Source organism: Enoplosus armatus, chromosome 7 (assembly GCF_043641665.1).
Source record: "Enoplosus armatus isolate fEnoArm2 chromosome 7, fEnoArm2.hap1, whole genome shotgun sequence".
Classification (NCBI taxonomy): Eukaryota; Metazoa; Chordata; class Actinopteri; order Centrarchiformes; family Enoplosidae; genus Enoplosus; species Enoplosus armatus.
In genome coordinates, this window is record NC_092186.1 from 13,194,436 (window position 1) to 13,266,524 (window position 72,089).

Here is a 72,089-nt window from a genome sequence, read left to right on the forward strand (position 1 = left end):
GGTGAATCCACCAGGAGCTTCCTCGAACAGCTGAGGGAAAACAAAGCTGAGACAACATCTTTATTATGATTCAACAGAACTGATGCTCAGAGCAACAGTTTGACCTGCAGGGATGAGAAGGAGGTCTGCAGAGCTTCTGTGTTGTGAGCCACAGAAAAATGCAGAAAGAGAGGTAGATAGGAACATAAATATTGTGTCTGCTGGGCCTGCCCTGTTTCTGCCAACAAATGTGTTTTGGGAATATCTTGGCTGTCCACAATATCATGTAGTACTGATGTGATTTGAAAAAAATGCACTATATGAAGGAAAAACATAAAATATCCAGTCCATTTTTAGGCGTGAGGTTTGGGTATGCTGTGCTAGAAGCGGCTAATTCAGAGCCGCTCGCCTCAAGCAGAGATAAGGAGCGGGCTACAGATGTAATTTTTTTTCTTTTTCAAACAAGTGACATATCAAAGTCTGTAAACATACTAAAATCAGTGGAGTTCCCCTTAAATCTGCATCTAATTTTATATCAGAGACACCTCTATCAACACGCCTATACAGCTATGGAGAAGGTGAATAACTTAAATATGAGATCTTTCATGAGTTTTTGAGTATGCTTTTGTAATTCTTAGAATAAATTTCTGTGCTTTTAAGGGATTTAGGCAAAACCACAGACAGATAATTTTATGTAATAAGTAACAACGGGACAACTTGGACGATGGAGCAAATCCTTCATCTGGTGGAGGTCTGCTGCCAGAACGATGATCCCGAGCTTCTCACAATCATTCGTGCAGAACACCCAGACCTCATGTCAGGCTGCTGGGCAGCGGCATGAGAGGAGTGATGCAAACTCTGTTTCCTGCCTGCCAAACACATCAAACTCAGACAGCAGCCAGACTGATGAAAGGAGAGTGAAGGCCAAACCTGAGCCAAGCTGGGTCATCACAGTCCAAGACCTCATCAAGGAGACAGTCAGACATGAGGCCTCTGTCATCCGGGGCCATAAGAGGCTAAACATTGTGAGCAAAGTCTCTCAACAAATGTTCATGTCCGAATTATTTCTGACCTAAATTTAATCTTTAATCCTCTCAGCCTTTAATTTGGGTAATTTTTTCATGTCTGGTTGCACAAGGAACAAAAAGCATGACTTAATTAACTTCTTATTTTGCTATTTATTCTCAGATAAGATTATTAATTCAAATGATTTAAATAGGAAAGTCAACAGGAATTGAAATGAACATTGCACTGCATAATTCCCACATGTGCAACCCCTTCTCACAGCTGCCAGGCTAGACGCTGGCATGTTCTGGAGCAGTTGAAATCAAATAGTTATGAAATGTCATCTTTTCTCCTGAGTTGGAACATCAGTGAGTTGAGAAAGTCCGGTCTGACCAGACTGCTGCTGACTGCTGCACACACAGCAATCTTAACACTAGCATGACCAGCTGCCATCATGGACTGAACATAGGAATCTTTCAGGCTTCTGCTCGGCTGCATTCCACTCATAACACTAAGATAAAACCACCAACACACGTGTAAAAGCACTTATGTAATATATAGGCATGAAATTGTGAAACTTAACTGGGCAGATGGAGCTGCTGGAGTGTGTTTGTGTGTGCACACATTGATGTATGCGTGCTTGCTTTCTGTGGGCACGTCACTGTCGGGACTCTGTGTGCACTTGCACGTCCATTACAAATGTGTGTAGGTATTTGAGTAATGGACACAGTGTGGGCTAAGACAGTTGAGGCTCTTTATGGCCTGACTTGCAGAGGATGTACAGCCTCTAACCCACATGTTCCTGTGTGTGTGTGTGTGTGTGTGTGTGTGTGTGTGTGTGTGTGTGTGTGTGCATGTAGTTGCTGAACATACTGTAAGTATATCCACATGTGCATGCATTATCTAACTGGCGGACAAAAATGTCCTCATGCTATATGACAGTGCCATCTTGGGGTTTGGTGTCTGAGCATGGACTTGCTACTGATCTAATGATCATCGTCCCCGCAAAAGACAAAATGGCTCACAGCGAGACGCTTGCAAAACTATTAAAGACTCTTGCACGTCCAATAAAACAAAAATAATGGTTAGTTTGGACGTTGCTGTACATGTTGCATTCTGCATACATCAGACTTGATGATCTGTAAACATAATCTGTGATTTCTTAAATTCTCCATTTTGACACAACTTTTTTCCCCAGGTGGAGTGTTGTAGATTATTTTTCCTCTTGCAGAGCTCTGCGTTTGTTGTCTTACTGGTTAAGTGAGGGCTGAAAGGTTCATAAAAGGGGCACACACAGTTTACAGTGAGCAGTGGATACAAACAAGAGACACGCTCACGGTATGTTAGATATAAACACCCAAACCTCCTCGTGTACACAAACACACACATAGCTCTACACTCACGCAATTCATGCATCAATTCATTTTCCTTGTTAAACCGCCGGCACGAGTGTATAACACAACCTCTCCATGTCACCCTTGAACAGATGAATAAAATACTGCCTTCCTCTCACACACACACACACACACACACACACACACACACACACACACACACACACACACACACACACACACACACGCCTCTCCTCTTCCTCGTCTTTCTGTGGCTCTTTTATGACCTCACTGTGTCTTTAGTAGGAGACTCGTAAAAGACTGAACTCCCGTTGAGAAGCCTTTCTTTTTTTCTTTCTTTCTTTTTCCTCCTCTAATGGATTTCTGAAAGGGCAATTACAGCTACAATCCACTCTGGTGTTGGCTAATTAGAGCTTTCTCTTCAGCTTTCATGCCACAAGTGAAACAAACCTTATGATCGGTGAAACCATGATTCATGAGTTTTTTCCTTTGACATTATTTACTCTACAGTTGGCTACAAGCAGAACCTCCTGAAGGTCGTTTTGGTCTCCTGATGTGTCTGGACAGTGATGGCAATGAAGCAGAGTGGAAACATTCAGATAACGGAGAGAACACAATGTGATGTCAATGAAATAATGAAAAACAATGAGAGGACAGCCTTGCACGGGCAGCAATGTGCAAGGAATACAGTTTAAGGGACAGAGAAGATGATGGAGGTGTAGCCCCAGATCAAAATCAAGCCACGTTGGTATTAAAAGTCACAAGAAAACACTCAGTAAACATGAAAACCAGCAGCCTGTTTGCAGGCTGTGGATAAAACCCCCTTCTAAGTGTGGAAGCCACATACTGTACACATATGGTGTAACCTCTCTGAAACACTGGGGGGCCCCCTGCAAATTTGCCCTGCAAGAATATTTATGTTGCATGAAACCAAATCCCTGTCTTCCTTTTCCCAGAATCAGACTTCTCTGTGAGTCATCAAAATGAATGTTTAGTTGAGTATTTCACCATTTGTACCACCATTCGTTTTCATAAACACACGTTTATGAGGTTTATGTCTCACTTTCAGATATTTTGTGTGTGTATGTTGTTGTTATATGGGATTTAAGGTCCACCCGTGGCTTCACCTGCGTAGAAGACCCCTTTAAACACATCACAGAGAAACGAAGGAGACATATAACGAAACAGATGGAGTGTATTTACAACTAACTTTAAATATTTGCAATCAGATTCGAAACACCACCTCAAACATTTGAGCAGATGCGTGAAGCAGTCCATGTGGATTAACACTGCTCTGCACTTTCGGAGGCTGCAGCCGACGTCTCTCAGACATGAGAACAGAGGAATGTGAAACAAATGTGCAGCCGTTTAGGTTTTGCAAGGCTCCAGAAGAAAAAGCAGCAACAGGAAAAAGTGGAGGAATTCCTCTCAAGCTGGAAATGCTATGCTCTGTCTCTGCAGTGATCTTTTAATTTCCGCAGCAGCTCTCAGGGTCAAAGCCAAACTAATTGGAGATCAAAAGGGACTGAATGACATTAAACTGGGACGTATCAGATGTGTATACAGGGCAAAACACCACAAGCCTGTCTGTAGCACTGTCTACCTGTGTTGTTGTATATCTCTCTTTTTGCTAATAACATCACATACTAGTGTTAAGATCTTCTTTCTGCAGTTCCTCCTTTTCCATGAAACTAAGCATCATTTCGATGATGGTGCCTGGGTGTGTCTCATACAGTACATGACATTTCTGCCCTGTCGTTTATCACTGCGCGTCTCCCTGTGGGCCAAGTGCAGTAACCGCAGTGAATGTGAGGATCAAGACTGAGATCACAGGCCGGGGGGTAGGAGTTGCTCTTCTCTCTAATCACTGGGTTGGGCCTGTTGGTCTGGCCATAAGCATCACCTTCCCACCAATCACTGGCAGACACACACACATACAACATACACAGGCATACATATACTGGAACATGTGACATAAAAGAAACAAGCAGACTATGTTTAGTAAAGGCAAATATAGGGCAGCAGTTGATTACTGAGGACAGTTCAATCGTGCAGAAAATGTTGGTCTTTCATGAAGGAAACCATTTTATTGTATTCACCCAAACTTAGCATTACACCTAATGTTCTGGGGCCCTCTTTAACAGCTCAAAAAACATACTTGACATTGTTTTATCATTGAGATTTCATGACTTTCCGTAATTTTATGAGGATTGTTTATAAACATGATGACATTTCAGAAGTCCCGTAAAGAAAATGTCTTTTGACTTCTGTTTGGGGTCTCAGAGAAACCAGCTGTAAAACATTCAAAACAATGGAGTTCTTTGTGATTGGTTCTGACAGCACTTTTTATGCAGCACTACCCCAAAGTCTATTAGGATTTCTGATATTGGAGTTTTATGAGTTTGTTCCTCCAACAGGTAGACCTTTCTGGGGTCTAACTGTCCCCCAAATAACCCACTATGTCGGATAATACACTGTACATTTGTCTGTGAAGGACTTTTTGGCAGACAAAATGAATGTTTATGCATAGTCCATATAACATATTAAACTAAATAGATATTAATAATTTTGTGTAATAACGCTGCTTTATGGTAACTTCTGTATTTGCCACATTCATGAAATGTTAAAGCTCAGAAGAAAAGAAAAAAAACCTGTGAAGCAATGAAGTTTTTGCAGTTATTATCATTGTTTACACGTACAGCAGTTGGGTCGTGCCACCAGTGTGCATAGTGAAGTCTTCACCGGGGAGACCTTTCTCGGACAATAAAAAGTAACCTAACACAGCCTTCCCTTTGAGTCACGCTCCACATGTGACATCTTAATCCATATCTCAGAAGTCTACGGGTTTTAGAAGAATAATATATGTGTAGATTAAATGCAGTGGAGCGCCAGGATTCTCTGAAAGACCGATGTATATCACGTTTAAAAACATGGAAACTTTATCCCTCAATATCAAACATTGTGTGGCATTAGGCTGCTGACATCAGAGAACATACTGTTTAATAATATTATGGTGGGAAAATATCTAGGCTAAAAGTCAGTCTGTTTTAATGCCCTGAGTTTGGAGAGATAACACAAGTGTAAAGCATTCTTAAGCAGGTGTTTTGGCATGAAAATCACAATAAAACTCCGACACATGGGCTCAGACACATTTTTCTCATGCCTGTTCTCATCCTACATGTGTCTTTGATTTCTCTTTGAGTTTTTTAGCTTTTTTTTTTCTTTTTTTTTTGCCCCTAAGTGCCGCAAAAGGGTTTAACTGCCACCAGAGTGCCTTAACATCTTGCTTTCATTTTACATGACATGATATGAGGCAGGAATGTACTTTTTTGCCTCAGAGGGCATGGGACGAGAAGACATTGTGGTATCATTTGTTACCCAGTTGTGCTTTGTCATTGTTTTTGACTCACCAGTGGTCCACCAATGGGAGAGGGGGGTCTTTCAACTCACCCACATGAAGAAGATCTGTAAGACGATCACATCTGACTTGGCTGAGAAAAGCATCAGTGGCCTCTGACAAAACATGCCTACTAACTACTTTATCATGAGATTTAAATCTGATATAATAAACATCAGTGACATGTGTGATTATATTTAGAAAAATGAGAAACTGAATTTATTTCTGAACCTTTGATCGGAAAAATATCTGGAGATGGAGAACTTTGGTGTATTTGAGTTTGTAACCTAAAAGGAAGGACACTACACTTAATAGACTGTACTGTGTGTTTATGTTTCATATTTGTATCCAGGACTCCCAGAAAGCAGTACTGATACTGAGTGGATCATCTGGTGAAATAAAGTAAACTGATACTGAATTCCAATTAAGAGAGCCATAAATTCACTGGTTATAATATCATATATATTATCAGGGAAGGAGTGTAGTTGCTCAAGTACTAAGTCCAAATTTGAGGTACTTCTACTTATTTCCATTTAGTACCGCTTTATACTTCTACCTCACAGTTGAGAGGGAAATATATGACTTTTTATTGCATGAATACGTTACTTATTACAAACATATGACAAGCTCATAAAATATGTTGCATTGTTATAGATTAAACCACACAGCAGTGTATAAAAAGAAAACATTTGCACCTCAACAACCTACATCAATAAGACTTTCACGTGTACATCATTGGCTTAAAAGTCAAATATTTTCCTACATATAGTCTATCTTATTTTTTTCCTTTCCACAGCTTAATATGAAAAACACAAGATTCATTTTTTGAATGAAAATTTGGCCTAAAGTCAACTTTCCTGTACTTTCTGATAAATGTAGCGACTTAACTGATGGTTGATAATTGACTCTAATGGTTAAATGAGACTTGATGCAGAGTCCTGCTGGCTGCAGTGGGTCAGCATGTTCTGTGAAGAGTGGATTGTGAATGATTTCCCTTCAAGAGATTCAGAGCTCCGCCCCCTCCCTAAACTCCAGCCAATCATGTTTGAATATTCAAATGAGCCACACATAAAGATGACTTGTAGCGGCATCTGTGACAGACCATAAGAAACTTTACTCCTAAACCGCAACTCCACACCACTTTCTGACCGGTGCCCTGCGTTTTAAAGTACACGAGTGGATTTACACAACTGATCGAGCGACATCCAAGTTTTTTTATTCAGGATATTTTTAGCAAAAAAAATTCTCAATAATATGGGAAAAGAAAATATCACTTTTTTGACAGTTTGGATATTTTTGGGAAACATCTTTGTAGCTTTTTCTTCTGACCCTGAACCCACCAGCAGCAGCAGCAGCACTGTGTTTGGTAAGCCCGACCTATCAGAGAGTTTACCTTGTTTTAACTTGTTTTGGCAGGATATTGTTTTCATGATTCATCCGCAGCTCTAATGAAGTAAACATGCGGGAAGTGGGTTAATTAATGCGCGCTGTTTCCGTGTTGACCGGGAGTAAACCCGTTGCAACGCTCTCAGAGTTCAGGTCTGCAGGTCTGCATCCCATTTCATACCATTCATGTCCATGTGTGCATGAAGAAAAGCCACAGGCCTTTTGTCTGAAGAGAGAAAAGAGGGAAAGGGAAACAGTAACAGTGAACAACAATTCAAATAAAAATAAAATCGCATTAATCTCGAGTTTAAAATATCAAAACATATTGTTGGATTAGAAAGACCTCCTTTTTGATGACATTCCGCCACTTAAAACCATGCAGCCTTATTTGAGTTTTGAAAGACATTTTAGGTTAGAAAACTGGACTCACTGAGAGAATCTAATACGGTTAGAGGCACATTTTTATCCAGTTTTATTAAATGTAACTGAATCCCATATTTTATATAGTTTTATATTAATATGTTGAGGTTTAATTAAATTTATGCTGGTAGAAGTGCAGTGCAGACAAAAGGGGGCGACACTGCCATGCTTTATTCCTCTACTGTTTGACTGGTCGCTCTGCTGAGATTAGTGATCACTTAATATGATAGAGAAGAGCAGCAAGGTTTCGTAATTTGCGTAAAAATTGTTGTTAATTTCAGTGTGTTTATTTTGTCTTCTGTAATTGATTTTTAATGAAACAGTTTCAAATTGCCGCCTCATTGCTGTATGGATGCATAGAACTGGAAGGTGCAATAATAATGTTATAAATGTACATTTTTCATGATCAGAATCCCTGATTGTGCATGCAACCCTCTACATGTCTGTCATACCATGATAATCTAGTAATCTACTGTTTGTGTGTGTGTTGTAACAGTAAACACCACAGTCACCGCTACTCCCCTGCCGACCACCACTGAATGGATCACAAACTACACTGACATTGTGTCCAAGTTCTCCCTGCGCACTGCAGACATCCCAGATGATGACATGTGCTACATTGTGGCCGGCAGGCCAGAAACCATCAAGGAGTGTGAATTCAACTCAGAGACACAGACCTTCATTGTGATACACGGCTGGACGGTTTGTCAGACTAAATGTTCTACATGTAAAGTTGTCAGCAGCATGCATTATTATAAATAATCATATTAAAATCACATGTGCCATAGCTTTCTCTATTAGTCAGTTAAGTAGTTAAGTATTTGTGTAATGTGAATGAAGGTCATGTGCACTGTTCTTCTTCTGATGCCCCTCTGGCTCTGAGACACTGAAGAAATGAAATTATTCCACCAATATCAGTTGAAATAATGCTATAAAATGCTATACTGCATGAACAAACTAATCATAAATGTTGAGCCAAGTCCAAACTGACGAGCATCCATAAACTATTGTGAGATGACTACAACAACAAATACACATTTCAGAGCAAACGGGCTGAGAGCAGTGAGTTAGCTCTGTTAGTCCATGCATCTCCTCCTATAATGTGATTTAGAGTCAGTCATGCAACAAGATGTGAACCTTGGCTTCTCTCCAGGACTAGAGCCTGAATAAATCACACCATACTGCAGCTGACCTCAGAAATGTGTGTGACCATGTGTGTGTGTTACTATAGGTAACAGGGATGTTTGAGAGCTGGGTGCCCAAGCTGGTGTCTGCTCTCTACGAGCGTGAGCCCAGTGCCAACGTGATCGTGGTGGACTGGCTGACCCGTGCCAACCAGCACTACCCGACCTCTGCAGCCTACACCAAACTAGTGGGCCGCGACGTCGCCAAGTTTGTTACTTGGATACAAGTGAGTGTTTTCATTGAACGGTATCCAAGCAGGTTGACGGCTGGCTAACAGCTGGATAATATTTTCCACATCCTCCTTGTTAAGTGCCTTTGACCTCTTGCTTTTGGGTGACCAAATTATCACAGCACTCCACGTTAATCTGCCAGCCAGGAAATTAGAGCAGCCGGTGAATCTGTGACAAATTTGCGGCTGATGATGTCATGTTTTTGTACCCGGCGGTGCTGCTGCGGATATGTTTTCCTACTGGTTATGATTTTAAACACCCTATAAAGGCTTTTTATGGCCGTGTCTGTGGATCACAGCAGCCTCTCATTACTCGGCTCAGTTTTTAGAGGAGACTTCAAGGCAAAAAAGGGGTATTGGCACGAATAATGCTTTCATTTGTTTGTCCTTTGTTTATGTGACTTCCAAGGTTAAAGCTTGCAAAGTTTTGGCAAAACATAAAATTGATCCTTGTCTTGGATTATGTCCCAGACTCTGTTAAAACTTTGCCAGGTACAGAATACTATTAGTTTTAATCCCTCCTGCAAGTCTGCAGGATTCACTTTAAACTCTTTAAAGGCATGTCAACATGTTCCTTTGGCACATCTCATCGTCCACCTCCTCCCTTTCAGAAAGAGCTGCAGTTGCCCTGGGAGAGGATTCATCTGCTGGGTTACAGTCTGGGAGCACACGTGGCTGGAGTCGCCGGAGACCTCACGGACCATAAAATCAGCAGGATCACAGGTGAGATCATTAATTTAACCAGCGGATCATCTGCTTACATTGCAGGTAAACAGTAGCATAGATATATTTCATTGGAAAATGGGTCGCTGTCACCCTCAGTTCTGATTGGTTGAGTCGCATTTGAAGTTTTTACGAGAAATTAGATAAATAATAACACTTGATTTAAGCATGAATTTATGGGCAAAGAAGACATGATTATTGGCTTTGTGTGCAGTCTTTTATGACAGATAACAATAGAAGATTCATTGAAGGTGAATTCTGCCTTTATTAGCGCAGTGTGTTTTAGCTAGAAACATTTTGCCTTATTTGACACTTTTAATGTCAAAATTTAGTCTCTGAGCCAATGAATTCATGCATCCAAATATGCCATACTGTCTTGTAATATACGGGCACTATTCTTTCCCGCCCTGCTTGTAAAAACAACACAGTGCACAAATGAAGTATGATCCATCTGCCATTACATTCCAGGCCCGTATTGAATGGCTGCACGTAGCCAGTCATTGCCAGTTTGTGGGTCCAACCCCCCTATTTGTCACTGTGAAGTTTATCCAGCTTTGAAATCTCCCTGACCTGCTTAGAATAACAGTATGTTTACTGTGATCCGAGGCAGGAGCCCATTAAGAACCCACCCCCACTGCTTCGCATTGTTCTGAGCTTCAGCGGTTCTGCAGAGCTGCACATATAGAAAAGAGTATGAAACACATACTCAAATGTTTTAATGTACAGTTTTATAAGTAGATCAGTCCATAGAAGTGATCATTCAATCTTTCTTTAGCTACACACTCTCTCTGTGTGGATAACTGTGCACAATCACTACAAACAAATTCTTCCAGAAGTGAAACAATCGAGGCATCACCTTTGCCTCACTCTCCTTTTTTCTAGGTCTGGATCCTGCCGGTCCCACCTTCGAGCATGCAGACAACCAGGACACCCTGTCCAAAGACGATGCCCAGTTTGTGGACGTCCTGCACACCAACACCAGGGGCTCCCCGGACCGCAGCATCGGCATCCAGAGACCCGTGGGCCACATTGACATTTACCCCAATGGAGGCACTTTCCAGCCGGGCTGCGACATCCAGAATACACTGCTGGGGATCGCATTAGAAGGCATCAAGGGCCTCCAAAGTACGTACTCAGTCCTGCTCATTCTTCATTGTGCTTCTGCTTCAGATGATGCTGTAGATAAGGTTTGTAAGCACTCACCCACACTGGCAGTAAGGTAATACAGCCAGGGTTGAGTGTACACCTCAACGAGATGACCTGGATTCATACCTGCATTTCGGCACGCATCTGCCCTCATTATTAGTCTCCTTTGGCCAGTAAGGGAGTGTTTTTCATTGACAGTTTATTCTCTCGGATTGTGTTGTGGAACATGCAAAGTTGTGTGACACTCAAATTCAGGGAGAACCTGTTGCTCAGACTGGGTGGTAACAATCTTCTCCACCTCCTCTGTGTGACACGCTGAACCATAAATACACATCTCTGTCCACATTAAAGTGAAGGATTTGCAACAACAGTGTTGTAAATCATCAAGATAGGCTTTGTGTAAGTTTACATGGTGTCAACGGACACTTTGACTCAATAAAAGCTTTCAGGGCTACAATTAAAATATGTCTGCCTCCAGTCATAACAGACACATTCACAATATGTCACAGTCATGTTCTTTTTTTGTGTGGAGATGAAAGTTTTTCAGCTGTCGTGAGCATTTTAACTGAGCGTGGCAGAATTAAGTGAGAGATGCCATCTGGGTCAGCATTGAGTTACACACTGACACGTCAAGAATCCACACATGAGGAGGACATTTTCTCTGTTGCATGATGTCATCTGAGAGTAGATGCAGATGTTTCACAGCTCCTGTGCTCTTTGTGCGCTGCAGATATGGACCAGCTCGTCAAATGTTCCCATGAGCGCTCCATCCATCTGTTCATCGACTCTCTGCTGAACACCCAGCAGCAGAGCACGGCCTACCGCTGCAACTCCAAAGAGGCCTTCAACAAGGGTATGTGCCTCAGCTGCAGAAAGAACCGCTGCAACAAGCTCGGATACAACATCAACAAGGTCCGCATGGCCCGCAGCACCAAGATGTACCTCAAGACCCGCGAAATGATGCCTTACAAAGGTAAACATCAGGAAAAAGGACATGTAGAGAGGCATTTCTAGGTTTTGTGTTCTGTGCAATGCAAGAAAAACATAACAGAACATTGGACTACTGTAGAAAAGGGTTTATGTACTTTACTGAGGATTAGTAAGAGTTGAGTTAATTCACATACCTTAATTGGAGTAATCCTTAGTGTATGAGCTACTGTTGTTAATGTACTTAGTGTGGATGTGGCTGCTTGGGGCTGGAATTAATATCAGTACAGTTTGTACAAAAAGACTACACACACTTTTCAGGGAAACTCTTGGTACAGGCAGACATATACAACAAGTAGCAAGTATCCAGGAGGTCACGTGAAGAAGAGGTCATGGGTATTTTAGTTGCTGGGGACACGCTAGGGTAATTTGACACCGCTGCATGTGATGCAATGGAAAGGTTTATTTAAGAATTACAATTCGGCACAAGTCAGCAGTCTTTTTGTTGGACACTTTGTGAAGGACGTTCAAAGGTTTGTTGAAAGATTAGCATGTTCAGTAAATAGTTATACACTGCACTGATGAATATACATGAGGATGTGTGAATGAAACCAACTAGGATTTAGCACAAATCTGTGTTCAAATGCAGCACCGCGACAGTCACATGAAGACAGAGAGAGAGATCAAAGTTACATAAGGGCTTTTCTAGTATTAAACTAACTTTAAGTTGTGGTATGAGAGACGTGGGCCAGTTGCTGGGAACATGTCAAGCTGGGAATGTGTCCAAAGTGTACAGCTGGCCCCCAGTAAACTGTCTGTTTCCTCTCTCCTAGTCTTCCACTATCAAGTGAAGGTGCATTTTTTCAGCAAGGACCGACTGAGCTTCACGGAGCAGCCAATGAAGATTTCTCTGTATGGAACCCACGGAGAGAAGGAGGACATTTCCTTTGTCCTGTACGTACATTAGTGCAATTTGTTTTTGGCATCCATCATGTGAAAACCAAAAAACACAAAAACATGCACATGGAACTTACAAGAAAAAGCAACAGTGTTTCCCACTATGCTGACTGAAATGAAGACCATAGAGGCACTCGTGCTGCATACGTCTCACACACACACACACACACACACACACACACACACACACACACACACACACACACACACGTAGAGGACAGTCCAATCTGAGTGGCTGATCTTTGAATATTGCTCTTCCTTTCGCCCCTGCAGGCCGGTCCTGAACGCTAACACCACTCTGTCCTTCCTCATCACCACTGATGTGGACATTGGAGACCTGATGATCGTGAAGCTGCGCTGGGAGAAGGACACAATCATCAGCTGGTCAGACTGGTGGGGCAGCAGCAAGTTCCACATCCGCAAACTGCGCATCAAGTCTGGGGAGACGCAGTCCAAGTGAGTTCTTAGTCACCGCCACAAAGATGTGATTATCTAGAATAAAATTGAATAGATCCAGTTGCATGTATGTACCTCAGACTGCTGGTTTTAAATTTTACTTCAAAACTGACCTTTCCTGTGTGATTCCAGGGTGATCTTCAGTGCGAAGGAAGGAGAGTTTGCCTACCTCGTCAGGGGAGGAGAAGACGGAGTCTTTGTCAAGTCAAAAGAAGACAAAATGAACCGTAAAGAGAAACTGTAAGTAGAAGAGAGTGTCTCACTTTACTCATTTTACAGGTTATTTATTGTCAATTAGTAATTAGTGCATTTCAAAATCATCGATAAAAAGGCACACTCCAGACTCCATAAATGTTCTCCTATGATCCCATTTGTCTACATAACTTGAATGAATAGAGTGATTACATTGATACCCTGAAGAGACCGCCCTGGGACGTTTTGTGTATCATCAGAGCAGAAGCTCTCCTGCTCACTGTTGTCTTTTCTTCTTTTCTTCTTTTCCAGGACGCACAAGCTGAAAATGCAGGGCAGTCTTTTTGGGCAGAACGACGCTTGAAGTTGCACTCGAACACACAAACCCCCCCTCCCCCCATCATGCACATCATCCATATCTACATACATAGCCAAAGATAGACTGCACACAGCAGCACTGGGAGAACCTTTGCAAGTAACTGGACATATACTGAATGCTGCATTTTTTTTTCTGATTTTCTTCCTGTTGTGCCTCATGACTTCAACTCCCAGTGCAACCAACACAACCTCCTCCTCAGTGCTGGAAATCAGTCTGCTCACGAGCTCTCTCCTATCTGTCTCTCTGTAAATTCTGCTGCTGAAAAAACGTTTTCTTTGTGATGATGTGCTCACATTCAACACTTACACTTTCAGTAGCCTTTGCTGCATATCTTTGTAATCATTTGTAGCCTATATGTACTGTTTATACTGCCGTTGATGTATTTTGAACTGGTGTGTTTTCTTTGCCTATGTGAACTTGGATTATTGTAAATGTATAAATGATTCAGAGTGACAGGCATAATTTAGGCACATCTTTTTGTTTTTGGGTTGTTTTTTACTTTTTAAATGTGCAAAATGATCATTGTGTCCCTAATGTTTGTCTTTACCTAACCACTAATTGCCAACAATCAACAGGGACCAAAGAAGTATTAACTATCTACTGAACAGAGAATCACAGCGGTCTTTGTAAATACCTTTTTAATCAGCATTATATATATATTTTTAAATATGAGTTATGTGTTAATATCTGATCTCTTGAAGCCTTGCTTGTTCTTTTTGCGTTTTAGTTAGTGTGCCACTGGTCACTTTAAAAGGCTCTCAGCCCCCTGCAGACATTTAGATGTAAAAGTCATTGAGATTGCGGTCCAACAGATATATGCATTTTTTAGTTTTGGTAAATTTGTTCATGAAATTGAACTGAGGACACTTTTGAAATGTTCCAGTAATGGCTAAGTGCTCCTTAATTACTTCATGAATGGGTCAACAGTGTCTCACCTGCAACGGTTTACCTCACTGACTAAGCTCCGTCTACAACGTGCCCTTATTTTGAAAGGACAAACATTGCAGAATTGCTGAAAATACACATGCAAGCCTTGGTGATGTGTGATGGACTGGCCTACATGATAGCCACAATACATCTCAAGAATACTTCCGATTGTATTTATTGAATGTACATTTATATATTTGTATATTAAGCTGTAATATATTTTGGCAGGCTTCCATTGTCGTCTGTGTTTTTATAAATGAAGCGTTTTGTGATTTCATGCACAAGGCTTGGAAAGATCGAACAAATTGGTCTCCATGCCAGCTGTTCAGTGCATTTACTTACTTTACTATGAACTGAAATGCAGTGCACTGTATAAATAAAGAGCCCAGGATGGTTTAATAAAGAGATAAATCACATATTTCAATATTCCTGACTGCTCAAGTTGCTTTTAGTTAATGATTTAATAATTAATAGATTGATGAAGGTGGACCTGCATTGGAGATAAAGTTGTCACTCACCATTTCATGGATGACAAACTCTGCCTTGAACGTGTAAACATGGCCAAGATGTCTCTGTGTCCGACGTCAGCGCGATCAGATGTAAAACGTCTGCCTGTTAGCAGCTCGCTGGTTTTAAAAGCAGGTGAAAATACATTTAAATGTCAGTGATGGCTGCTGATCCCTCTGAGTGAGCCACCGAAGCATGCGGAGGCTGACGGCTCTTTGATAAGTGACAGAAAATCATTTTAACCTGAAAGTGCTAAATACTAAACTATACTCCGTACGATACCAGATTGGGAATCAGGAATGTTATTGTATGTTTATTTATGTAAAAATTCACTCTACTTCAATCAGTGCAAACTGTCTTGAACTATTCACAGTATACATACACACAGTATACAGTATGTGGATTTATCAAGTACTTTGCTCACACTGGAACTTTTCCTGTATTTCTGTTATGATTCTGTTTCCACAATTGTAAATCATCTGATCCTTCACAAATGAGAGAAACGACAGGCGTGATTCCAGCTCCTGTAAAGAGAGTTTTATAAAGTTATAAACAAGTCCTGCTCTGACATGGGATATTTCAAACTAACAAAAACACCACATATAAACTCACATATAACAAAAACCACACTGAGCAGCGGAGTTAAAGGTACCCTGTGGAGTTTATTGTTATGCGTCTCACCAGAACACAATGTACAGTACAGTATGTGTCTTTAAGCTCTGAGAAAAATGTTTCTTTCCTTATGTCACCTTTGCAAAGCCTGTTTTTTGACTGCGTTGTTCACTGTTATTTAAAATATGGCCATTATTTGATTTGGTTAGCCACACTATTGGATGGACTGATATTAAATTTGGTACACACACTCCTTAGGGATGAATCTCAATAACTTTGGCAATGATTCGGTGTTGATGGCAGGTTTTGAGATTAGTTGTCCTCTCTCTAACCCTAAACCCCATCAGCCTCAGCTATACTTTGAGATTAAGCTACCATAGTGTGCTAATAGAAGCAGGAGCCTGAGCCTAAGCACAAATTACAGCTTGTGCTGATGTTGAACTGAGCCCGACAAGCTATACAAACTATAGGTATTTGCATCCACATCTGTGTGAACCCCAATATTACTGACTGCAGGGACATGAGAACAAATGTGTTTTTGGACTATATTGTATCTGGCACTTTCACTCCTCTTATATTTTGGTAACGATATGCCCTTTTGCCTGACGTCATATGTTTTTTAAAATCCATTCAGCAATTATGTTTTCTGGGGACAATGTATCTAGATACAACCCAATCTAAGACCTCAAAAGTTTAAATGGTATTAAGCTGTAGTTAACAAAGCAGATTGTACAAGAAGAATACATCTAAAGAAGCTGTCATATCTAACTGTGGTACAAGCATTAAATGTGACCACTTGTCTACACAGGAGGTGTTTCAGCCCTGGTGTTAAGTCGTCCGTGTCACACATGTCTGATGGAACAGCTATGTTTTTATTTGAATCAATACAGCTGTTTACACAGGCTGCGTAACAGCTCATGTGGCTCATGTTTCACTCGCACTTTATGCTCATAACTGTGTATTTTTTATGCTTTAAGTCTAGTTTCATGCATATAACTACAACAGTTGTGTAGTGGAACAAGCTGGAACATGGGTGACCTACACTCCACACTGTGCATTAACACATCCTGCTCAGACACTGACTGAGGACTGCTTATATCTACAACAATTGTTAGACACTGCTGCTGCCCTGCTGATGTGCTGCTTTCACTCCGCAGCCTGTGTCGACACAGCGTGGTCTATACCAACAAGAGCAGTGCCTCTAGTGGTGAAAACCCCCACAGTGTGACTTTAAGTAGGGTATTATTGATATTATTCGACTGAACTACCTCTCCCTACCTCTACCTCTTCAGTGGTGTTACCTCGTTATTCTCATCAAACACAAAGGTCATAGTAGATCAGCCAACATCTGAAGCCATTTTAAGCCAACAACCAGCATATTGAAATAGTACAGGATTACTGGTTGTTATCACTGAGCCAGCTTTGCTAAAAATTCAAAACATATTACGTAACACTGAACCAATCCTTACTATGACTGAGAAAACAAATATGTATCTCTGATTCCTCGAGTTTGTGGATGAATTCCTCTGAAAGTGATTCCCACTTGACTGTGGAAAGGCAGGAAATATATTGAGCAACAGTTGGGATCTGGACAAAGTTAATGAAGTAACTAATGCTGCTACCCCTTTGATTTTAGATTATTCTAGCTGGTTGACACTTGAAAGGACATATCTGCCCCTCAGCTGACAGCTGTTTTATATTTTAGAATTGATCAGATCCTCAAATTATTAAATCTTCCAAAGACAAATGTACACTTGACTTTCTAAAACTTTATCAAAATTGGGATACTGAAGAATTAATGATGCATAATCACAGCTTTCTTCTAATCATCAAACTTGGCACTGACTCACATTTAACTCTGAATGATCGCTCAGTACATCCGTTTATTCCCTTTGGTTAACAGCACGGTGACTTGACCTCTGAGATCCACTGGCAACAGCTCAGTATCTGAACGTATTTTGAGGTATCACTGACATTATTCTAGTTACAAACCCGTAAATGGTTTTGGTAAATTTGACCCTGCAACTGCTGACAACTGGTGCAACACTGGAGTATAGTCACATTTCTGTGACAACACCCAGTAATAATGAATGCAAGCATCAGTATCATGTTGTCAAGTGTGTATGTGTTAAATACAAGCTACAGCTACGACAACATTATAGAGCAGAAACATTTGTGAACATCGATCTTTTTCTCGCTCACTGTGGAAACATTCCCTCATAACTTTGTGTTATTAGTGGATGGGCGTTATTGAAGACACAAAGATGACTTTTAAACCCTGTTCAGTAGCCTGCACAGACCTGCAGCCTGGCTTCGAACAACAAAAGCATTTTCATTTCAACAAGAAGAAATCTGTGCTCTAGTGTGAGCCTTTCAATGAGAAATAGCTGTACAAAATACCCTTTATGCCATACAATATTCTCTTCACAGAATATGTTTTTTTTTGGCTCATCAAGATACACCATGAGGGAATTCTCAGACTTGTATTTGTGAAACTGGACATGTGCAACATGTGATCATGTGCCATTCCAAAAAATAAGCTGCGGAAATAAGTCTTGGAAGTATGTAAGATTCAAGACATTCTGTTGTGTCCAAACTTTGTGGAGGAGTTACTGCTTTCCCTCTCTGCTGGCACCAACAAATCTCTGCTGTGGAGGTCTGGCGTCTGATTCACTCTGCTCTTCATCACCCCTTCGTCACCACGACTGAGTCTTTCCTCCTGCAAAGACGAGGACAATATCTTAACTGCAGCGGCAGTGGTGGGAAAACAAATGCGGTCACTGCTTTTCGAGGAAAAATGCTGTCATGTTCATAGAAGCACAGCCGTGTGTGTTTGTAAGACAGGAAGAGAAAGAGCTACACTGTATGCTACGTCTTTTAGCAGAGCCATGTCATGTTTTCATGATGTTGTTTTCAGCTGAACAAAGGCTCGTGGCTCAGAGATTTTGCATATAGCTACGTGACAGTTAAAAGAATGTTTACTTGATGAATGTGAAGTCTTGTCCCCGTAGGCCGACCACTGGAGCCTGATTAGCTCCTCTTGTTCCAACCAGAGGAAGCTTCAGATGCCTGACCTGCCTGACTGGATGAAAGTAGAAGGATGTTTAGTAAAGAAAGCCAATGATACACAAGTCCACCTGTTGCTCAACAGTGTCTAAAATAGGATGCATTTTTGAAAAGGCAACACTTTAAACCTCATCATTTTTAACTGTATACTCCATAGCCCTGTGCACATAAGAAGATGAAGATCTTCATTTCTACAACAGGGCTGTTATTTTTAGTGCTGCACTTGAAAAAAATTCTTCATGTAACAACACTGGAGGTCTACAGCAATTCTAGCAGCTCTGTGAGGCTGTACTTAGGCACAGTGATGCCTTGAGCTAAATGCTAATGTTAGCGTGCTAATATGCTCACAATGACAATGCTAACATGCTGATGCTACGCAGGTATAATGTTTACCATGTTCACAATCTTAGTGTGGTATTTTAACTTAAGTTAATCAGCACTAAACACAAAGTATAGCTGATGCTGATGGGATGTCATGAGTTTTGCAGGTATTTGGTCATAAACCAAAGTACTGGACGAAGTCAAATGTTGATCCGCTGATGGTGCTAGAGGAAAAGTCAGAAAATCATTAAAATCACTAGGATTCATCCTCTGGGAAACATGGATGTCTGTACAAAATGTTACGGTCATCCATCAAATAGATGTTGAGATATTTCAGTGTGAACCAGCCGACTGACACTGCCACCCACAGAGCCCCACCACTACCATGGCTAAAAATATGATGCAGATTTTTTATTTAAGCAACTATTCCTGTTTATACTCTTAATTGTGAATAATCCTCATAATACATAACAGGAGGACAGATTCACCCTGGATCAGTCACACTGTTGACTGATAGTTGACTACAATGCCAGTCGATTATTGTAATAAGTGTAACCATGCCTGTGAACTTTATTGTTTAATTGACCTTCACAGCAACAAGCGTGTCACTTTTCAACCATCACCTCATCGGCCTCATGCCCAGTTTATTTTGGCATCTTGTGCCACAAATCAACCACTGTGAAGCCAACTACTCTTGCATGAATGTTAGCACATAATCTCCAGCTGGCATATAACAACATTTTTACCCAGTTAGTGAGTGAAAACTGCTCTATGCAGTAGGCCAAAGGTCAGAGTCTTGAAGTAATGGAAACTAAGAACTTGCTATAGTAGCAATCTGTGAGTGCAGTTTTCATTGCAAGCCAGCCAAGAGCTTTGCTGAATGCTAATTACCGTCCATATGTTGCTGATGCCTGAGATCAGGTATGTTGGTCGAGTCTGCCAACATGTTTCTATGCCAGGAGTCTGAGCACTGGAACCTGCTCTAAATGCGTAACTATTACTATTAATGATAATACAACACATTACTAATATGTAGTAATATCATTTACCAATATTATAACAGACGTTTATTAAGATATTCACCATCAGCCATGTACATTATTTTATATTCTACAATTAAAAACACAATGCTCTTTAAAAACCCTAAAAACTATTTGTCTATAACATTATTTATGACTAAATAAGTAACACTCAAGTTCAGAAAAAAACCTAATGAGTTCTTAAAGGGGAATTGCAGCAATTGTACAGATAAAAGTCTGTTTACAGGTCTTGGTGAGTACTACTGCATATGTGAGAAAAGCCTTTTGTATTCATCTCTGCTTGAGGCTACATTAGCCACTAGTGGCATAACACACCCAAATCTCCTACCAAACTGTCGGTGGTTGAGTTGCAAAAAAGAGGATATCTCTGGTTGTGCTGCATCGATTTCAATGCTTTGTATTCTTATTGTCCATCGTGAGTCTGACAGAGTTATAGGAGTGCAACAAAAACAATAGAGATTGAAACTTTCAGCACACTAAAAATAATGCTGCTTGATGCAGAGTGTCTTCTCTGTACTCTCTCCCTATTATCTGGTCTCTGATGCCATGACAACTGCAGGTCTGCAGTGAAAAGGGCCCCCCAAAAATATCCTTAAGAGGCCCCTTCTATCCAGCCAAGCTGCCTGTGTCCTGGAATGTGAGGGAGAGACAGCCATGTAGGTAACCGGTGACATTTATTGTTAGTTTGTCCTCTCCTGAATCACTCATGACGGCCTCTCCAGCCTGCATCACACAAACTGACAACATGAACATATACTGACAACAGATGCGACCAGAGGACTCAAAGTTCATCAGTGATTACAGCCAAATATACTAAACTTTATCTGACGCAGTAAAAGCGAAACTCATCGTTTCAAACTTGTGTTTACGAAGAAACTTTTACTCACCCTGTTAAATATCTTTTTGTTTGTTTTTAATGTTTCTATTTCTTTTTTTTTGTAATGTTCATCTTTTGTGAGGCTCATTGTAACCTTTTTGTATGAATCTTCAGTAGTGAAGATAACATGCAGACCTGTGTGTAGTGCATTTATGGCTTTGTTTCACATTTAAACCACCCTAATTATACTAGTTTAAAAATATGAAAATTCATTACTTTTAAAATAAACTGATTAATCAATCATCAGTTCTACAGTAATCAGCTGATGGAGTAAAAAATCAACAAATTAACAGAAAAGCAATTAAGCAGTCAGTCCAACATGCAGCAGGTCTGCAGCTCTCTCCTCCTGTTGGGCCATGAAACATGTAATGAAGTTAGAAACATTCATAGTAAATGCTGCTGGTTTTAATAAGAAGCCCCTCTGCCAGCCAGCGTTGTTAGCCCGGCTCATAAAGCAGTCTAATGATTTACTTTACACATATTTTTCCATTCCCCGCCCGGGGGTCAGCAGCCAATGGCTTGTCAGAGGTGCTATTTAAGACGCGGCCAGTTCAAGGTGGTTCAGATATCAGCGCGCTGCGCGCAACAGGACTCACTGGATTATTCTTAGAGGGAATATATTCACTCTTCTGCTGCGAGATCTGACCGATTTAATTCATTGTTAAAGACATTTTCTCTAAAAGGAAAACGCTATAAAAGAAATGAAAACGTGGGGAGTTTTGTTTCTGTGCTTTCTGGTGTTGAGTGCAACTGTGCAGCATGTGACGTCCCTTGAAGAAGAGCTCGCCGATTCTATTTTTGGTGAGTTGCCAGTTTAAACTTCATCCACATTCACTCTCACACGCATCAACACACTCTGTGCAAAACTGGAGGATGTGAGGAAGTATACTCGCGGTGAAAACGTCTGGTATGAAGAAACTGTGTGTCTAATTTGTGCGCAGCGCTTGTGGATGAGTGCAGTTTGGACTCTGAGAACATTAATGGTCTCCATGAGATACGATGCATCACGTGTCTGTGACTAAACTTGTCTTTGTTCTTTTTGGCGAATACCCAACTTCTAATAACTACTATTGGCCATGAGAGACAAGATGTTTGTTTTCCACCTTCAGAGAGCATGAGAGGAACAAAGTGCTGAAAGCGTTCAGGCTGCTAAAAGATCTCAACTTGATTTCAGTTATCCAAGTGCAATTATGATCCTTTATGTTTACAATATGGCTCCTGAACTAAGCCTTGTAAATGTCTGTGTTGTTCTTACATCCTCCTCCCCACCCCCAACTCTGAAGACCAGTTGAGTTGAGTCAGCTGACTGTGTCAGGACCACTGAAACTTGGGCAGATTATAGTCAGTGATGTGGCAGGAACAAAGCTGGGAAAAACTCTCAGTGGTTTCTTTGGAGCTCAATCTGACCAACTGAACCCCTGTAACCCCCGAGGACTGATCTTGTCTAAGGTGGAAGCTCATTTACTGAGGGGCCCCTCTGGACCAGTGCTTATTGGAACCAGTCACTCAGTTAGTTAGTCAGGCGTCTCGGACCGCCCAGCCAGGACATCAGATTTACACATCTGACAAAAACACCAGCTAGAAAGAGGAATTTCTTCTCCTCTTAAATATTTGTTCAAGAGAATAAACCACACAGCTAATTTGTTCCTGTCTTTCAGGTAACTTCCTCGACCCTCTGAAAGACTTGTTTGACCACAAGGATGACAGCAATCAGACTGTTGCCAAATTCTCCCTCCGCAAACCGTCCCATCCCGATGACGACCTGTGCTACATCGTTCCTGGCAAACCTGACTCCCTGGCAGCCTGCACCTTCAACAGCACCTCCAAAACCTTCCTAATAATCCATGGATGGACGGTGAGCGGGAATGCTTCAGCCTGTTATGACCTGCCCCCGTCTCTGAAACACCTAGGGGCTTTGTTCACTTTACTCTTTTTTCTCTAAACCAAAGCAAACACCTGTGACTCGCAGTGTGTCATTATTTCACCAAATTCCAGTGCCATTAACTCTAGCCAAATTTACATAACTAGCCGTCTTGACAAGCAACAACATGTTGGAGTTAATGCCAAAGAACACTCTGTAAAGACGAAGCGAACAGGAGGTGGCTCTGATTTTACTATATTAAGCTAATTCTCCCTGAACTTTCTAGATTGATTAATGCCAGTTTTATTAATGACCTTGCTAGGTTGTAAGTTTAATGTTTTGACTGTCATTTCAACAGCTGAGTGGTATGTTTGAAAGCTGGGTGGCTAAGCTGGTGTCGGCGCTGTACGAGAGGGAGCAGACGGCCAACGTCATCGTGGTGGACTGGCTCACCTCGGCACAAAACCACTATGTGGTTGCAGCTCAGAACACCAAAGCAGTGGGACAGGAGATCGCCCGCTTCATCGACTGGATCGAGGTCAGTGGGATGCAAATTTCACAGGTTTCATACCAAAATGTTCCACCCATCACTTTCCATTACGAGGAGAAGACAGTTATTAACCACCTTTTTAGTAAAAGTTAGTAAAGGTTTACAGTTTGAATGATCTCTGACACAAGAACACTGGGACCAAAAGACATTTAGTAATGACTTCTTAAAACTGTTAAGATAAAAACTCGTAACAAACACTGGAGAGTCACTAATAAAGCTGTTACTGTTTACAACAAGCCAAAGCTCTTTATTAATCATATTTTATTAACCAGTAATAACTTCTTTGACAACTTATAGACCTAGTAGATCTTATTGTAAAATACCTTTTATACAATTTGAAACAGGATGTGTCACTTCTTCTGCATGTGATGTTTACTTCATCAGTGAAAGGTAGTATTTGTCTCACTGATTTCCTAAATCATTATTTCATTAACGTACTGTAAAGGAAACCACCAACATGCCTCTGGAGAACCTTCACCTGATTGGCTACAGCCTCGGGGCTCATGTGGCAGGATTTGCTGGAAGTCATGTAACCAATAAAGTGGGAAGAATAACAGGTAAACGAAACAGAACGTTCTGACACATAACATTTGATAGCACATCTTGTAACTTGATTTGGTAAAATATCAGTTAACTGAGAGTTGATTGGTTAATTCATTGTCACCACTCCCTGTCTCTGTTTGCAGGTCTGGACCCGGCCGGTCCTGACTTTGAGGGGGAGCACGCCCACAGGCGCCTCTCCCCTGACGACGCCCACTTTGTGGACGTCCTCCACACCTTCACACGGGGCTCCCTGGGTCTCAGCATCGGGATCCAGCAGCCTGTCGGCCACGTAGACATCTACCCCAACGGAGGCAGCTTCCAGCCAGGCTGCAACCTCAGGGGGGCCCTGGAGAAGATCGCCAACTTTGGGGTATTTGGTGAGAACAACTTATAATGTGACTGTAAAATGTAAACATTTAAAACAAAACGACTGCAGCCACAGCTATATCTGTATAGTGTAGCAGGACTTCTTTCATCATTCTTCATGTAGCATTGTATTTCTATTTTAGGTTTTTTAATATTGAGACTACAGATACAATCAGATACAATATCTTGTCTTGTCTCTGGCTGAATAGGTTGATTCGTAAAGTAAATGTGTCTAGGGTGCGGTCAGTAAAGGAATGGATTATGTACTTGTTTAATTAAATATCGTTCCTTCTTTCCTCTCCAGCTATCACTGATGCAGTGAAGTGTGAACACGAGCGCTCCGTCCACCTGTTCATTGACTCACTGCTGAACGAGCAGGAAGCAGCCAAGGCCTACCGATGTGGCAGCAGCGACATGTTTAACCGCGGCATGTGTCTCAGTTGCCGCAAAAGCCGCTGCAACACAGTGGGCTATGACATCAGCAAGGTCCGCAAGGCGCGCAACGTTCAGATGTACACCAAGACACGAGCGTCCATGCCTTTCAGAGGTCAGTGGACTTTATCTGTAGAGAATGAGAGGTGTTTGTTTTCTTCTTTCAAGTGGATAGTTCAGTTTGTGTGAAGTTGCACTAAGACTGCAAAAGTCTGATCTCTTGCACTAATACTGACTAAATCTAAATTGGAACAGCTTCACTGCAGCATGTTAAAAGTTTTCAAAATGCTCTCTTTGCTCTACAGTTTATCACTATCAGCTGAAGATCCACTTCTCCAGTAAGGTGAACCGTTCAGAGATGGAGCCTTCACTCACCGTCTCACTGTTTGGAACAAAAGGAGAGGCTGAAAACCTGGAGCTGAAACTGTGAGTGGGCCGTTTAAAAACCTTCATAAAAAGAGAATTACAGCACTGTGACTTGCATCTTGCAAGTTATATGAGTTGTTTTTCGCACAGTAGTCAAAGGAAACAGCACAAGGTAGAAACAATAGACAGTGATGTCACCACAGACTTGGTGTGTGTGGTTATATCCCGGTTTATGGTGCAGAGTTTATGAGGCTAAGCTACATAAAATATTCCTTCTGGCTATGAGCAGAACTCTAACACTTCTCTCTATTTGTGTCTGGCAGAAAGGAGAAAATAGCGACAAATAAGACGCATTCATTCCTGCTAGTGACGGAGAAAGACATCGGAGATCTCTTGATGTTGAAGTTTAAATGGGAGGAGACAAACGGTTGGTCAGCCTCCAACATGTTGAAGATGGTCTCCTCTTGGTGGTCAGGTGACTCAGACAGCGCTAACGTGGAGGTTCACAAAATCCGCATCAGAGCTGGCGAGACCCAACAAAAGTAAGTTGTGCTATATTGGGAGAAAGATGTTTAAATGTGACAGAAAACACACTATTTTAGCATTATTTCTAGTAGAAGTAGTAGTAATAGTACAGTATTTCAACCTGTAACCCTTATCTTGCCATTGATGAAGCAGCTTAAGTGGATGAAGAGCTCATACAGATCAATTATGTTTTATGAATTTCTTTTTCAGGATGGTGTTCTGCGTAAAAGACCCCGAAGCTCACAACTTAACACAAGAGGTCACATTTGTTAAATGTAAGGAGGCGTGGAGGGCGAACCCAAAACGAACTCCAAAGAGGTAAGTTACCCTCTGCAGTTTCCCAAATTACTGTGAACTTTACTGTTAAAACTGATAAATAACAATAAACCTGTCTTTGTCTGTAGAGTAACTCTGGAGAACCACTGACCTTGAAGAAAAGACTCTGTTTCAGCACTTAGTAAATAATTTATAACTTATTTTATTTTTCAAATTACACAAAACTCTCACCGCCTTGTATATATCCACAAAAGTATGTTTGCTATTTAAAACAATATCTATGTGAATACTGTAAAATATTTTGTTGAGCTGGTTCTATGACACGTAACTAACTTCAGAAAATGCTGTCGTCTTCGCTGAGAGGTATGACTGACTGGATTTACCTTAGTAGTTCTGGAGGTACTGATGTCCCATTGTGTAAAATACCTCAAGTTAAATTTCATATTTATAACCACCACTGTGAAAAACCAAACCTAAATGTCCTCTTGGCGTCCGTGGAGGTCTGCGGACTGTTGCCACTCCTTAAACAGAGGAGGAAATAACCGTTAAGATGAATTTCTTAAGGTGTTTTATGCAATAGGGTACACTTTATTTACCTATTTGTGTTATCTAACTAATGCATAACCCAAGAGAGCATTCACCACTGTGGCTCTCAGCACTGCACGTGACTGTGGGACCTGTATCAGTGTGCCTTACTGTAAACTGTCCCCAGAAGTAAGCTGTTGAAAATTGAACTTGTCTTAAAACTTTGCGCTTTGTTGCTGTTTTTCCCCCTCAGTGTGCTTTATTATCGTTATTCTATGAACTTTGTGACTTCTACTGAAACATCTGAACATGCAAAAGCTGTATTTGTACGACCGCACCTCTGCGACATGTTACTTTGAAGCTGTTACCTTAAAGAAGTGCCTGACAGTTTGTCCACCATGGTTCTATTAAAGTGGTACATGATGATGAGGTAGAAAGCACAGTTAATATCAATGTTGTCATTTTGTTTGTTTGTCTATCATGAGTCTCCCTTGACTGCTACTTCTTCTGTGCATGTGACTTTTTAAATCTTGACTATTGCTCTTTTATTCATAATTACATTTCCAGTTATGTGAGTAATATCCAAACCTTGGCTCTTTAGAGATCGGTACTGTCATCATTGTGACTTCATTTCCACCTACTTGTGGGAATGTGGGAATGTTTTACTTCTGCACTGAAAACAGGGGAAGAGATTGCTAAACCAAGTTACTTGTAGAGATATGTAAATACTATAATACAGATGATGGATTTTGTTGTATGGAACACTGTTAGTTGTATATTTTTACCTTTGGATGAACTGAATCTTTAAAATGTGCATTTCTATAATCTTTTGTACATACTTGTAAATATTTACTGTACTGTATAAACTCTTTAATAAACCAAAACTGACATCCGAGACGTCACCCTGAGCCTGACATTTATTTACTTTAAGGTTGTGAAAAATGAAAATAAACTTTATTTTTTCATTCTCACCTTATTCAATCATAAACATGTTCCATCGTTATCACTCAGTTCAAGGATGTTTATTCCTTTTTTCATTTATTATCAGTGCAAAATCTGTTTGCTCAAAGCATTTTTAACTATTTAAACATTCATGTCTGTTTTTTATATAAAAGTGTAAAGAATTGTCAAATTACACAAAATACAGATAAAACAGATTTTTTCGTGTCCTTGCAGTTGTGACGCCATTGTGTTTGGCTGATTGTGTCAAGGTGACTAGAGAAGTAGACTTTAGATTCATCACCAAATGTGCCTCTTAGTTGTGAAAAAATCAGTAGTGGTGGAAGAAGGGTTCAGATCCTTTACTTAAGTGAAAGTACCAATACAACAATATACAATATATTACAAGTTAAAGTTCTGCAATGGTAAAATGTACTTGAGGTATCAAAAGTAGTTTTAACTACTTTATATACAGTTATGTAGTTTAGTCCAGTGGTTCCCAACCTAGGGGTCAGGTCCCCTGTAAAGGGTCACAAAATAAATCTAGGGGGTCGTGAGATGATTATTGGGGCAGGAAATAAGAAAAAACAGGTTCTGCCACACAAATTAGTAGTCCTTTTTTAAAAACATTTCCTCAATCTTTTGTGAAATATTGGAAACTTTTAACTTTTTGGACCTCAACAGTGAAACCATCCAACAAGAAGAAATCTCTCTTTGATAGAACTCCCATGAACTCATGGACAGCTGAAATGTGACAAGGGCCCTAAAAAACATGTTTTTTATGTAAAATCTTAATTTTAGCTGTAACAATAAAATATAACAATAAAAAATGTGGAATGTACTTAAGTACAATAACTGAGTAAATGAACTTAGTTACTTACCACCACTGTAAATCATAAATGGTAAATGAGTACTCTTTGAAATGACAAACATGTTCACTGTCATTTTATTAACTTAAACTTCAGCAACTTTTTTTGTAAACATGCAATGCAAATGACAGCATTTAGGCCAAAGGTCCTGTCAAGAGGACCACCTATATTGTTCTGTGACGGTATTAAAGTTGATTGAGTGTCACTGTGATGGAAAGCTGGATGGTCATCAAGGCAGAAATTAGCGCTCAAGTTCAAATACAACAGCAAGGACACTGCGGGGGGCAAAATAAGGGAGAGTCCCATCAGTCTTTGCAGGGACAGACGGCTTTAAATCGCTGGAGGTGTTCGATGCTATGTGGCCTCTGAGGTCGACCTCCTTAGACTGACCCACAGTTGGCAGCAACAGCAACGTTTTCCACAACGCATGCATCACAAGAGACCCTCACCGCTTGTTGAAATGTGAACAGACAACTCACACAAGGACAAGAAAAGGCAGATGAATAATGGCGTACAAGATATCATTTAACAAAACCGTGTGAGAGGAGTTGAGCAGGTGTCTTCACAGGTCACCTGCAGATCACACACTGTTTGAGATGTGGGACAAAGTTGACAAAAACAATCTCTTCAATGTGACTTGGACACTTAATAATCCCAGATGAATGAATCCTGATGGTTGTGTACGTCATCATGATGATACTTGATGTGACAGGGATCAAAAGTCAGAGGTCACTCCAAGTCACTGGTGTCCAGGGTGCGGCTGCAGAGGCAGACGGTGCAGCCCATCACTCCAGACAGAGTCAGGATCGCCAGCAGGATGGCCCACCAATGAGCCTGCAGAGGATCAATACAAATATTAAACAAATATAGTCAATAGATTTGAAAATGGACCCATGCACTAATTTCTATGAACTCACGAGGTTCATCCACATACAGTATGTGCTGTTATCTGTGGGCAGCAAAACATAAGAAAGTTGGCACGGCCCATTTTAACCCCTGGTAGCAGTATACATAGATGTATTTGGTGTCATATTCTCGGTTGAACTTGTGAACTTGCACTGTTTTGTTCTTGTGTCTGTAGAAAAAGCTCGTCAGGCCCCAACCAGAACAGGTTATTACTTTGCAGTTCTGCAGATTAGAGAATGAGTCAGCGGCACAGGTAAAACAACACAATGGTCCATGAAGTGAGGGGTCATTTCTGTCTCCAGTGAAATGGATGGCTGATCCATGAGGTGCTCTTCAACTCAAATGGGCATTCCTGATTCTACATGCTGTCATGAGAAACTAAACCTCAAAGCCAGCTACGACTGAAACATAGAAGACAGCTGAACATCAAGGCAGGAAGTTCAACAAACACGCTGAGCCGAGCTGAGGCAAACATCTGCAGCGTCTTAACAAAGACGACCTCCTCAGACAAAGTATGAGGTAAATAATCACTTTCAAACTCATGACCTGATGGCCAGAAAACCATTGATCAGGTCACTTGAGTCAGTGGAGCAACTTTATGTCCAAATCTATAAAGTTACCTCATCACTGAGTAAAGTAGTAAAAGAAAGTAAAACAACTCATTAAAAGGGTTTGGCAACTGAGACACTGATTAGATGTACACAGTGGAGCTTTCATTGTAAACAAATACAGATTTGTTTACATGCACATTGTGTATCCTTAACAAGCATTTTTTGGCACAATGCCCCCTTTTAAGTGCATTATCACCAGCAGCTGTTACTGTCCTGTGCAGCCAGCGTAAATGTAGAGGAGATTTAAACTATAAAGGGACCGGCTCATCAAAACACTGCTCTACAGTGCCACTAGTGGTCAAAAACTCTCCAGGGTGCCTTTAAAGTGAAGTCATGTAACTTTGCTGAACAACAGCCATTGTGGCCACATGTGACAAGTACTAGATAATGCCCAATGTTAAAATGTAAAAAACAGTAGGTCAAGTAGAAAACATCCATAGTGAGCTAACTAAGTTACAACATAGCAATATCTACGTAGCTAAAGTTTGCTAACATTAGCTACCTTGAGCTGGTCATCCCAGACTAAGTAAGGCTGTAGCAGCAGGAGTGTACTAAATTGAGTAAGGGGGCATTTTATTGCTTATGAATTCTACTTTTCATTCGTTAAGGCGTATTCAGACAGAAAATGAAGAAAATATGTACCAGCTGTATGTTAGCTAGCTAGCTAACCAGCAATGGATGCACTGACCATGTCTGTGGGGTTGTGCTGGTGTTTGTGTTCAGCTCAGCCTCTGACTGAACTCAGTTATTTCCCTCTCTATCCTTTTTCCTCTCCAAGCAGATTCATAAAGCCTCAGTTAAAACATTTTAAACTCAAGTGGACGTGTCTCAGCAAATCTTTCCATTGAATTTGTATGCAATCGCTCCTCCTCTAAAATTTGCTTCGCGTTTTGTCTGAATTCACAGTAAGAAGAACGTTGTATGATATTGGTTTTGATTATGTTTAAATAAGAAAACCTCCTTTCACGTCGTCATTTGGTACATTGTTATTACAAAAATATTGATTATAGCTGCTTTAACTAAGAGAGGGCACATTTCAGTTTCACTCATGTTACTGTAGTTACTGTGACATCCTCCATCATTGTATATATGCTGTTATCTGATGTATGTGTGAAACCGTCACCTTCATCCACTCTGCTATGTCATTGAAGTCATCCAAATTGAGAAAGGAGTTTTTCAGTCTTGCGATGGGGCCGTCTGCATCCAGCAGACGGCACACGTGGAATTTGTCGCAGTATCCCCGGTTCCCCGAACACGGAGCCCCGCCGACCAAGGGCAACACCTTTCTCTGGAAGTGACGGGACAGCACAGAGGAGGCGGTGCTGGCACACGTCTCAGGCTTATCTGCCATTGATAAAGAAGGAATCGAATTAAAATATACCATAATACATATCATATAGCTACTTACAGCCACTATGTATACAATATAGAGAAAACTGATTTTGGTGCCCCCTAATGGTAGTATCATTTTTCTACAAACTAAAACAAACAGAAAGAAAAGGGATTGTACTTAAAACACAGATACCAAACTTCTATGGCACCAAAGCATCCAGGACCACAAATGACTGTAACTCACATTTCTTCCACAGTGTGATATTCAAAGCTCCTTAACAAAACACATGATGTTATACTTTGTACAGGGACCATCGTGTCAGATGGTCTCTTGTGCTGGTTTTGAGGACGTCTAATGGAAAACAATAATATATGAGGGTAACCTCAGTACAAATTGACACAGGCTGACATGTTATAAACACATTCCTCAGTAGTAGAGGACACATGGGCCTATGGTTACCGGGCTGCTGGCAACACATGTGGCATTTCTCCTTCATGGAGTCTCCTGGACAGTCACACTGCTGCAGGCTGTGCTTCACACATGCAGACTCAGCACAGACCTGCAGAGAGAGCCGGAGACATTAAGATGAAGACTTTATAAGTAATTAAGTAATGAGAACAGACAGGAAAAGCTGAGGGAGAGTAAAGGGATACAAAAGCAAGCAACAGCAGGTTAAGATACGGGTATTAAAAACAGCATAATTTTGTTTGATACTTAAATATTGACTGGATTGGTAGGTAGACTTTCTGAAGGTTATGCTAACTTTTTGTTAAGTTTAAACCTCCCTGGCTCTGGATAAGGCTGAGGAAGTTAAGTTTAGGCCCATAAGAGGTTAAGGTTGGATAAAGATAGTAAAAGCATTAAAAGTATTTTGTCTACTGTTCCAGGCATCCATTCATTTCTGGATGATATGAAAACCTATTAACAGTCTCTTGAAACTTCTGAGGTGGATTACACAACTCAGGAAGGTATCAAGAGCCTGCTAACTTATTTTCACAGTGTAGAGAATTGAATGAAAACCAATGGATGCCTTGAATGGTAGTACAAATACATCACAAAATATACAGATGTTTCCTGCATTCAAAAAGGTTCAACGAAAATGTTTTGTATACATGGTTTTTAATTAAAGACTAACCAAACACCAGTTGAAAATCGTATTTTTATAACTTCTCACCTCGCTGCTCTGATGTAGAAATGTACTTCAGGTAGTGTCAGTACACTGTGACACACCTCTGACCACACTCAGGTGAAACAGACGTGAAACTTTGGACCAGAGACAGCAATGAAACGCTATTAAGTTACTCTTTAAGATGTTATTCAGACAAAAATGTATGTTTTTCTTTCTGTTTGCTAATATTGTATCTCTGTTTATTTTGCATTTCACTGACACGCTGCACAGTATATTAGCCATAGATGAACGCAATGTCTGTTTATGGAGCTGGAACGTTAGACAAATTGTATAAATTGTTTATTATTTACCCAGACTTTGGGAACACATGGTGGACAGTTTAATCTTTGACCAACACGTGTTGTGAGTAATTTGCTTGAGACGTGATTTTACAAATCTTATTTTCTTCAGAAGTGTTTTGAAAAACGGGACCAAAACTTGCTTCCGACTATGTTTATTTGTACTGTATTTGTTGCTTATTTGTTTCTAAGAAGGATTTTAGCTTTCAGAGAAGGAAACAATATGAGTATTAGTCAGTTTAAATGATTGATGATTAATTTGGACATTATAACTCAAACTCCACCTTCATTTCATTTTTTGGATCCTTTTTCTTGGATTACCACATTCCACTCAAAAGTCTCTTCCAGTTATTCCATTTAACACCTCTGGGGAGTAACATACCCAGAACTTATGATGAAGCAACATTCACAGCTGGAATAAATTCCTTGCCTCTCCTGCTCAGAGGACAGTATATCACCAGAAGATATGTGAAACTTTTATTGTCTCGTGGTAACATGGATTAGATCTGCTCTTTTCTTAGTAGTGCTGTGTTGTAATGGTGCGTTTGTTTACGACTAAAGTGGATTGTGAGCACACGTTTTGGGCAGTGAAGTATCTGATTGAATCCAGAAGATTTTCAACTTCATGTTAGCTTATAAATAAACAGGACACAGCACTGAATCAGTTCAGCTGAATAACAATATCATACAAACAACCTATGAATAGCTATTTTTGCACTTGTGCAAAATGAACTACTGTAGCTACTGTATAATATCATATAATATACATATTCGACTCTTGAAACTTGCTTAAATTATGTTTAAGTCCATATGTGTTTCAAACTTTTACACCAACATGAATAAGAGGTTCTTTAAGTACTCAAAAATTGGAAATTTGAATGTCTAAAGTTTATTGACAACTGAGCAAACTCCATCTACGGAAGTTCATGTGATAAGATTGAAAGCTCCAGAACAGCTACTATGGATCTTATGGAGAGATTGTTTCAAGAATAAATAGATAATGATCTTTTTTCAGGACCAGCTTTGCAACATTGCTGTATACTTGCACACATTAGCTTGTTGGGCAATGTAGCTGAACCGTACTGAGTGACGCGGTGGTGTGGTGGACGTGGCTGCCTCACCCCGTTCAGGCAGACACGCGTGCCCTGACTGCAGACTGTGAGGTTTTCCTTGGCGCTTGGCTCGGGGCAGAGCGGGGAGAGGCCTGAACACACACTCTCTCTCTGACAGTCTGACTCCTCATCACAGGTCTGACCCGCCGGCTTAAACCCACAGTCCCGCCCGCAGCACAGGCCCTGACTCGGACTGATGGGCGGGTGAGAGAAAACAATCATACACTTAAAGTCAGGGTGACAGATAAACGTGAAAGACACACCTAGAAGATGGAACATCAACAGAATAGTTCATATGAATGTGGTGTGCTGCTTTAATTAAAAATGATGAAAGTGAGAAATAGCTTTTAACCAAACAATCAAACCAAGTTACCAAGACACTGCATGCAGATTCTCCTGATACACCTTTTATGCACTCTCTAATGGTCTGTGTATGTTCATGTGTATAGTACCTGCAGACTTTGCCAGGCTTGAGGCGACACTGGACTCCTACAGGCTCTGTAGCACTGAAGCAGCAGATGTCTGTGTCGTTGTGACCGACATCACACTCCTCATCTCCCTCCACAATCTGGTTTCCACAGATGGGCTGGTCACTGACTGGCCAAAAAGAACAGATAAACACACACGCACAAGTAAAGACACACACATACCCTGAAACTCAAGACATATTAGTATTAATAACAATAACTTGACACACAGTGTAAACTTTTGGTCTCGACTCATGCAGGAGGACGCTGATCTTTTCTTTCTCACCCACAAAGCAGTCGTCCTTCTTCAGCCTCAGTATCTTGCTGATGTGTTCGATGCTGCACGGCGAGAGCTTGTCGTTGTTTTCACGCACCTCGTCTGTGGCGTGAGGGAACATCAGGTACCTTCCTTTGCCAGCAGTGGAGCCGAGGTTCCCGCAGTTTGAGCCCTCATCGTGCTGGAAACACAGACAAAATACCAGAAATTAACTTTTAAATGATGTGTTTTTCTGGGTAAGCATTATATAAGCAGTATGTTCAATCTGAGCAAATTTCCAATCAAAGCACTCAGCTGTAGACAGAGACAGCAGGGGGAAACAAATGGTTTCAGCTTGGTTAGCTGAAACCATTTGTTTCCCTCGTAATCACAGATGGGGGTATTAAATCCCTTCATTGCTGATCTCAGTAGCTTGTTGTAGGTCATCACAGGCAGTAAACATGTTTTCCATGGATAGTGTCTGCACATGTTGGTGCCTGTAACATCTGATATATTACACACCCCTTCTGAAGCGGCAAAAAATGTTTTCTGTAACTTTCAGAGTTATCTTTGTTGTATTTTCAAGTAAAAACACATAACCTTTATGCAGTCAAAAGATTTCCCTGGAATGCGATGGCCCTGAAACAGCAGAGGAATGTCGTGTTCCTCGTGCGGGACGCCGAAGACAGAACAGAGAGCACCTCCTGCTTTGGTCAGACATTTTTATTTGTGAAACATTATCCGGAGCTCGTGTTCTCTGGATGTCAAACTCACTGGTGAATTAAGAGACCAAAGGGTAGACATGAAATGAATGTGGACACATGTGGAGGGAACATGTTTTGATGTTTCTGCATCTGTTCTTCATTCGTTTGATGGATATAATGAGTGCAAATTTTATAGTCTTCACTACAGTATATCTATCAATAGCTGCAGCTCTGAGGTTAGCAGAACTGTATGTCACAGCGGATGTTAGTGCAGTTTCTTAAGAATAGTACATTTATTTTTATTTTTATTGTTGTTTATTAGTATCATGTCATCATTTGGTGTCACATAGAAATTTTGAGCAACATCTTATAAAGTCAACTTAGTCTTATGTTTCCTCTTAAATGTCTTGTTGTCTTGCCTCAGCCATTTTGTGGTATCTCAGCTCAAAAGTGTGCAGACTTTAGGCTACAACTTTACTGCTGCAGTCACAACGACAACAAGAACGGCAGCAAAGGAGTAAGAAAATGAAGAACAACAATGTGTGGGTACATATCAGCACTGCCAATTTGCAGATTTCCTGCCCTTCCTGTTTACTTCTTGAACACCTATTGTGGTTTTACAGATGCTGTTACCACAGACATAACCTAGATGAAGTTTTAAGATAAACAACCCATCAAGAAAAATGACAATGTTGGGACTGTAAAGCTTTTCTGTCTCGGGGAAAAACTGTTTTGATAATCGAATAATTGTTTCAGTAAATTTTTAAGCAAAAATGCCAAATTTTATCTGGTTCCAGCTTCTCCAATGTGAGAATTTTTTGCTTTTATCCATCATATACGGCAGTAAACTGAATATCTTGGGGGTTTTAGACTGTTGGACAGACATTTGAAGGTGTCACGTTTGACTTTCTGACATTTTATAGGCAAAACGATGAATTATTTAATAAAAAATAATCTATACATGTGCACAAAATGTATCAAATAATAGCAAGAACCAAATTAAATAAAAGGAAAGAGTAGAACAACAAAAGAAGAAAACAATATTTCTAGTTACTATATTCCAATTAATCTTTCCCCTGCGCAGCAAACTGATCCACAGCACACAGTTTGGAAAGCCACTGTATGCATGTATGGTTGCAAGGGAAGTAGGCCAAAGGCCAAAGCAGCTCTTTACCCAGAATTCACTGCTGCATCACAGCCCACCCCTCTCTTTCCTCCACCAGGCCCGCCACAAATCTCAGGTGAAGCCCGTGCTCAGATCTCTTCATGTGCTTCTCCCAGCCTGTCCGGCCTGGAAACAAGGAGGTATGCCTGTCAGCGGAGAGCAGGCCGGAGCAGGAGAACTTACGGTAGTTTAATTTATAAAAAGCCAGCAGGGTCTGACATAGCAGAACTAATCTGCTCAGGAACGCCCCAGAGGACTCTTTGGTCTGTGGAAGTGTGAATAACAGAGGGCAGGGTGAAAAGACACAGAGGAGCGCTGCTGGCATTTTGGGAAGTGGGAGAAAGGTTGCAGGTGTTAGCAGCCATCACACATGGAGAGGGGTGCATGCATCTATGTGTGTACATAAACTGTGTGTTGTCATGGTGGGGGTGGATGACAGTGGTGTACTTAAGTACTAATACCATAATGTAAAAATACTCCATTACAACTAAAAATCCTGTATTCAAAAGCCTACTTAAGTAAAAGTATAGAAGTATTATCAACAAAATATACTGAAACTATCAAGAGTAAAAGTACTCGTTCTGCAGTAAAATGTCCCCTGTGACTGATATAGTCTTATATCTGATATCTGATAGATTGTTAATACATGCATCAATGTGTATGTAACATTTTTCTGTTTTCTGTTGTAGCTGCTCAAGGTGGAGCTGGTTTTAACTACTTTATATACAGCTGGTCAGTGTTTCCCAACCTAGGGGTCGGACCCCTCCAAAGGGTCACAAGAGAAATTTGAGGGGTCGTGAGATGATTAATGGGAGAGAAAATAAGAAAGAGTTGTGATGGATAAATTCTCATGGATTTTTTCATTTTTAGGATATTCTGTATTTTTTTGTGAATTGTTGAATTTGAACGTCCATTTAAATGAAACCATCTGAGGAGTTTAGAGGGGAAATATCTATTTGGTGGAACCGCAACAACTCACAGACATCTGAAATGTGACAAGGGATCCCAACCAGTTACTGCTTTATTGTGAATCACAAGCCAAAAAGGTTTATATAATGTAAAGTGCACTAGCAAAGTAGTCAGATAATTGTAGTGGAGTAAAAAGTGCAATATTTTCCTCTGAATTGTAGTGGAATAGAAGTATGAAGTATCATAAAATGGAAACACTCAATTAAAGTACCTCAAACGTGTACTTGAGTACAGTACTTGAGTAAATGTACTTAGTTACTTTCCACCACTGGTGGATGAGATTGTACGTGCTCAAATATGAAAAGAGAGAGATAAATCAGAGGACCTCCTGTTCTCTTATTTCAGAGTATCCACGGAGGGCGAGCCAAGGGTCTCTATGAAACCAGCCAGTCAATAAAGGCCAAGGTCTCTAATGCCCACATAAGTGAATCATTCACAGACAATTTGTTCCGGTGCAGTGAAAACAGCCATGTATGCCTTGTGAGAATATGTGAAGTCTACATTTTGAATCGCAGAGATTCGTCATGTTGGATTATCATTCAGTACACAACCCACACTGTCTGACCGGAAAGTGTTTGAATTCCCAGTGACGGGGGCACCAAGAGGGGTTCAGGGTAAAACTGGTTAAGTTTAACATGTAGCATCTGAAATACTACATCGAGCTAGTGTGCTTAGTGTTTCTTGCACTGAATAGACCTTCAGACATTTTGACAGGCTGTGGAAGAAAATCATAGGAGTAACTAATAGCTCTACCAATGGCCGAGTGCCAAGTGAGCCGTGTTGCAGGGATGACGTATTTTTGTAGGCAAACCCAGAAGTTAGCATCTCCCTGGTTCCCTCGATAAAAAGCCAATGGGATTTTTCCATTGGATTTTGGATCATTGCAGAAAATAAACTCTGTGGCAAACGAAAGTTTATGGTACTTACACGTTTTGTTCAGCAAGATAATTTTCACAAATTGAACACACACTTTTATGATTTTTGGAAGTGTAAATGGAATCTGCAGAAGTAAAAAGCCAATGTTGCTAATGTAACGAACTACACTACGGTTGCATGACTTCAACCTCACTTCAAGCTTAACTTTTAAGAGAATATAGATAGATATAGATATGGACTCATGCCTGCAGCACTCTATTAAACAAGCTTTCACAATACCAGGATCCTGCAACTGGTACACTTTGCCATGCAGCCATAGTTAATGTTATTATTTATAACTGCAAATATCCTGCTATGGAAAGTTAAAATGTCTGCAGTGAAAAAAGCCTATGAAGCAACAAGCCTGCAGTATCACCTAAAATATCCACAAAGGTTCACAAGTTTGAGTTTTTACAAGATATTTCAAAGTGATATGATACTACTGCTATTAATATACAGTTTAAAGGGAAAATCCACCCTAAAACATACTCCCTAAACTTCAAATCAGAGCATCAAAACTTGAATCCATGATGTCACCATGATTTGGTGGAGTTCGTTTGAAATATTACATGAATGTAGGGCACAAGAAGTGGTCATAGTCCAGTGAAATGACCACTGTTGATGTTATGGTGTCCCAGAGTTGTTCCATTATTCACTGTCTGAGGAGCAGCTCCAGGATATGACATCATCATTACAGTTTGTCATATTCACAAATTTAAACTGAGCTCTACAAAACTGAAAGAATATAACGTGGATTTAGTTTGGAAAGAGTTGCATACAAACTGGGAGTTTCATGGGATAAATTGTGTGCAATATTCACTGTAATCACAAGAGTTTGATTTGATTGACCCCCTCTTCAGTCAGTATCAGACAGATGTGGTTAGCATTTTGCAAACTCTGTGATGGCGACTGACCGGAGATCCCAGGCTGTGGCCGAGTTCATGAGCGAGAGTCAGCTGGACGTGTCGGGGAGGCAGGAACTGTCCGTAGTTCTGAATCGTGACCAGGCCGGTGTTCAGGGTGGAGGTCTGGCCGTTACGCAGGGTGGTCTGCTTGGAACATACTCCTCCCCAGTTACCTGAAGTGCAGAGAGATGAGAGGATAAACATGGAGTTTGCTGGTTGGGTTTCCACTGAGGTCATACAGAGTAATAATATAAGTAATATTATAGTATACATATTATATATTATAAAAAGCAGTATTACACTGCAAGACAGTGGTAGAAATATAGGTTTTGATAAAGTTGACAGATCATGAATGCATCATGATTGAACATACATCCAACTGCAATAACTGTGTTGATGCTGCACTTTCGACAGGCCCAACAGAAAGAAGCTGCAGACCTAATGAAAACATGCCATCTTGTCACTTTGCAGTACAGTTGCATAACTGACCTTGTGTTCCTGGAAATACCTTAAACCAACACTGTTTTGCTACTGGAGCGTTATCGACCTCTGAGGCCCCGGGTGGTGAAGACAGACAGACCAACAGACCTGCTGAGCCATTTGGCCTCCAATGGTCTCCGGTGTCTTTGGGTTTACACAATGTCCCCGACACCCATTCCCATAATTACAAACAGCTGGCCACATTCACATGGATGGATGGCTGGGTTGTGACGTCATCTTTCTGCCGGCCAGCCAGAAGACTAGTTTTAAAGAAACCAGTCTGATTGGTTAAACTGAGCACCTATGGTATGGTTTTTCAGAGGGACTGCTCAGGGATTTGACTTGACTTCATGTAGTTCAGCACATATGGGCTTAACTAAATATTGAACCTTGGAAGATGCTAATCACCTGTACCTCTAATCTAAGCTCAAGAAATATACCAATTTACTACCTAACGGCACCCACAGTCGTCTCTATTCATGCTCTTCCTCATCCATCATCATTTTCTCAGCACTTCTTGTCATCATCAAATGTTTCAGCTGCTGTGGGAGTCATTTCCACGTGTCCATCCTCTCTCTTCATTGGTTCCCTCCATTTGAGCCCATGTGTGGTTCAGGTTGGAGGTCTGCAGTCACATGAGTTTTATGTAACGCCTCTTACACAATGTGGTCAGCACCGCCATTTTGAGGGGTGAGGCTCGTGAGGTCCACGTCTGTTAAACATATTCACTGCCTGTTTCAGAGAACTCTGAGTTCACTCGGTGTCAGTGAGGACTGTGGGAACCAGTCCTGGGCATCTGGATCTCCCACCGGCATGTTTTTGTTACACAGTGGGCGTAAGTGTGACGTCCAGGAACGGTGAGGGACAGTTAGAGGTTGAAAAACAAAAACAAAAGTGCCCCCTATCTCTGCTGTTGTAGAAACAACGATTGTACTGTAGTGGTTAGGAGCAAAGGCAATACAGTTATACTACCATCATATGTCAGGTGAGGCAGGCAGCCAGTGACAATACAGCAACCTGAGACCATTTTATCCCTTGGTATTTGAAATCACATGATGGCTTTTGCCAGAAATGAGAAAGCAAATGTTTAAGCTTTAAGAGAAAAATGTGAGGACTTGTGCAGCTCACTTCTACAAGTAAAAAAAAAGAGCAGTTTCATATCTACAAACTGCCAAGCAAGACTCCCCCCGCTATGTTAATCATGAATTCTGGATGCATCTCTTTAGCATTCCCCGCTTTTGACCTAAAATGGCCCCCCTGATGAGCTATTCAAGGAACTGCGTTTCCTAGAAAGAGCTTACATTGGAGGCCTGCGCTGTGGTTTTTGGCAGCACGAGCAGAGAGGGGCTTTCGTCCCCTCCTCCTTCTCGTCTTCCCCACAGAAAGGAGCCGTACTGAAAGACTCCTATTATTAGCTCGTTGGACAAACACCGTACAGAGAAACAAAAAGTCCTCCGGATCACTTCATGCACACATTCACCGTCAGGAGGAAACAAGCACACAAACATATGCGCAGTAACACACACTTCAATAAATATTTGATCATACAGTATCAATTAACGTCATGGACAAACAGGTACACACATACACTGAGAAACACACACTCCTTCATATGGTCTAATATGAACAAACAAACAAACAATAGTAAAGGGGCAGTCTTTCCTTGGATAAACATCCGGGGGGGAGTCCTAATAACACCTTTAATAACAAAAACAGACACAGCGAGTGGTTCTAGTAAAACCGACCTAAGTTCTCAGAAAACCACCGTGGCTCAACTCTGGCAGTCGACCAACAGTACAGTAAGTAATGTAACTGCATCCGCTGACTTTCCATCACTGCTCTCTTTGTCTCCAGAGTTCAATGACCTTCACGTTGCAAATTTGAATTAAATGTATTCACCGTATTGTGAGACCAATTTGACCTTTTCATTACTGAAAACAAAAGACTGTCTGGAACGCAGCACAGGTCTTATTCAACGTGGGACTTATTTTGGGGTTTTCTGCTCTCATTGATGTCAGTTGTGATACTCACTTAGATTTAAATCTGGCAGCGATTTCACAAGCAACAAGAATGGTAAGTTGATCAGACAGATGACAAATAATTCTACAACTTAATGGTAATTTGTAAACCTCATATTTAGAGGTGAAAACAAAAATAAATGTGGATCATGAATATGGTCATGAGATAGACTTTCTAAACTGACTGAAAGCTGTCTCACAGAGTCACTGCCTCCCCATAATGAACCTGGTGAGTTTCCTATTATCATAAGAATAATGAAAATAAAAACATCATGTCAAGTGCAATGAGACACGGACTATGCAGCATGCTCTGGTGCCGAGCGGTGTTTGGCTCTCCACAAAGTCAAAACTCAAGCTCAGACTACAGGATCACATACAGAATCATCCAGATTCTATTCATAAAACATCCAACATGTTTGTTAAGATTGTGCTGTTTCAGTCGGATGATCTGAACCTTGCAAACGTGCACACTACAAAATGATCTCAGTGGTGACCTGTCCACGACCTTAAAAAGGAACTCCACTGACATTACATTACACAAGGTTTGGGGAGTATTACTGCATACGTGTGGCTCCAGAGGGGGCTGCACAAAGCCTGTTAAATTGTCTCAAGTGATGTCAGTGTTAGTTGCTTTTGAAGACAAGCTTTAAAAATTATCATCTGGAGCTTTGGAGTTAGAAAGAAGTGAGTTTACCAGACCTCTGTAGCCGGCTCCTCATCCCTGCTTGACATTAGTGGATCAAGGCGACATCAGCCACTACTAACATAACACACCTGAATCTCTGACTGATTTGTCAGTGGGTGAGTTGTACTGTGGGTAATGTAGGAGGAAGAAAAATGTGTGGAATAAATACAATGATATCTCTGGTTCTGCTGCATCAATTTCTAATCTGTTTTTGAAACTGACAGTGTTACAGGAGTGCGATGCTAAATCGTACTCTTTCAAACACTTACCACCTTTTTGGGGATGGTTTGCCTGAATTAAAACAAACTTTTTCTTGTTTTACCTTTGCAATGGTGGGACATTAAGTTTTTCAAGATTTATTACATTTTTTGACCTCTAGACTGTTGTTTTATAAAGGTAGGGACACACCATATTTATATGCTCTTTCTTGTACCTGGATTATTTTTATAACAGGGAGTTATCTTTTTAAGTGAGTGTAATCTATCCAAGCATCTATCATATGTTCAAATTCATGGAACTTTCCTTCGTGCTAGCAGCCAGTGAAGGACATAGTAGAAGCGTCAACAAACAGTTGAAGGTAAAAGGTTAAATAAACATCAGCATATATTTTTATGGCAACACTGTTATTTTATTCTTTATGAGCGTGTTCTCCCAAAAGCATAATGACACTACCACACTTCAGCCAGCAAACTGAAAAGAAAAATACCCTCAACAATATTGTGTGGAAAATTACAATCTCTTCCTCAATTAGTCTCAGGAGAAGAAGGAATTTTACTGGTGAGAAAGCTCGCGTGGCACAAGACGTTTACACCCCAACCCCCCACATCCTACACTCGAACACACAGCTTGGAGAGGTTATAGGTGGAGTTATTGATGTGGGCTGTGCGTGTCTGCTGTAGCTGTAGTGGCATTGGGGTCTTTGAGTTTATGGTCCCATGGTTTAAGGCCTTCTATTACCCAAGACCACTAATAAACTGGTGGAAGTGGGTTACGGACACACTGAGGTTGAGCATATCTGTTTCTAGAGGTCAAACATTATCCACGTTTAATGCTCATTCTCTGGGGCTGTCACATGAGACTGGAAAGTCACAACAATGTCACTGAATCCACAGTGTGTGTGTGTGTGTGTGTGTGTGTGTGTGTGTGTTCCTCACGTGAGATGTCACCATGGCAATCGTGCTGTGGAATGCAGTCACCAATCCTCACTAAGACGTCTGGGAGTGGTGTGTGTGTGTGTGTGTGTGTGTGTGTGTGTGTGTCAAAGGTGTCATTGTGGTGGTCTGCTCTCACACCCCTCAGTTCAGCCAATCAAAAGCTGCATATGAGACAATGTCATAGAAACAAGCAGGAAGAACCTCCAACCACAACAAGCCCGACATAGTGTCCAGCTTCCTCCGACACAACAACAACACTCCACACAGAGAGTCTGTCACCGGACCAGACCGACGTGGCTCACGTTAGGAAGAGTCACATCGTTTGTTATGTTGTGATAAATTTGTGCGTTTAGGTCATCGAACATAATGTCCTAAAAATTAAATGTAATTTGACTGAAAGTTTGTGACTTTTGTTTGTACAAAGTTCTTACTTATTATTTCAAATCTTAAAGCAGATTCTGCACATTATTTTGTAAGAAAATGTCAGCTATCAAATAGTACTAAATAGTACATGATAGATAGAATAGATTTCATGTGGGAATGAAGCATGAATTGTAATGTGGGTTACTGACTTGTATTCATGGTACTTTATAGAATAATTGAAAAGCGAGTTCATAAGAGCATAATGCAAATTATTACTTTTAAAGGAGAACAAAAATAAATATTGCTTCATTCTTAGCAAAATGTGTGTGTGTGGCTCATTTGCTTATTTGTGTATTTTTTTGTAAATGTGATTTGGATTTTGTCTGTAAATAATGGTATTAGAATATGAACAAATGCCCATTAATGGCATTTCTGAATGACTTTAGCCTAACAGCAGAGGGTAAGGCAGCTTTACATGCAAATCACCAGGGATTGTTAATTGAGGAGTTCACTCACGTTTTGCTTTTGGCCTCTCAAACCAAAACACTGTTTGAATAACACGCCTGAAATGGGAGGCGCATAATTCCTGCAACTCTGTGTGCCACAACATCATTTGATCCAGGAAAACCAAGGGAGGCTACTGATGAACTAATATACATCTGTGTCAGCTTTTGCACCTCCTGAATGTTCAAGTTTCACTTTACTTCATAGACATAGACATTTGCTGCTTTTCTCCACAGTCTTCTATGCAGCTGAATTCAAGCTGATTCTATCTTTCACATCCAACAATCCATCACCCCTGATTCGCCTCCTTCAGGGGTCAAATAATTCACACTGATCTGGAAACTGTGAGTGTGTGTGAGAGCGTTGAACGTGGCCTCTGGCGAGCTTGTGTCATATCAAGGCCAGGGAGTCCTGGGAGCCAGAGAAGGAGCTGCGCTTTGATAGATCAACAGAGATCCATGCAGAGACTCACACAGAGCAGGAAAACATTATTTCACTTTCAAGTCTCATGCTTTTCAACATGGAAAGACTCGTATCTGTCTCACGTTTCTGTTCAGCCTGCCATTTGTTCTCAACACAAACTTTCAACTTTGTCTCCAACGTCAAAAGGCTGTAAATGTTTTATTTGTAGCATCATAATCTGTTCAATGTATTATAATAAGCAACTCATATCATCCTACAAAGAGTAATGGCCCTATTTTTTCTTAACAATAAATAACAAATACTACCAGCATACCGTTCTAGTAATGTATTTTGAGGTTATGGTTAAAATATTTTTGTTAAAGTTAAGGTACGTTAATTTGACAAAAGTTGGGTTCAAGTGGAGTTTAAGTTAAGATTCAATCCACTAACATGCATTTTCCTCCATCTTGTGTCCCCTTTAGTAGCTTTAAAGTTGTTAAATTATCTTCCTCCATAATGTTTCATCATATCACGTATACTCTGTCAACAGCTTGTTTGAGCTCTTGAAGAACAAGGGAGCAGTTCAAGTGTGTGACCACTTTTCTTAATCAACCTGCTGTTGTATGGCATCGTCCTCCAAGCAAAGTCAAGTGATATTTTTATCAATCCCCACAGTGCAGCACCTGTTCGGGATACCTTATTGTTTCAAGGACCTCAGTGCTCTGAGACAAATATGTAAATCGCTGATCCCCTGTGTATGTATGTATGTGCTTTACTTGTGAGCGCATGTGTCACAGTGAGTCTGACTCACCAGCCTTGCCCTCCCAGGCGAGGCCCAGCACTCCACTGTAGTCTCTGTTGGTGAGCAGATAGGACAGACAGAAGTTGCCCCAGTTGTTCTCAGAGTACAGACTCAGCAGTTTCTCAGGCCCGATGTAAAGAGGATACAGAGGATCGTTTTTATCCTCCTCCGTCATCACCTGGAGAGAGATACACTGTTGAATCAAATATCTGTGAAGGAGCTCACTTGACATGCAAGGATACAAAAAATGACACACCCCTCTACAGCTCTAAGAAAGTTTGCATTGCATTTCAGTCATTTTAAGTCAGTTTGGGGATCAGAGTCTGTCCCAGTTTGATTCTCATTGGTAGAAGAAGACATAAAGGCACTACCGGAGACTGACGCATTCACCCAATTATGTCTATATCATTATCTCTTTCCACAAACTTGCATTAATTTTAATAAGGAGGTTGTGACATGATTTGGGACAGTCGTGTCGTTGTTTGAGTGCAGAATCTTACTTGGAGGGATTTCACCTCAAAGTTGATCAACTTGATGCCATCAAAGTCCACCTTGTCGTAGATGTCATTCACAGCTCGCATGTAGGAGGCAACCTGAGAAAAACATTTATGTGGGAAAACAGTCAATAATATCTCCTGTTTCTGATCTTTTAGAAGTAGGCGCAGGGTGGTTGAGGTTTACGTGGCCCTGAGACCTCAACACATCTTGAAAAGACATGCAAGTAGACGAAACATGAGCAAAAAAGGAACCGAATATCTCCTTCAATTTGACAGGACATATGCAGCGTAACGAACCACACTGCTAACACTGAAAACACAACCAAAAGCAGAAACACTGCAAGTTGCACTGAATGAAACTGAACTTGAACTTGGTTATGGAAGTTTTCTATGTTTTGTTGTGTTTGTCACATACTCATGTTTCTCAATATGTGACGTGAAATACAGGATACAGGATGTTTTGTGTATTTGGTTGTGCTTTCTCTATTTGCAGGATGTTTTCTGAAGCTGCATATATGTTGTTAAATTGGTGAAAATGTTTTCTTCATTTGCATGTGTTTCCTCCAGTTGCTTTACGTTGAGCTCTCTGGTAAGTCACATGTTTTGTTGCGCTGATTGGTATTTTGGTCTGCGCCCCTTGAAATCGAAAATGAACTGAGAGGTTCCAGACTAATTTGCGCTCGCAAATTGGTCTGGCGATGTCAGGCCCACGACCAAGTTTGGATCATGATTGATAACTGGACCATGTGAGGTTATCCACAGGGTGTTTTCAATGTGGGTGGCACAGCCGGTCACACACTCAGAGAGGCACGTGCAAAGCAGTCACATGTGAAGGTCTGATTTTACAAAAGGAGATGAACACGCAGTAGAGGTCTTTCATGAATGTAAATATTGACACCTTGGATGCAGGAGACACTGAAACCAGGTCAGCAGTGATTGACAGCAGCATTTTGTCTATTTACACTCAAACATCACACCACGGCATCACAGTATATTTTCTCACCCAGTGCAACAAAGGTCTGGCACTGAACCAGGGACAACAACAAGTCTATGTGTGTTTCAGATGGAAAGAATCTGAGGACTTGATGAGAGGACGGACAGCAGGAGGAAGGCCAGAGAGAATAACAGAGTGGCCACAGAAAACAGCTCAGGACAGACTCACTCATTAACTGACCTTGCTTTGACCACAAAGAGATTTAATTAAAAAAAGCACAGTGCAATTTATTCCAAACTGAACCTGGATCAGGCGCTGAGGACGCTTCAGTTAGGGAACTTTTTATTACCCGTCAATGACTCGTTTTAATGTGAGCAAACAGTGTTCTCCAATCATGATGAGTAATTGATCTGAGATTAAACATATTCAACCCACGACTTCTCATTTTGTTGGAGCAAACAGGACATTGTGTAAGATTGGCTCAAATAAACATATCCATGTGGACCAGGTCTCACAGTCTGATCTCTGGAAAATAATTTTGTTTGCGCTGAAATGATGATGATGTAAATGTTTTGCGTTGTGTGTGTGTTTAACCAGGAGCAATGGTCGGGGAGGAAATGCTGAATGATTCAAGGGCTCCAGAGCTGAAACATGCCGGGAATTATAGTAAAATGTTTGGAATATTTGGCAAACATGAATCTAAAATAATTCGATCAAATTAAACATCTATGCTGTTATTTCATATCAAACATGGAATGTAATAATAAATGCTGTTTATTGGTTTTAATTTAGAAGAAGTTACAAAGGTTACTGTGTTCAAGTTTTGTCACAGGATTCCCATATCAGCATGTGGTTATACTCAATATCAGAATAGCATCTCATGTGACCTTTGACCCCAAAGACAAGCACTTTGTCCAGACAGAGAAACATCAACACAGACAGACACTTCAAATGACTGTTATCTTTCTTATTGCTGAGGCAATACAGGCGCGCCAGCAGGCGAGCAGCTTTCAATCCAGTATGTCACTCAAAGTGACATAGTTCACTGCAGGTCAGCCAACACTAAGACAAGATCAGATCAAACCAGAAAATCAAAAATGGTTTTTCATCAACTTCGCATCTGTAAATTCAGGTTTGTGTCCCACTTGAGCTGAAAAAGAATATTCTTCTGAAAATCAAACTAGTGTTTTTTTTCACCCACAGCTCCTCCTCCTCCTCCTCCTCCTCCTCAGTGAAGTTCTGAGGCTGTGGGCAGAAATTTTTCTACTCTAATAAGGTCAAAGGTCAAGAGCTCAAGACAAGGAGTTAAAAATGTTTGACATTTTAAATGTAATAAGCCACCTCAAAGTTCAAAGAGTGCATTAAATGCAAGAGGGAGGTTGTGCTATTACAATTTTGTACTTTTAATGGAAAACTTCTTTCATTTTCCTTGTCTGTGACTTGGCACTTGCAGAGTTATTACTTCTTACTGAAGGTACATACTGGAATTGGTGGGGGCAGCTGAGGGGAAGACCAGGAGGTGGCCGGTCCTCCTTGTTCTACTTTGTGGACTGCTGACTCCGTGCCAGGCCTTTACACCTGGCACAGAGCCTTATTTGGCCAAATCTCTGTGGTCCATGTGCCACCATGTTCGCAGAGAGCGAGAAAGTTCTCAACCTCCTCCCTGCTGCTGCTAAGTGCAATGCCATGACAGCTGTGTGTGTGCATGCAGGCCCTGGCATGTGGCCCTTCATTCAGACTCTCAGCAGCAACAGCTTGGTCCTTTATTTAGTATTGTTGACTATCTCAATGGTAAATAACCATTAAGCACTACCCCAAAACAAATTGTTTTCCTCTGGTTTCATTTTAGTCATTAGATGTTGGTCATTATATGAAAACCAGCCCAAAAAAATGCTTGCCTTTGTCCAGCAAAATGCTCCTTTAATATGAGACTAACATAGAAATCCTGAAATGTCTCACAGGGATATTTGGTAACAGACTCAAACCGAGATCACAGACTCAGTTCAGAAATTCAGCATTAAACGCATTTAAATTCAGTATTCGACACCCAAAGTTCACTGACCTGATGCCAAATTACTATTGATACATTTTGAAATCTATTCCATTTGTTGGGAAAAGAAGTGACTTAATCTAACACCATGGGCATATAGTTTCACTTGTTTTATGACTGAGAATTACATCGGGTGAACTTTGCCTGCAGCACCATGTACCCAAAATCCAGGACACTGGATTCAGGTGACAGGTTTGTAAACAAAGCATACTCAGTTGAGCCAACAGTCAAGGAAGTCCTGTTGTGTTTTGATGCTCCTGCTGGATGTTCCATTAAACTATAAATGCTCCGGTGTACACTGTGTTCTCTGAGGGCTGAAACATCAGGCAGCTCAGGTATCAGCAGTGTCTGAGTGCATCACATTGTGCCGAGAAAAATAGGGCAAAGAATCAAAGCTTTTTTTAGCTCTATTTTCAACTAAAACAGTCATTTCGGGTTTTTGTTGTGTGTCTTAACCATTTTGACTACCAGCAGAAGCATTGACACTTAACTGAAGATGACTTCATGGTTAAGAAAAGTGTTTCTTAAAGTGCGTACCACATATGAAACATCATGCCTTGTCAAAGTGAAACCAAGACAAATGATGTTTAAGGACAAAGAGATTTGAATGGGTCACCTGAGCCACGACAGCTTCTATAGACTTGAACCTCTTAAAGTAGAGGTGGTCAGCATGGAGGTGGAGCAGGCAGCTGGTCTTTGACTCATCCACTGTTCTCCTCACCCGGCTCGCTGGTGCCTCCTGTGGATGAAATTGCACGGACACACAAAAATAAAAAAGAATTACGCATGAACAGATGTTAAAGGGGAGACAATCTGGCTGGGTGATAGATTTGAATCATGACGTAGCCCGCTAAATCACCAGCATTGACCTCTCCTCAGAATTAGTGGATCAAAACATGATGTCTGTTTAACCTGGACTATAACAGTTCCACTGGGACAGAGGACGTGTAGCCACAGGAAGCTCCACTGGGAACATCTGTTCAGACCATTTCATGACCAAACAGTGGAAATGATCTCCACCGGCAGGCACGTTGTTAAAAATGGATCTATATCAATGTCCTGACATCCATTGTTGACAATGAACATTGGGACCACCACCCAGTCGGTTAAAGGTTAACAATAAATAGGAGATTAACTTAATAGATTTGGCAGATGTTTCCATTATACCTGGTTTTATAATCACTTTCAAACACAGTTAAGGGTGTCTGGTGGGTTTGGATCTGCAGCAGCTACTGTAAATACAGTTAAGGCCTGTGAAGAAGCAGCTTTCGGCTTTCTTAAGTCACCACGCTGTATTTTCTGTATCTTACACATTGTTTCTGTTACTGTCAAAGCATCCTGCTGGCAGTAAATCATGTACTTGGTTCTTGGTGACTCAACAGGCTAAATAAAGTCACCGAACGAATGAATGCGCTTATAAATACATAAAAAAACTGTCAGTCATAACAGATGAGTCAGACACACACACACACACACACACACACACACCTCCTAGAAATGTCTGGAGTTTGGAGTTAATTGGGTATAAATTGCATTGCAGAGGAGGACATTTCGAGGGTGAGGACAGAAAAGGCAGAGTGTGTGTGAGTGGTTTATTCGCTGAGGTGATGTCTGGACTGTCCTACCTCATTGGGTCTGAAGCTTTGGGCGAGGAGGTTTAGATGTTCTGCACCACAGAATCCATCAGGGCCGGTTCTCATGGACGGCAGGACTACACAACAACAAACACAGACATGTTGATACACATATAGTATGAAAGTATAGATGTGGAGTTGTTGATGTACATTATTTGTGCTCTACATCTCTTTTGTCACCCCTTCAGTCAAACACACAAAGACGCAGGATGAAATACGCACACACACACTCATAATTTTGTCCTTGAACATGTTCCTTCAGTTAGTGAACTTTTTATTTCCTGTCAATGACTCGTTTTAATGTGGGCGAACAGTGTTCCAAATAAAACAGTGTTCTCCAATCATGATGAGTAATTGATCTGAGATTAAACACATTCAACCCACGACTTCTCATTTTGTTGGAGCAAACAGGACATTGTGTAAGATTGGCTCAAATAAACATATCCATGTGGACCAGGTCTCACAGTCTGATCTCTGGAAAATAATTTTGTTTGCGCTGAAATGATGATGATGTAAATGTTTTGCGTTGTGTGTGTGTTTAACCAGGAGCAATGGTCGGGGAGGAAATGCTGAATGATTCCAGGGCTCCAGAGCTGAAACATGCCGGGAATTATAGTAAAATGTTTGGAACATGTGGGTCGATCATCAGACAGGAGACCACATCAAATCAATGAAGAGATTTGAATTAAGGGCATTTGTGTTTTATCTGTCCTGACATTTCAAGGTCTATTCAAACTTAGTAAGTAGAGTTGTTGGGTCATGTGACTTCTTCTGGTTTACTTAACAGATGCACGAGGTCACAATTATTACTTTATAACCCCAGTCATAGAAAAGATAATAGATTTGTTTCCTGGAGGCTAATTTCACTATTCTCGGGATTTAAGATAAGTTCAAAGATAAAGTAATGACACATATCAGGTTCTGGTAATGAGGCCAACAAACGGAAAACTTTAGTGAAACGAGTACTTTATGTGTAAAGTCATACAACTTTGTTGGTGTATTGCTCGTGGTCTCACTGCTGAATTCACATTTTAGAAACATGTGAGGTGGGCTCACATTTAAACTATGTTTACATTTTAACTGTTTCTTATCCACAGCAATTTAAAACAATAAGTGCAGAAATCTGTTGAAATCAGCTCCTTAGTGACGAGCTAACATGGGCAGAAGCACCATCACATTCTCAGACACTTTATAAATAGAGGACCCACGTTTGGAAATCAGCACTGTGGTCTTGAGTGGGAGTCAGGGGGCAGCCTGTGGAAAACACTGTGATAGCTGCTGGTTTGATTTCACTAAAACAACATAATCGTCTGTGTCTTTGCAACACCTCTGGGACGTCTGCCTCCTTCAGATTGAAGCCGTAATGATGGGATTGCAGTCAAGGGAGGCATTACATTTGCATAAATTGGCCCATCGTGTTGAATTGGCAAAGACACAGAATTCCACAAAAATGCAAGGAGCCAAAAGGGCTTCATTGCAACAGAATGTATTAGGTTTAAGGTCAGGGACTGTGGGGAATCTGCATATGAATGTGGAGGAGAGATTGTAATGTAAAGTGCACTGCTGCAAAATGTTTCATAATAATGTAAAATCATCAAAACAATAGGTTTCAGGGGGATTATTCACAAACCCTGTGGTTATAGCCTAGTTCTAACGTGCAGACTAAGACTAATGTATTCTAGCTACATTAATGTGGACAAAAAATGGCTTTGAATTCTACAAGTTACAGTAGAGTCACATGACATAATAATCTCATTCACATGTTGGTTGCAGTAGTGAGACAGTGACAGAATCAGGCAACGTTTTGCCAGTTAACTGGTGACCCGTAAGCACTTCAAGGGGTAATGCACCCGTGTGCATGTGCCCGTGCATGTGAAACATTCCCAGTACAACATCTCCCTGGATCAGATACGGGCCTACAGTGAGGGATAGGCAACACAAGATTGGATCACACCATCCTACAAAAGTCCTCCAGCCAATCACAAACCTGGAATTCGTTCTGTATATGGCATGAGTGGGGGTGGGCCGTGGGGGTGGAGGTGGATGTGGAGGCCTAAATGCCGGGCGTCGACCCACTGACGGAATAATTTCCAGACCTTTTTACTTGCCCATGTTCTCTGACTCTCTCTCTCTCTCTTTCTCAGTTTGTTTCTGTGTCTCCATCACACTGTTGAAGGTAAAGGTGTCTGGCCTGTGTTGCCAAAGCTGCAAAAGATTATTAATCTTCTTATTCTTTTGCCAATTAAAAAGCAAAGAAAATGCCTGACTTGAATCTGGTCAGTGTGATCTGAATGCAATGCACATGTCACGCTCCATAACAATTACAAACTGCCGATCTACCACTGCAAGACTTGCCTGGATTCCCCCAGATGAAAGATCAGTGTCACATTTCAGTCAAGACTCACATTCCCAGCAGCTGTTGGAAACTACTTCCACTGTTAAGAGTAATGTAAAAACTTATGCCAGAGCCCCTTGAATCTCATTCCAGCTTTGAGTGTATAATAGTTACAATATGTAACTACCAACACACAATCACATATTAACACTGACTTTTCACCCTTAAACTCATGCTCTTGCCCATAATATATATATATATATATATTCTTGCTTTACAGTTAGGAAGTTTGGTGTGGCTAAAAAAATTAGTGTTAAAATGCTCTTTTTAAAACAGGATATGTTTGTACTACAATGGGGCATTTCCATTTTTGCCCTAAAGTCACTGCCCAAGTGCCCCACCAATGACCCTTTGGTCAGTCCAAGTGTCCTCCAAGTGTCACTCTAGTTTCCCAGGTGCCACCGTGGACAGTCTAAGTGTCCTCAAGTGCCCCATTGGTTAGCTCAAGTGCAAAATAACCTTAAACCTAAATATAACATAACACTAAACTCTGTGCGTCAGAAGTTTCTTCCCCCTGCCCATAAGAGAGTCTGTGCACACCACTACTGATGAACGCATGTCCATTGCTTGGATTAAACATCTGACCTAACAGTGATTTGATGGTATTTCTAACCACAAGACCCAAGAGTTCTTACAAATAACATGATTCACATGCTTAGTGGGAGATTTTATGCTTCATGTCGTCAAGATCTCCCGTATCAACCCGCATCTTCCACGTTTACGCAACTGATGAAACCTCCATACATCTGAAGCAGCTTTCCACTTTGTATGACACTGTATGACTGGTCTGTTAGGAACAATCACGCTCTTCTTTGTGTGATAGTCAAAAAGTCTTTCCTTGCATTTATCAGAATGCCACTAGTTGCGAGCAGTGCAGGCAAGAACTGTAACAGCTGTTTCTTTAGCACTAATGCAAAAGACTGATAACCTTAACACATTGCTGCAACACAGAAAGTTCAGCCAGTGTTCCACAGATATATTTCTCAAATCCTCCTTGTATAATATCATCTGGCAATGGATATCATGAAGAAACAGATGTTTGAAGAATAATTTATATGATAAACTGAAGAGTTGACAGATTTGTATGTGTGTGAAATATTAATGAAAGTTCTAGTGAAGGTTTCCAAGCAACGTACTGTAAAAATATTGCAGAAAGATCACACACACTACTTCCTGACAATAAAGTCACTTTAAGTTTTAACAGTCCCTGAGTTAAACATTAAAATATTCCCAGTGATAATCAAAGGATGTGTGTGACTCTTGTATTATCTCAAGGAAGTATGAGGTGAATAGTTACCCATCTTTCACACTGACACTTCAAAGTGAAGGTAACATAAACTAAGGTGTAACACACACACACCTACACCTACACACACACACACACACACACACACACACAAACACACATACACACTGACTGTTATGGACAGTGACTACTCAGCCTCTGAAGAACATACCGAATACAGATCAGAAGACTAATTCAGAATCAGACGAGTACAGTATACAGCACAAATCTGGTTTGGATGTGATCAAACTAAACTGACTTAACTGACCAACATAATAACCAGAGAAAATTGATACAATCTCATATCCATGATAGGAAGTTAATCACGTTATAAATTGAGGAAAACAAGTTACACAACAAACCTGTTTTGGCATGCTTCATAGTAAACAAACACAGACTGTCCAGATACAGTTACAGTAAACCAAATGACCTTAACATTACTCAAGGTGGGAATAGCACATTTCATTTCACCTTTTACTATATTGCTGTTTATGCCTGTCCATGTTTGTTACATGGACAGGCATAAACAGCATCTGCATCTGAACAGTATTAATTACCATTAGTCCAGATGTTTTGCATCTGCCTGGTTGATATCATTATACATCCATGCACACTAGTGTGTCGATGACTTATGATGTGATTGATTGTGCATAGTTTCATGATTTTTTTTTTTTTTTTTACATAATCTTTATTTCTTTTTTATGATTGTAAGATTGGAGGTAACTTTTTACTTTCTTTTTCTGTCTTCTATACTGTATTTGTTGCAAAATGGCTACCCTGAGCCAGGCTCTGTGTCCCAGATCTGAGAGACCTCATGACATCCTGCATCCCAGTGGACAGAAAGTTCCTTATTTAACTTTTGTTGCTCCCAGACGACATCCACAGGAAGTGGAAATACACACAGGTTTAGACGCATTATGTCAACCCCTCATGTCATTGATTGTTTATTGAAATATCATGTGCCAAATCTTTCACAGTTTCCTGCAGATATCCAGGCCTGTGAATGAAAGAACAGGATGTTGTCAGCTGCAACGCTATCTAATGTGAATGTTCCTACAGTCGTGAAAGGGGTTGAAGAAATGGCGGGAGGCGTAGGGAGGAAGGCAGCCACAGAGTCTGTGTAGACTTGAGGACAAACACAGAGGGGGTTTTGGCACAACCTGCACTGTTTCCAGTTAAATGCTTTCTTGGAATTAATATTATTGATGTAAATGTGCATGCACAGCCAAGGAAACACACACGCACACACACACACACATTGACACAAAACATTTTGACAGCCCTCAGTGATGACTGCCATCTGGCCAAATCATAAGCCGACATAATGGTAAGCCAACTAAGAGTTCGTTTTAATCTGTTGTCGTAGAAACTGTTTCCAAGGCCTTCAAACCCTGTATGATCCTCTAATTGCTCCTCTTCTCTTCTCTTTTCTTCTCTCCTTTCCCTTTAGAAACTCATATCCTTCTCCTGCTGTTGTACTGTACCCCTTCATCCTCCTCATCCTCCTCTTTCATCTTCACACCTTCCTCTTTACTTTAGCCCCCATCTCTCCACCTCCTCCTTCAAAGGTCACACCATCTTCGGACTATCTTTTCTTTGGCTTGTGCCCAGGAAGGTTCCTAGTACCCCCCCGCCCCAGAGCCCTAAATAGGTTCTGCTGTTACAATGTAACTCCACTCCTACTACGAGTTAAGGATCGTTCATTGACCCCTAGTAGACCCCTGAGTTTGTTCTAGAGCTTGAGGCTGCAGATACTGTACGAGAAAAGAGCAACGAGGATTAGTAACGGAGGGAGATCCTTTTTGCAGCAATTGTTTGTCTTTCTGTGAAACTGCCAAGAGGACCGTGAATCAAACTGTTGGGGGATATCTACTATTGCAAGGCATTTCTTTTTGTGCGCTTTCCATCATCACCAAATGGCCAGGAAAAGCAGCTGAGGTTATGGGGTGTCATTTGGCCATTTTTTTTATCCTGGACACTTAGTGCAGTTAGACGTCACTACAGAGCCAATAGCTTGAAAATATGTGCTGAGACAACATTTTCTGAACTCTTTTTCTTTTAAAAAGTGGAAAACGGAAGGTAGTCTCACCCATGTCGTCCTCATGGTAGATGATAGAGTGGTGATCTGTTTGTCTGCTGGTGTATCTATGTACTGGATCTATGTGATAAGTCCCATTGTCTGTATGGACGGTTCCTTCAAACTGACCCTGTAACACAGAGCCATGGCAGGCTGAACCATGTTCACCTGCAAGAGAAAATCAAGAGAGATAACATGTCAGAGTCCCGGAGGTGACAATGAAAAGACAGCCAGACAGAAAACGTTGATAACATACTGAGAGAAACTTTAAGATTAGAGGCAGCATTCACACATCAGAGAGAAACAAGATATGAGGCAAGAGAGAGATAAATCTGCATAGTTCTGTAACTTTGACTAAATTTCAACAATAAGGAATGTGTCGCCACAATCAGATGTTTTATCCAGGTGTTTTATCGAAACCATAATGACGATAAATGACGATGGTGATTAAAAGCTAGATTTGAATCACAGGTAAACTGTTCCCAGGCCTAGTGGTCCAGATGTCCCTGTCATACCCACCCTCTAGTGTTCCTGAATATATGTGGGAGAGGTCAGTTGATGTTGAACCACTTTCAGTGACCACCGTGAAATTTTCGGAAAACGCTGCAGCATTGTGTTTCAATTGCAGCCGAAACTTTCTGAGGGAAACAAACACAAAAAACAGAAACAGCTCACAGATGTGGTCAAAGCTTTATAGTGTAGTGGGAGGTATGTAGATCTATCAGCAGCAGGCAAATGTGCACAATTAATGGTTGACACGTGTTATTGGTTTAGGAACAGGAATAAAGAGTGTGTTCGAACAGAAGAAAACCCACTTTTTAGCCAGACTGTGTAGATCTAAGAGGGATTTTGAAACTGTTATTACAGTTAGAGAGATGTGACGTTACCTGTGGAAAGCAATAAAGTCCAGCTGCAGTGTGTATTCCTGAGGTTGTGCGGCTCTCCTGGCTCTCAGGTGCTTCCTGTGAAGATCCTCCCTGTCGTATGACAAGCCCTCATAATGCTTTATATATGGACTGATGCCGCTCACAGCCCCTGGCAAGAAGGAAGACGTTCCAGTCACTTCACAGAGCTTCACACTTCACAGGGAAATCATACAATGATGTCCACTCTCTTCTTCTATGTTCATCATCGTCAGTGAGCCAAATGATGCAGCACCTCACATCATAAAATCAGCCTTTATGCAGATGGCATATTGTTATACTTCAAGGATTCTTACATCTCATTACAAGACAAAAACATCTTAATCAACACGCTCTCTCTACAGTTTTACATTGAACAATATACTGAAACAAAGAAGCTGTTGTTGCTTCATGCACATTTAAAACACACGCTTGATGTTAATGTTTTGTTTATTTCTGTTTTGTTTATCTGCAACAAACGAATTTTAAGCTTGACACCAAACAATCTTTTGTGCTTTTACCCTCTTGCCACCGTCAGACCAAATTTTGACTTCCCTTCCTGTATGACGAAGCGATGACTGTGGAAGTGCAGGCTAACCGGAGAAAGTCTTTGAGAGGCTTGTGCTGTCCTGTACAAGGTGTTATTATCTACATACTGTCACCCCTCCTGAGTGAATCACACTTACCAAAACCCTTAATAAACGGGTGTACCCCATTAATCACAAGTAAGGAAGCCAAATGTTACATCTACATCACGGGCAGGTTTTGCACGAGGGCTCCTGTTTGCAGCATTCCTGAGAGGACAGGTTGAGACACGCCTGAGTCCGTAAGAGTCCAGTCCACCACAGCAGCCGAAAACTGCATAGTCATACACACACATCCACACACAGCTATACAACCAAAACAACCCCACATACTTATTCAGGGTGCAGTGTGAGTAAATACAGACACACACACACACACACACACACAAACGCTAATCTGCACATTCCACCTCCACCCTACCTGTAATCCGTTCACAGCAGCAAACCAACAATAGCAGCAGCCAGTAGTGTTGAACCCCCATTGTCTCCTTATTGGTGTGTTTTTGTTTTCCTTCCCTATCACAGTTTTTTCTTTCTCCTCCTTCGCTCGCACCCGTCTCTCTTTTTCATCCTTTCCCACTTTACCTCTCTCTTCACCAGCCTTGTACCTGTGGTCTTCCCACGCTGGAATGTGACTAGTTAGGAAGTTCAAGCCAGAACTCAGCATGGAGATACAAACACTGACACAGTGGAGGGGCATATTCAGACTTGTTTGCTAGCATGTTTTGAATTATCTGCACAGTTAAAGGAGGATTTACTGATTACTGGATTGCTTGGTGAAATAGTAAGAGCAATGTGATGTCATTTGCAGTTGTAGCTGTAACATTAAGATCCACTTGGAGTGTAACTTTGAATAAAGTAATAATCCAAAAAGTATTAAACCTACATTTGCTCAGAAGAAGTTGTTTGTTTGTGATATTGACGGAAAACTTGCTTGTTGTTTAAAAAACTGCTTAAAAAAAACTGCTTAACAAGACTTCTATAACCATGCTAGAATCCCTGTGAGGCTGTACACAGCTGTGCCTTGAACTAAAGACTAATGTCAGCATGCTAGCATGACAATGTTTACACAAACAGCTGAGGCTGATGGGAATGTCATTAATTTGGCTGGTATTTGGTCATAAACCAAAGCATTGGACAAATACAGTTTGACCTGATGATGGCGCGAGGTGAAAAGTCAGGGGATCCTCAAAGTCCTGAGAGTCCACCCTCTGGGGACCATGAACGTCTGTACCACATTACATAGCAGTAGTTGTTGAGATTTTTCAGTCTGGGCCAAAGTGGTGGACCTCCCTACTGACTGACAGACATTTCCCAAGAGCCATACCGCTAGTGTGGATAAAAAGAACTTGCATTAACTTGTCATTGATAAGAAATGTGAAATAATGAACTTTGAACATTTTCGCTATTTCCTGACAAAGCAAAATGCCTCCCACAGGTCTTATTATAAACCCCTGTGTGGTAGAGAAAGTGCTAAAATGGTCCCAAATATGAGAAGGAAACAATCATTGGTATGACTCAAACTGTGTCGGAGGTATGTCGTGGGCTCATTCTAAACAAAGTGTGACATTTTTAGGTAACTTTGAGGAACAATCACCTCTCAAGAGGAAATGAGACATCATTTGACCTGGAAATGAGGTAAAATGAGGTTTTGCTACTTAAAATAAAAGCCGCCTCTTTGATGTGTGTACTTCTGCATGGATGAATAACATTTTTTTCAGTTTGCAGAACATGAAATTATATAATTATATAGAGAATATTACATAATTTCTCTTTATCTGTAAAAGTGTTTATATTTCAATGCTGTGTTGCATAAGAAACGGACAACAGCTGAGAAATATATAGATTTCCTACATAGGATAATGTGCTGCAGCAGTTCACTGGCCCCATTCAGAGAGCTACAGTCAGGATACAGCAGAGAGTATGATGAAGCTCTGCCAACTGTATCACCACAGCAAAGTATTGCTCCCACAGGAGTCCAATTACTCACTGAACTGCACCAAATCACTGCAGCTTCTCCTGTAAAATTATCAAATCACAAATAAGTCAAGCAGCTGTCTAAGAGGAATAGCCCTAAAAGCCTTTATCCACTGCCAATGCCAAGATTAAAGGCTTGGCATTGGCAGTAAAATGGTATTTTATGATAAGAAACACACCAGTGACTTTATACAAACATACTGTGAGTGAAGATGTGCAAAATCTGTTTGATCTATTGGGGGTCTCTTTAGCTCTGAAGTTTTCAATCTTTGTCTGAGGTTTGAGGGGATTCAGGCTCTGATCTTGATGCATGTGACCTGACTGTCGTTAAGACGCTGACATAACATCCTCATCTACTGCAGTCCTTCTCATGTCTTAGCTGGGTCACGTCCAGCTGTATAACCCTAATGGATGTCACAGACAGGTTCTTGGCCTGAGACGCTACTACAGACAACACACTGCACCAGTAACTTACTCCCACAGGTCAATGTTTAACAGCCTGGTTTAGATCTCAACCCCCCACCCCGTCCTTTAATCATCCGCTGACCTCCCCCAGAAACCTCCTGCTACACACCGATTGGCCAAGAAGGGATCACCCGGATCCGAGCCATGACATCATAGATTTTACACACCCACAAGTACAGGCTTGCACCAGTGTAGACACACACATACATATAGGCACACATATCCTTGTAACTTCACCAAATAAAAGGAAGTGGAATTTAACACCCTCAGTTTTTGCAATGAGGTTTTGCATGGGGACCCGAACTACATGAAAATAATGTCAAAGTAGCAGTTGTACAATGAACACCTGCACAACTTTTACTCCTCCTGAAGAGCTGCTGGGTAACCTGTGTGATTACCTTTTTCTTGAAGTGTGGAGAGGTTACTCTAGGATGTTGACTTCAGACGGCGGGGTGATAGAAACGAAAGCTTTTTCTCATGAAATGTGATTTGATCTCAGCATTTCATTTCAGTCTCAGTTGTTTTGCCTCACTTGGCAAATTCGTACATGCATGGTATCAAAGACAAATGCAAAAGAAAATATTCTCACGGCGCACTAGTGTAACCGATCCTGTCAGTTCTGGGAACGCGTCCACATATAGATTCATGTTCGTTTCTCCTATTCGGTTTTGCAGGACGTGAAGTTCTCATGAAGTTTGCTCACTGCTCGACTGAAATGTTTTCATGGGGGTTTTGAGGCTAATTCAAACCAACACTACACATGACATCCAATCTGACCCTACAAATGTCTGGCATTTAGTGCCAGACAAAGGATCATGGGAGAACTGGAGCGACTGCAGGCCCTTAACAGGTTTCTTTGGTTCTCTGAAGGTTCATAGGCTATGGGAATTATCAAATCACATCATTCTGCTGACATAGTCGAATGTTAACCCCTTCATAGACCTGACCCGCTTCACAAAGGGCCGCGGCCTTCCCTTTCTTCATGCCTGGGCATCGCACAATATCCAGTCTGTGTCGCACTCCATAATGAGTGCATTGTATTCAAGGCGTGGACATAGATCTTAGCCGAACAGAAGCTGCTATCCATCTCTGTCTCTTTATTGATGCATTTGACGTCCTCGTCTCAGCACTCGGTAGACCAACTGTATGTTTTTCCATCGTGCTAATCAGTTTGTTTCAAATCAAATACATAACAGTGTGCAGTGGACACTTTTACATTTATTTAACATGAAATAATACATCTCTTGAAAAGCACACTGCCAGAATATTTCAACATAGCTCCACATTGTAGTTCCAGAAACCAAAATGTTTGAGAAAAGCATTCTGGAAACAATTTGTTAAATGCGATTATGTCATCATATGTCTATGCAATTCATAGTTAAATAGTTCAGTTATGTTATTATAAACAAGACTCTTGAGACATATAGCCTTGTGTATGTTAAACAGTTGGACGTACATGACTCTTCATTGCTTGCTGCAGCTAACAAAAGAGATTTGGAAGTCATTTGAAGGCTGGTTTATCATATTTGTCTCAGTAAATCTCACACAGGTGCAATCTCTCAGTTCAGGAGACAACAGGAGGCCAGCTGAAGTGTCAGAGGTTTACTGCAGAAGTCAGTCCACTTGCGATGCAATGCTTCCCCCTAGAGAAACATGAAGGCTATGGAGCTGCATAGATTATTCATACATATGCAGTTTTATTTCCTCTTTTCGCTGCTGTTTTTTGGGCGCAACCTTACAAGGATGTTTATGAAAGAGTTTTATTTCATGTTTCATGTAACCTTTCCAAATCATGATGACATAAGAGGATGAACCGAAGACATTGGGAAACAGTGACAAGCGATACCTAAATGAACAGTGCAAATAACATTGAGTGCAAATATTTGCTTGTAGTAATGTTTGTTTATTTCGTAACAACTTTCAAATGCTGCATACAGCACTACCTCAAATCTCTCAGTGTCTCACCAGACTGAGAAGACTCACAGAAGATTTTAAAGGCCTAGCTCACACCCCCATCTTGTATAAATGTTACTCTTGGACCCAAGGTCCTGACCTTAAAAGCTACCCAAAACAACTATTCAGGTCAACAGACGAGGTCTTTTGGACAGAAGATTACAGAACAACTGCGGGGACTATCAGCAGAGATAGGAACAGCCTCTGCCCTTTAAACTAACAGCAGCATAAACTGTGATATGGCTCTGAAGTAAAAGCAAAATACTTTTACTAAAACACATCCATTAACCTTGACCTTGTTGAAAGATTTGACTTTATGTTACAAAAGAAAAAACGGAAATTTGTCCAACCACAGATTGTTCTAAGTTCTTCCAGTGTTCCCATATTAAAATACACATATTTTGCTTTTCAAAAGATTAAGTGAGCACAAGTAAGATATGTCTCACTGTCATACATTATCAGTTTTGCTTTATTCTCCGAAACTAGTAATAGTATAGTAGTAGTAGTAATAATATTGACACAAGTGTACTACGTTGGTTTATTTGTCTATTTACAAAAGAAGAAAACATAGTTTGCCATCATGCAATAATACATTTGCCTACCTGATCTAGCACAAAAGGCCGTTCAGCGTCAATGATACCTTGATCAGGAGACTGACACAACAGTCAAGGAGCTTTCTTTCTGATGGTCCCAGCTGATCTGAGCCATGTTGCTGCCACTGCCACAACAGTATGACCCATATTATGTTGCTGTTATGTTGAATTTCGCATGAGATGAGCAACACTTGACCTCTCCGATTTCTACTGGAATGACTTAATTTTTCTACAAACAATTTTAAAGATGTCATAATCACATATAAAATGTTGTGTATGAAGATGACCGAATAAGGAACAGTATGTTCAGCAGTGTCTGTGATTTGGTGTGTAATTGGCTTTTTTTCACAGCAGACATTTTGACTTGTCACAGCAGGAAAAGCACAGGTGTTACTAATAACATTAACAATGGCCCTGTTTTGTTCAAGTGTCCCAGTAATACAAGTGACAGTGTGACAGTGTGACAGTGTGAGAGTGAGCCAGCGTGCACAATACCAGGACCCTGAAACTGAACCTAAATGGAATTCAGCCATCATTAATTTCATTAATTACACCTGAGCTTTTTCTATCTATGTCTACCTTCTATCTATGTTGGCCTACCAAGCAGTGGTGGAATGTAAGTACATTTACTCAAGTAGTGTACTGAAGTACAAATTTGATGCACTTTACTTGAGTATTCCCATTGTATGCTACTTTATACTTGTACTCCACTACATCTTAGAGGCTAATATTGTACTTTTTACTCCACTGCATTTGTCTGACAGCTTTTTTAGGGTTATAATTTTTATTTTATTTTTCACAATTTTTCATTCCCTTCCTGTCCACTGAAAACCATGTATTTCCAAATTTGGTGATTTTGAATGTGAATATTTCTGATAAACTGAAGCATTAAGTGTTCCTTTATGGGTTGAGAAGATTATCCTACTTCTTCAGCTAAATAAACTATTTAAAACCCTCCTTGGATTAGCTGGAACATGAATTGTCACAAAAGTTAAAAACAGTTAAGTAGTTCAAATGAGTTCAACCTTCAACATCTACAGCAGTAAAATGCAGCATACACATGAATACAGCAGAAATATTGATTAAGAGCATTTTGCTGCATAATGAGTACTTTTAACACTAACATACTTTTACTTAAGTAACGTTTTGAATGCTGGACTTTTACTTGCAGTGGTAGTATACTAATTTCACAGTTTGGTATTAGTACTTTTACTCAAGTAGAGGGTCTAAACACTTCTTCCACCACTGCTATCAAGTGTGATTCATGCTCTCTATTCAGCATGAGGAAGGTCAGTGGTACTGGGACGTTGCTGTGAATAAGTTATTCTCCGAGCAAACATTACTTTCATGTTTGCAGGGAATGTAAATGATTAATAAATTGGTGATATTTATTTTTAGAAAGAGGCTTAACTCTAGTAAATGTTATCATCTTGGTTAAATTTAGTTTTGCACATTTCTCATTTGTGTGTCTTCCTCTGCTTTTGAAAATATGTTATTAGTTTTTAATTGTAATACTGTGAATGAGCTGATACAAACTTAACATGAATTCCACTTGCTAGAAAACACAGAAAGAAAAATCAGGGCCTCTTTGGTGCGTCGCCTCTTAACAGTTGTGATGCTCTAAACCCCCAAAAGAGGGAGCTGCTCACACACTTTTATAAAAGTGACTACATTTTTTGGGGTGGGGAAAGGAGGGGGAAAAGGGACACCCCTACAAATGGAAACCAGCAATATTTTCTACCAGGGACAGAGGGAGAATGGGTGTAACTCAGCAAGAGTAGAAAAGATACGCTGACACAAAATAAAACTTTAAAACTGATTTGGAAACAGTTTGGGATGCTCCTAAGTAATGAATTGGAAAATAGAGGATATATTGTAACAGCCAACATAACACACACATCTCAAAAAAGACCAGACGTGTGTGTGTGTCCTCATTTATTTATACTGCTGATGACAAATGACCCCCTTCCATTAGTCTCTAAATGAAGCCACATGTTTAACAGTATGTGGGCGAGGTGCAAAGACAGAGACCTGTTTTCAGCTGCCACACACACACTCACTATGCAGTCACTCAGCAGCGCCACCCAACATATTCAAAGCGTAATGTGTTTTCATGTCATTAATTTGCTAATTTAAAATGTTGGTAGTTAGATAATGCAGATGTCTATTTTAACTGCTACCAGTTGTACAGTGGGTAAGATCACAGCGGTCAGAGTGCATAGACGTAACAATATTTATGTGACTTTGGTATGTGACACAGAGGTACTAAATAAGTAAAAAAATTGCTAATTAGTCGAACAGGAAGATGTTGGGATGGTGAGCGTGATTTTACAGAATGATAGTGGTGCAGTAGAGAGAGGAACAAGCTTTACAGAAGAAGTTAGGGAGTGACCGTTGTGTCCTGATGTGGGTGGGAAGTTCAGTTCCACATTGGGAAACCAGGAGGGAGATCATTTCAGGCCAGGCTGGTGTCCAGGTTGCCCCAGCGCAGGAAGACCCGACAGTCACAAATCGAGCCCATGCAACGCTAGAGAGGAAGGCTGACCTGGTCGGCGCGTTTGGGGGAGCCCCGTTAGTATCAGGATTTTAGACTTGAATGTGAGCAGCCAGTGGAGGGAGCACGGGAGGGGGGTGAGAAGAGAGAATTTTGGGGAGGTTGAAGTCAAGGCAGGCAGCACTGTTTTAGATGAGGTGCTGGGGTTGGAGAGAGTGAAGTTCAGCCAAGAGGGAGTTACAGTAAGACTAAAGTCTGGATAAGGAGCTTGACTCAAAATGTGAACGTGAAACAGCTGTTTGATTTGATCCTTTTCATGTGAGATTCAACAGTAGAGACGATTCTCACACGGTCTTCATGTGCTCTCCTCACCACCTCATAAAGTGACCATTGACCTCAAATGACTATGTTGGCAGTACCTCATGGTTAGCTGGGCTATACTGGCAGCTATCAGCTATCAGCAGAAAGGCTGCGGGATAACGTCATACATTCTTCCTGCGTGGGCTCTTAAGTGTGGCACCTAGATAAACTCTGCCATACAGCTCTGTTAAAAGGCTAACAGCTTTGTCCTTGGATACTCACCTTTTAGAAAGACATGAGGTCTATTTTAATACTGTATACATAGATATGTACATACAATAAAGAAGGAAAATAGATTCTGAGAAGCATATCTATATATGCACAATCTTATGTTTGCAGCATAGCATTTACTTTTAAAGCTGCACTTAACAGTGTTTTTATATGAACAAAGGGTCCAGTGATGTGGATGTGTGTGTTGTGGTAGGGGTCGCTTGCAGTGACAAACTCACAGAGAATTATTACCCAGCTCGGCAGTTCCTCTCAGCTCTACAGAGCTTTATAGCCCGTTTTACCTAATAGTTTTGGTTTTATGTCCCACAACTTTACTGTTTGGTTCACTCTCACTGCTCTCATAAATGTTGTTTTCTAGCCACAGCAGGCGGCTCTTTTCAGCAGAAAAGGTTCAGATAAAACCACTGTACCTGCACCAAACAGCAGACAAAGAAGTTAGTAGACAAACTGGTGAAGAAAGCGAAGCATTTAGCAGCTAAAGAACCACATATGTTTCGCAGGAGTTAATGGAGACTTTTAACAGAGCTAAATGTTGACTGAATATTGCACTTAAATTCGTCAGATCATGAGAAACAAACGGAGAGACTCTAAATTAACGTTGCCCCGTGTCAGTTGGATGTATAAACAGGCAATATTTTGCTAACACATCAGCCATATCAACTTTACAGGGCCTATGAGAATAGGTGATGTACTGCTCTGCTGATCACATGCATGGATCTGAAATGTTTATGTAATTGGACCCCGGCTTATTTGGTGGCATAAGGTAACTATGAGTTAATATTCATTAATTAAGCATTAACTAATATAAACTCATAGGAACTGATCGTTTCTTAATGGTGAACAACAGGAACTCAGTACATCCTACATTCATTCATCATGACTTATAACATTACTTACACATGTTTTGTACCCTTAATTCAAAATGTTACCAAAAACAAATGAGTTAATGCAGCTTTAAACAACCAAAGGGTGCAGAAGCTGCAGAGAAGCATAAAAGCTTTATATTGAGTTATAATGACATCTGATGTAATTCAGAATACACTTTTATGTAAGTATGTAAGTTATGTAAGATTTTTTTCCCTTTTTTCTCGATTTCTCTCTGTCCTGCACTACCAGAAGAGGTCTGCTCCTCTGCTTCCTCTCTCACTGTCAGCCCCTCTCTCATGAATGAGTGTGATGAGGTGATAAACACTCAGACAGGCTCTCATTACAGCCATTCAACCACAGGGATCTTTATTTACACACCCACTGTGTGCGATGTCAGAGAGGCAAATGTTAAAACAGATAACAGAGGGCAAGATGAGGCAGTGGCAAGGCCCCTTTGTTGCTACCATTCAAATAAATGAGAGCACTGCATTATTTGTGAGCGGTTTTGTGAGGCTTTACTTAAACATGGACATGCTAACGTGCTCAGAATGACAATGCCTAATATCCTAATTAGCAGGTATAATGCTTACCATGTTCACCATTTTAGATTAGGGGATCACCAAAAAGATTAAAATTCATCCTGAGGGGACCATGAATGTCTGTACCAAATTTCACGGCAATCCATTAAATAGTTGTTGAGACATTTCAGGCTGGACCACAGACTGGCATCCCTTGAGTCATAGCACGGCTAAAAACACAGCCCATCTCTAGAACTAAAACTTCTCTTTGGCCTTCGTCTACAAAAACAACATCAGGAGTGTCACAGACAGACAGCACAGGTCATGAGAGATGTTAATCCATCCTGGCATCACACATGAATGTTTGTACATAATTGCATCTCTTGGTGACATATCTCTGACAGCAATTAAATCAACAATACAGTCCCACACACACGCACACACACACACACACACAAACCTAATACTCTCACTGATGTCAAGTGAAAATCTTTCTTAGTAATGATCCAAAAGAGATAAAAAGCTTAACTTAGGAACTTGTGTAATTTTCTTGCCGATACACAACAATTTCCCATAATGGCTTAGATCGTGGATGCATGTTTTGTTTACAGTTGCTTTAAATTGCAGATAATTTTCCCATGTGGAAGAACTGCACGGGGTCTATTTCCCACACTCTTCTCTACTTAATATGACTCAGACAGACAACGTGGATGTTTCTCATCTCTGTGCCGGCGGTGCCATAAACATGCAGTCATGACCAGGACTAGTGTGTGCCTTCAGTCATAAGCTCTGATAGTGAAATGTTATGAAAATGTGAGTTATAACAAACCACATCGCATGAAAATGGCTGCACTCAGAATGCATAATTAATTTACAAAAAGAGAGACATGCTCAGAGAAACTTTCCAAGTTTTGTCTCTGATTAAAAGTATTTGAATTTTGTTCTGTTTAACTTTTCATTAAGTCTTTCCACACTCACAGGCGTCCACCCTGCTTTTCCCTTCTCTCTCTGTAGCTTTAACTGTGACTATATCTTAGCTCTATTCCCTAGTGAGAAGAGTTTTGGGGAGTTTTTTACCTTAAAAGGCCATGTGGAGTGGAGTGCTAGTTTCCTGTGGGAGGGCTTTCCCCTCTCTGACTCTGGAGCTGGAGGCCGGGCCCATCCTCATCCTCTCTCACCCTGACTGTTTCAGTCCCTCCCACACACACACACACACACACACACGCCTTCCTTACTACACTCCCAGCAAAGTGGTGAAATCCAGCTACAGCCAGATGTGTGTGTGTGACTGTGTGACTGTGTGACTGTGCGCCTGTGTGCGATCCACGCTGATCTCCTTACTTAACAGGAGGTGAACACACGGTCACACAGGAAAACAAGGTAATAAGAGGAACAAAATGTAGGAGAGGGCAGTAAGAAAGAAAGGAAAAGCGTGTCAGGAATTAACATGGAAGAAAATTAGAGGCATTACGAACAGGGAAGAAGTGTGTAGTGGTGATAATGAACGCAACTTTATGGGACTGCAGATCATTTGAGGTTGAAGCTCCCTGCACCCTCTCCCTGAACAATCAGCTTGTCAGTTCGTCAGTCTGATAGTAAATGAAAGAGGGATGTTGTCCTTATAAGGTCAGTGCTGAAGACCAGGCTGCACTGGTGAACTGTAGTCCAGAGCTACAGCTGCTGCTGTGTCACCACCATGTCAGCATGATGTCATCACTATCAATGACCCAGCCTGACTTTCTCTTTATCTCTTTCCTTCTGTTTGTGACTATAAACCCAGCCTCAGTTTCATAGTTGTTAGTGTGCTACCATCATGTTTCTGTTTCAGTCTCAATCTAATGCAATGAAGTCAATTTCAGGGCACAAAGGTCGCATGCTCAGCAATGTTTACATAATACAATTACACACATATTACACATGTTGGATTTTTTAAACGCTGATTTCGATATTTTTTAGATTTTAATTTTGCCAAAAATTTAAATAAAATAAAAAAGGATTTTGTATTCTCAATCAGATTACATAGGACGCAGTGTAGAGAACACTTTGACTGAATGTTTAGAACATAATGTAATGAATTTAAAGGAAATGTAATGGAACAGTTAAAATATGATGATATATTATTTTTAGTAAACAATCTCAATCTCACTTATTAGCTTGTTCTGGAGCTTTTGACCATAACACATGGTCTTCATCAGCAAATTGATTAAATTCAACTCAGTTCAATCTGCTGATAAAGGCCGTGATTCTGGTAATCCCTACAGCCAAAAAATGAACTCATGAATGAATCAACTGGGCAGGCTACAAGGGAATAAATTACTCTACAAATAGAAACTGAAATCTGGATACCAGTAAGCTTGATTGACAGACAGTTACTACTATTAGATAAGTTTTGATAGTTTTATTGTTTTAATACAGTACATGTAGAAGCAGCTTTGACACTCAGTGGATTATCCTGGTGGAATAATCAGAGAATACAGACAATGAAGCCAATGATTTCAAGCACTTTTTTTAATGTATACCGTTAGCAACAAATTACAAATACAAATTACAAACTAATTTCCGTATCAGTCTTCGTGTCATCTGTCTCTCTGCCTGTCTGTTCTGAGCTGGTATTTCATGTGTCATTCATGAGCGAGTCTGGAATGTTCTCACTTGTTTCACAGAGGAGGTTGTTGCATAATCAGACATTCACAGATAGTGGGTCATAGTGTGTTGTGTAAAAACACTTTCATTAATCAAAATAATTGAGTGAATGTTACAAGACCAGGCAAGACCATGTATTTCACAAACATGGTTGCCCCAATGTCCCAAACTAAAGTTTCAGGCTTATTAAAAAAATAGCTTGACTATGTTGTTGTTGGGACCTGGTTTAGATCTCAGTGTATTTGTCAGACAAAGTAAAGTTAAACATGTGGCACGCAGAAAAACACGTCACCCTCCCTGATCTCACCACTTCACATGTGAGCAATCAGGTTCCTGTTTATGCTCCCTTAATTCTCACCATCTAAACCTGAACCACAGGTTTCTGTCTCCAGGTGGCCCGACAACAATTCTTCGTCGGCACACTGACTTATTGTGCGCTGATTATAGACTTATTGAGCTGTGGAAGTATTTTGTAGAGGTGGTGGAAATAATTGGAACCAATCAAAAACCTGACAGACTTGTCCTTTTCACTCACATTCATTACATTCAAACAAGACATTAATCAGGGCATTTGGTTCTTTGCGCATGCACAAGTGCACATTTCCTGATGCTATGATGTTGAGAAGAGTTGAAATTGTGAAACGGTCAAATAGGCACCCACCTGACATCACATTATGCAGCTGTATTTGCATGTTTGTAATTTCACCTTCATCGATACCACCAACAATGACGTGCTGTACTTGCCCCAAAGCGAGGTTAAGTTCAGACTTGCAAACTCCCTTCTCATTGGTTAGCTATGACCTAAACATCTGTGAAATGCCTGGAGAGGTGTATGTGTGTGTGTGTGTGTGCGGGTGAGTAGGTGAGTGAGCAGGTGGTTGGGTGGGGGTCATGACGCCATTGCAAGCAGCACAGAAGCTCATCGTCATACAGGAAACATGTGCTTCAGCCTGTACAGACAAAATGTTATAGAGGAGATGCACCTCACTGTCTGAGTGTGTGTGTGTGTGTGAGTGTCTGTCACCAGAGTCCAGGTGGTGTCCTGTCTAGGTAAATCATGAGGTATGTTTCCACCCCAGGGCCATAGGAGTTCACACGTGCGCGCATACAAAGAGGACCTCATACTGCAAACCATGAGGCCTTTCTGTTTGCATTCAGGACACCAGTCCAGAGAGTCTTCCCTCTCTTCTCTTCCATATTCTCTCCAAAATGTCCTTCTTCTTCTCCATCGTAAATCTAAAACATACACTTTCATTGGCTACTCAACTTGCATTTGCAAAATATCTTCATGTTTAGTCTGGGCCCCCTCCGCAGCATTTCTGTGGCTGGGCAGCAGTAAGAGAAAGCATACTTGGAACATCGGGAGAGGATATTGAAAACACTAAATTACACTCTTGAATTACTCACTGAGCGGCTGGGTGGAACAGACAACATTCATACAGTATGTGCAGGAGACCCAGAGCTGCAGCAGAGGACTACTGCTAGTGCTGTGCTATTCACATTTAGCACAACTGGGATGCTTTCATTGGCAACAGATTAATAGATTCCTTTTGAAAAATACAGGTCACTTCACTTGTGTCCATGTTGTAAATTAATGCCATCGTCCCTGATGAAGAGTTTAAAAGCTAATGTTGAACCCAGCCATTCTTTTAGTTGGTGTTTTTAGCCACACCGCTAGCATGGGTCTAAGGATGGCTATGTTAGTCTATCAGCCGGTCGGTTGGTCGGCCACTTTGGGCCAGACTGAAATATCTACTGGATAATAACTATTGGTTGAATTGTCATGAAATTTGCTGCAGATATTCAAGGTCCCTAGAGGATGAATTCTAATGACTTCCTTAATTTTCTTTGGTTCATGACCAAATACTTGAAAAAAATGTCAGTCCCATCAGCCTCTGCTGTACTTTTTGTTTAGTGCTAATTAGCAAATTTGTCAGCATGCTAACATGTTTAACCAAGATGGTTAGCATTGTCACTGTGAGCATGTTAGCATGCTGCAGTTGCTCAAATCACAACTCAAATCAAAGTACAGCCTCTCTTCCACCCAAACCTCAGTTTAAATCAGAAAACATTT

The 72,089-nt window shown here is 40.8% G+C and overlaps 3 protein-coding genes across 4 annotated transcripts; 2 read left to right on the forward strand and 1 right to left on the reverse strand.

Moving 5' to 3' along the window:
- Positions 1–6,990: 6,990 nt before the first annotated feature.
- On the forward strand, positions 6,991–13,793 carry lpla (lipoprotein lipase a). Of its 2 annotated transcripts, none has more exons than XM_070909427.1 (10): positions 6,991–7,115; positions 8,076–8,244; positions 8,774–8,953; positions 9,568–9,679; positions 10,562–10,795; positions 11,556–11,798; positions 12,586–12,706; positions 12,983–13,165; positions 13,298–13,405; positions 13,670–13,793. In XM_070909427.1, the coding sequence occupies exons 1-10, from the start codon at positions 6,991–6,993 to the stop codon at positions 13,719–13,721; spliced, it is 1,527 nt and encodes a 508-aa protein (XP_070765528.1). In that variant the 3' UTR covers positions 13,722–13,793. The 2 variants fall into 2 exon arrangements, with proteins under 2 accessions (XP_070765528.1, XP_070765527.1); XM_070909426.1 differs by having other exon boundaries at positions 6,991–7,102; positions 8,039–8,244.
- Positions 13,794–21,781: 7,988 nt separating this feature from the next.
- LOC139288029 (lipoprotein lipase) lies at positions 21,782–26,155 on the forward strand. Its single transcript, XM_070909265.1, has 10 exons — positions 21,782–21,887; positions 22,745–22,941; positions 23,306–23,485; positions 23,943–24,054; positions 24,184–24,417; positions 24,711–24,953; positions 25,144–25,264; positions 25,528–25,746; positions 25,940–26,047; positions 26,134–26,155. The coding sequence occupies exons 1-10, from the start codon at positions 21,788–21,790 to the stop codon at positions 26,153–26,155; spliced, it is 1,536 nt and encodes a 511-aa protein (XP_070765366.1). The 5' UTR covers positions 21,782–21,787.
- Positions 26,156–28,397: 2,242 nt separating this feature from the next.
- LOC139287545 (disintegrin and metalloproteinase domain-containing protein 10) lies at positions 28,398–58,521 on the reverse strand. The gene is made up of 15 exons (XM_070908613.1): positions 58,336–58,521; positions 57,316–57,463; positions 56,948–57,066; positions 56,441–56,596; positions 50,663–50,748; positions 49,654–49,776; positions 46,057–46,149; positions 45,566–45,734; positions 39,158–39,321; positions 34,521–34,692; positions 34,220–34,364; positions 33,777–33,960; positions 31,648–31,747; positions 30,979–31,199; positions 28,398–29,172 (listed from the first exon to the last, which is right to left on the reverse strand). The coding sequence occupies exons 1-15, from the start codon at positions 58,394–58,396 to the stop codon at positions 29,068–29,070; spliced, it is 2,046 nt and encodes a 681-aa protein (XP_070764714.1). The 5' UTR covers positions 58,397–58,521; the 3' UTR covers positions 28,398–29,067.
- Positions 58,522–72,089: the final 13,568 nt, after the last annotated feature.

Excerpts from the sequence above, each read along its gene's own strand:
- LOC139287545 (XM_070908613.1), bottom strand. The coding sequence starts at position 58,396 with ATGGGGGTTCAACACTACTGGCTGCTGCTATTGTTGGTTTGCTGCTGT. Across the intron at positions 57,464-58,335 it reads CTGCTGTGAACGGATTACAG|GGGCTGTGAGCGGCATCAGT; the intron begins GTAGGGTGGAGG and ends CCTTCTTGCCAG. Across the intron at positions 46,150-49,653 it reads TAGAAGCTGTCGTGGCTCAG|GTTGCCTCCTACATGCGAGC; the intron begins GTGACCCATTCA and ends TGTTTTTCTCAG.
- lpla (XM_070909426.1), top strand. The coding sequence starts at position 6,991 with ATGGGAAAAGAAAATATCACTTTTTTGACAGTTTGGATATTTTTGGGA. Across the intron at positions 7,103-8,038 it reads CAGCAGCAGCACTGTGTTTG|TAAACACCACAGTCACCGCT; the intron begins GTAAGCCCGACC and ends GTGTTGTAACAG. Across the intron at positions 10,796-11,555 it reads CGCATTAGAAGGCATCAAGG|ATATGGACCAGCTCGTCAAA; the intron begins GCCTCCAAAGTA and ends TGTGCGCTGCAG.
- LOC139288029 (XM_070909265.1), top strand. The coding sequence starts at position 21,788 with ATGAAAACGTGGGGAGTTTTGTTTCTGTGCTTTCTGGTGTTGAGTGCA. Across the intron at positions 24,418-24,710 it reads CGCCAACTTTGGGGTATTTG|CTATCACTGATGCAGTGAAG; the intron begins GTGAGAACAACT and ends TTTCCTCTCCAG. Across the intron at positions 24,954-25,143 it reads AGCGTCCATGCCTTTCAGAG|TTTATCACTATCAGCTGAAG; the intron begins GTCAGTGGACTT and ends TTTGCTCTACAG.